This window comes from Macrotis lagotis, chromosome 2 (genome assembly GCF_037893015.1).
Source record: "Macrotis lagotis isolate mMagLag1 chromosome 2, bilby.v1.9.chrom.fasta, whole genome shotgun sequence".
NCBI classification, from domain to species: Eukaryota; Metazoa; Chordata; class Mammalia; order Peramelemorphia; family Peramelidae; genus Macrotis; species Macrotis lagotis.
In genome coordinates, this window is record NC_133659.1 from 105,710,245 (window position 1) to 105,771,192 (window position 60,948).

The 60,948-nt window shown below is 42.6% G+C and overlaps 1 protein-coding gene across 2 annotated transcripts; it reads left to right on the forward strand.

Annotated features, from left to right (window-relative positions):
* The first annotated feature begins 1,608 nt into the window (after positions 1-1,608).
* On the forward strand, positions 1,609-55,191 carry CDK18 (cyclin dependent kinase 18). Of its 2 annotated transcripts, XM_074222491.1 has the most exons (16): positions 1,609-1,732; positions 29,830-29,982; positions 30,481-30,641; positions 32,045-32,170; positions 33,435-33,491; positions 34,324-34,438; positions 34,690-34,784; positions 35,326-35,388; positions 38,169-38,292; positions 38,472-38,592; positions 41,584-41,681; positions 41,966-42,071; positions 42,733-42,775; positions 43,251-43,341; positions 46,301-46,378; positions 47,034-55,191. In XM_074222491.1, the coding sequence occupies exons 2-16, from the start codon at positions 29,859-29,861 to the stop codon at positions 47,066-47,068; spliced, it is 1,437 nt and encodes a 478-aa protein (XP_074078592.1). In that variant the 5' UTR covers positions 1,609-1,732; positions 29,830-29,858; the 3' UTR covers positions 47,069-55,191. The 2 variants fall into 2 exon arrangements, with proteins under 2 accessions (XP_074078592.1, XP_074078591.1); XM_074222490.1 differs by lacking the exon at positions 1,609-1,732 and having other exon boundaries at positions 28,704-29,982.
* Positions 55,192-60,948: the final 5,757 nt, after the last annotated feature.

A 60,948-nucleotide genomic window follows, 5' to 3' on the forward strand; every position in this document is an offset into this window, starting at 1 on the left:
CAATCTTCAGCTGATCCATGTTCTGAAAGTGTGGTACTCCGAACTGAACACAATATCTAGAATAAAGCATAGTCTAACAGGGACAGAATACAGACGATAGGACCATTACTTCCTAATAGTATTATTATTATTATTATTATTATTGATTACCAAAGGGACAATTGGGTTTCAACTGTTGGATAAAATTCAAGATAAAGTTGTCAGGAACAAGCCCTCTGGAAGAAATCCCTTCTATCCATAGCCCCTAGATTATAAGGAGCCCTGTACCACTAGGCAGAGGGCACAGGTCATCTGATTCTCAATGCCAACTTTCTTTTTTAGGTTTTATTTTTTCAAGGCAATAGGATTAAGTGGCTTGCCCAAGGCCACAGGTAATTATTAAGTGTCTGAGGCTGGATTTGAACTCAGGTACTCCTGACTCCAGGGCTGGTGCTCTATCCCACTGTGCCACCTAGCCGCCTCTCAATGCCAACTTTCATTGGACCAGATGACTATAGCTTCCCCCTTTCACCAGATAAAAAGAAGAACCAGTACTAAAATCTGACTGGATTTATGATCTAACTTCATCTTTCTGCATGAGTCTGTTTCTTCTGGGGTTCCTATCTTGAAAGGTGAACTGACTTTTATCTTCTTTAATAATCACTCAATTTATATTCCTTTAAGGTTTGCTGCAGAGTATGTCCCTCACTTGGGCAGCTAGCTGGTACCAGCCCTGGAGTCAGGAAGACCTGAATTCAAATTTGACCTCAGTCATTTACTAGTTGTATGACTTTGGTCAAGTCATTTAACTCCAATTGACAAAAAAAAAGAAAAAGGTATATTGTTCACAAAAAGACTGCTGTAAGCAGCAGCAAATATGATTCTCCTCCCTTTACGGATAAGGAAACTGGGCCGGAGGGGAGGAAGGGGCGGGGTGCCGGGATCATGATCTGAGGCCGAATTTGAATGCAGGTCTGCTCATTTTCCTGGCAGCTGGGTGTCAAAGTGGTCGGAGCCCGGGAGGCTCCTCTCCCTAAGTTCAAGCAGCCCAGGGTCCCTATTAGCTGCATGCCTGGGGGAGTCGTTGAACCCTGCTTGCTGCGGTGTCCTCATTATAGAAAGCGCCGGAGGAGGGCACGGCAAGCCACCGCGGGATCTCTGCCAAGATGAGCCCGGGGACAGGGTCGGCACAAGCCGCGCGCAGTGAGGGGGCCGGAGCTGGGGCGGGGCTCTCGGTGCAAATCCTGCTCCGTCCCCAGCTAAGTCGCCTCCGCAGGGGAAAGGGGGCGCGACGGCAGCGCGGGGATCCGTGAGGCCGGCCTTGGGAAGTCTGGCACCGGGCGCTCGGGGCGGGCCCCGCGGGCAGAGGAGGGCGCAGAATTTAGGAGGAATGCTGGGGGGCGGGGCACTTCCACAGGTGCCCGGGAGGGGTGGCCTTGGCCGAGTCGCCCTTCCCGGGGCTCTCCCGGCCGAGGGGGCGGCGCCGGGGCGGGGCTAGCCCCGGGATTGGCCGCGGCGGAGGGCAGGGCGGGGGGCGGGGCCGGCCGCGGCAGGGGGAGGGGCGGGGGGCGTGCCGGCAGGAGCCCCTCCCCTCCCCCCGGCTCAGGTTGCAGCTTCTCCGGGAGCCGCTCACCTTTCCGGGCGCGGAGAGCCGAGTCCCGCCGAGTCCCGCCTTCCGGAGAGGAGCGGAGCGGGGCCGGAGCGGGGCCGGAGCGGGGCCGGAGCGGGGCCGGAGCGGGGCCGGAGCGGTTCGGTGAGTGCCGCCGGGGCCGGGGCCGGAGCCGGAGCGGGGCGGTGAGTGCCGCCGGGGCCGGGGCCGGGGCCGGGGCCGGGGCCGGGGCCGGAGCGGGGCCAGAGCGGGGCGGTGAGTGCCGCCGGGGCCGGGGCCGGAGCCGGAGCGGGGCGGTGAGTGCCGCCGGGGCCGGGGCCGGGGCCGGGGCCGGGGCTGGGGCCGGGGCCGGGGCCGGGGCCGGGGCCGGAGCGGGGCGGTGAGTGCCGCCGGGGCCGGAGCGGAGCGGGGCCGGAGCGGGGCGGTGAGTGCCGCCGGGGCCGGGGCCGGGGCCGGGGCCGGGGCCGGGGCCGGGCCCTTTGCGGCCGGAGGAGGGGGCTGCGCCGAGTCCCGGAGCGAGGCCGGCGGAGGAACTCTTAAAGGGGCCGCGGCGCCGCTGGCTGGGGCGGGGGCCGGCAGGAGCGCCCCGCGTGCGCTTGGGGGGGGCGGAGGGCGCCGCGGCCCCGGACTCCAGGTGGCCCGAGTCGGAGGGGCGCCCGCGCTTTCAGCCGCCTCCGTCCAAGGGGCTGCACACGGGCCCCGGGGCCGGCTCAGCTCGGGCTGGGCTTTTCAGAGACTCTGGGGCAGGGGCTCCTCGAGGGCCTCCTGGAGGGCCGGGGGGGCCCCCGCCCCTCCCCTCCAGCCCGCAGGCCCAGGGCCGGGGATGGGCGGCCGGCCGGGGGAGCAACCGGGGCTGGACCGGCCCGTCCCGACGGAGAGCTTCCCCCTTGTCAAAGCCCCCCTGGCCCCCGGGCCGACCCGGGGCTGGGCCGATGGGGGCTGGCGGTGGTCCAGCCTGAACCCACACGGGGAAGAAGACTCGTGCCCGTTGCCAACCCCCAGGCCTCAGCGTGAATCCCAGGGAGAAGGAGAAGGGAGATGGGAAATGGCTGTGCCAGCTGAGGATTCCCGAGGCCGGGGGTCAGGGGGCTCCTGTGTGTGAGCCCCACTCCCATTCCTGCACCCGGGGCTGGCCCTCACTGCCTCCAGGTTCCTGGACTACGGGGCCCGGCCTGGCCCGGCCCGGTGACTCACTGACACCTTGCCCCGGTCGTTCTGTGGCAGCTCCACGTGAGAGTCCGTGTCCCCTCCCCCCCGCCAAACACCGGGCACATTCCACGATAGAGAGGAGTGAGCTGAGCTTCCGGAGCAGAGAGGGGATGGGGGCTCCCTTGTTGCTTCTAGGGAGGCTCTGATTGCCGGGAGGGGGGGGGAGAGAGAGAGAGAGAGAGAGAGAGAGAGATTAAGGGGTTAAGCCATTCTCTTCACCACTCTACGCCTCAGTTTATTCATCTGTAAGAAGAGGGAGTTGCGGTAAGAAGAGAAGCTCTAAATCTGTGATCCAAGGATTCCGTTTTCCCTGGGGGATGGGGCAGAGAAGAGGGAAGGACCAATGTCTCATTACTTGATGCGTTTAGGATGGGAAAGTAATGCCTGGTCCCCAAAACTTTCTCCTGTTGCCTGGAAAGGATTACTTTTCCAGCAACCAAGCTATATGGCAATTCACTTCAGCCTGGGCTTCTTCAGGCTTTGTTGCTTTTCTGAGCAGCTGCGATTAAGGGGTTGGCATACAAAGCCCTCTCCTCACAGGTAGGAGCCTCCATATTCCCGTCTTCCTAGACAGCCCTCTCCCGTGGTCTGTTTATCATAGTTTTGACTCATCCCAGTCTCATCTGGATGTTCAGAAAACAAATTGGTCTTGGACAAATTCTATCATCCTTCTCAGCTCCTTGTTTCCTTATCTATAAAACGGTGGAGGGGGCTGATGGTCTCCAAGGTTCCAATGTACTTTAATGGAGCAGGATTCTGTCATTCCCTTCTTCTCACTGAACTAGGACTCCCCCCCCCCCCCCCCCCCCGGGAAGGGAATAGTGGGGTTGGGGAAGGCGATGGAATGGGGAAGGAATCAGAACAGGACTTCCTCCCTGTACCTGACAAAGGCAGACTTAGGAAGCAAATAGGTCCTTGGAACCAATCTCTTCCCAGGGTCAGGTTTCTTGCCTGGGAGTCTCCCACTCTAGCTGGGATGAGAAGGAGCTGCCTTTTAAGGTTGCATTTATTTCCTCTACAGTTCCAGGGACTCTGTTCTCTGCTGCCCTCTGCCCCCTCTTTAGGAAAAGGTTTTCCAAATTCCTGGTTTAAAAAAAAAAGCAACAAAACAACAACCCTATCATTGCCCCAGCCACTCTCTGTTTCTTAGAATTCTCAGTCTTAGTTGGGGGGCAGGGGGGGGATACTCAAAGTACCCACTCTTCCCCCTGATTCTCCTGATGCTGACTTGGGCCCTTCAGGGTAGAGGAAAGCCTTTGGACATTGAATGCTTTTGTTTGGAAGGAAAGCTTCTTCCTGATTGGTGGGGAGGGGTCTACTCTGAGCCTGGCCAGGCAGAGGAAGGCAGGAACAGGCTAGTCCACCACCTCGAGGTGAACCACTAGGTGACTATCTTTCTTGTTATGCCAAAGGAAAGAAGGGAGTGCAGCCCAGAGAGAACAGATGTGGAGAAACAAGGCCTAGAATCTTGAAGGGGAAATAACTAACTTGTTAGCCAGGGACTAATAAGTCCTGTTTACCCAATGGGGGTGCAAGTGGATGGTGGGGATTTGACAGTCCCTGATCTTGGAATTTCTTTTTTTTTTTTCCAGGACTGCCTCTGCAGGGCAAAGTGCCTTCCCCAATCCTTAATTAATTACAGCCACTGTTCTGTTCTGGACTGCTTTGGAGTAGGCTCTGCTCCAGACTTGGGTGATTAGCTTTGGCCCTTTAGGGGACAGTGGTGCCAGACTCTCTCCCCACAATTTGCACCCCCATACACACACACACTGTAACTCATACATGATGTCCTGCCTTGACCTTTTCTTTTCTTCCCCCTGCCCTTTGCCCGACTCCCCCAAACCTGGACCCTGTGCCCTTCTGACGGTACCTGCTGAGTAGGCACTTTCTCATCTCCAAGGGGAGGGCAGAAAAAAAGCCAGTTTTTTTTCCTTCCTGTGCTCCCTTCCCTATAAGCTTAAGCCTGGGTCTCAAATCAAATCATGCAGAGAAGGAAAGTCTCATAAAATTTAAGAAGGAACCATGGAGATCACCTAAGTTAGGCAGTCTGGCACAAGAGATAGAATACCAGCCTGAGAATCTGGAATTCCTGCATTCAAATTCTGCCTTGACACATTGTCCACCAATTAGGCATATCACATTTCTGAACGTTCTTTGTCAATGCATGTTATGAGATAACTGACAAGGTATTTTGCAAACCTGGAAATATTATTCAAGCAGTAATTATTACCTAGGCACAAGATCATGGATTTAGAGCTAAGAGGGACCCTTGAGGCTATCTAGTTTACTATTCGCTTCATTTTTACAGATGAGGAAATGAAGGTCCAGGTAAGTGATGTAGGTTGTTCAAGGTTAAGTCTTAGGGCTGAGATTTGAACCAGAACCAGAATGAGGAGCAAGGTCTTCTGATTTCCAAATCCAGCATCCTTTTTACAACACTACATCAACCCTAGCATTTGATAGCTGGGGGAGCAGAAGTCCCTAGACTTTATGATCACTCCCTGTAGATGGCCACAGAGTTTGTTGCTGGGATAGGTAGGGAAGTAGTGAATTAGACCAGGGCACCACTCTGAGAAGGCAGGAAGCAATGGAACCTCCTGACTGAAAGAAAATCCATCTGTTCCCAAAGTCTCCTCTGCTCAGGGTCAGAAGAGAAGGAAAGAAGCTAGGCAAGGATATAGCTAAAGACAAAAATAGCCCCCAGAACTCTGGCTCTGAAGGAGAAATTGAGGGGACACAAGAGAAGACACTTTCTGGGTAGCACAGTCATGATACATGCTTAATCATTGATGAATATTTTGTATATATGTTTATATGTATGTTTTCTTAAAAAAATTTAAAATATATTTTATTATTTTTCCAACTACATGTAAGGATAGTTTTCAGTGATTGTTTGCAAGGTTTTGAGTTTTATGTTTTTCTTTTCCTCCCCTTCCCCCTAACAGGAAGCAATCTAATAAAAGTTATACATGTAAAGAAGAATAAAATCAAATTGGCAAAAAAAAAGCCATTGGAGAGAAAAAACCATAATATGTAAAATAACTTTGAAAAATTAAAGATAGTAAGCTTTGGTCTGCATTTAAACTCCACAATTTCTTCTCTGGATATGAATGGTATTTTTCATGCCAAGTCTTTTAGAATTGTCTGTGATTATTGTATTGCTGAAATGAACAAAACCAACATATCACCCAGTGTTGCTGTTAGTGGCTGTAATGCGCTTTTGATTCTGCTCACTTCTCTCAGCAGCAGTTCATGCTAGTCTCTCCAGGCTATTCTGAAGTTCCATCCCTCATATAGTCCCATCACATTCAGATACCACAATTTGTTCAGCCATTCCCAACTGATGACATCCCCTTATAATTTCCAATTCTTGGCTACTACAAAAAGGAGTTACTATAAATAGTTTTGTACATGTGGGTTTTTACCCTTTTTCATGACCTCTTTGGGATATAGACCAAGTAGTAGGATGTATATGCATGTTTTTGGAAAAGAACTTAAGGACTCTGAATGTAGAAATGGTTTCATTTTGTTTTGCATTTCTTGTGTTTGGCTTATATTAGGTGCTTAATAAATTCTTGTTGATTGATTGACTATAGGGCAAACTTAATGAAAGCTGGGGCTGTGTTTTGTTATCTTTGTAAACAGTACTTTGTACACATTAGGCACTTAATAAATGGTTGACTTAATGAATGAGTGAATGAGAGTTGAATCTCCTTTCTCTGAGGTCTTTCAGAGCAGGTAAAGACCCTGTAAATACTCTGAACTAGGAGAAGTAGAATTCTACCCAGAAGCAGGACAATAAATTAGATAACCCCTGAAGGGCCATTGTGTGTTGCTCTTCTGATCAGCTTTGGCAAATGGAAATGGGCTCTCTCCCTAGAGAAGCAGGTATGATCAGTCTGACAGGCCCTAATTAAGTGTACTTTGCTCCATTTGTCCTAAATGTGGGGTATCAGAGCTTCTTTACAATTGTGAATTTTGATTTCATCAATTTTTCCCCCATGACCCCAAGTTTTGCCAGAACCATGGAAGGGATTTGTGGAGTCAGCTTGACAAAGTGGAAAGGGCAATGGACCTATACCCAGAAAAGCTCTAGGTCAACCCAGCTAAGTCACCCTAAGCAACTGGTTTCTTTAAACCTCATTTTCTTCATCTGTGCAACATGGTCAGGTCATTGGCATTGAAGACCACATATATATTGTTTATTTTTTTTAGGTTTGGTTTTTTGTTTTTTTTTTACAAAGGCAATGGGGTTAAGTGGCTTGCCCAAGGCCACACAGCTAGGTAATTATTGTCTGAGGTCAGATTTGAACCCAGGTACTCCTGACTCCAGGTCTGGTGCTCTATCCACTGCACCACCTAGCCGCCCCCACATATATATTGTAAAGTACTTTATAAGGCCCGAATATTATCATTACTGTTGTTATAAGTCCTGGCAAGTTTGTTCTCCTCCTTGTTTCTCCATCTGTTCTCCCCTGGGCTGCATCCCCTTCTTTCCCTTGACAAAACAAGAAAGATAGTCACCTAATGGTTCACCTCAAGGTGGTGAACAAGTCTGTTCCTGCCTTCTTCTGCCTGGCCAAGCACAGAGCAGACCCCTGCTACTAATCAGGAAGTTTTCCTTCCAAATAAATGAGTTCAGTGTCCAAGTTACATAGGATCAGGAGAAAGCACTCCATGGAAGAGTTTGAATTTGATGGGGATAGGCAGTGGGGAACAATTGCAGTCTGTCAGGGAGAGACATGAAGAAGTTAAGTAAAGTTAGCAAGCATTTATTTATGCTGTGGGTAGAGACTGTGATAAATTGGTGATACAAAGAAAGGACTGGGTGCCATAATCTAAGCCAATACCAAATCTTATCATGGCGCCTTCCCTGGAGAGTGCAAGCATTTAGATGAGATACTAACTATTGATGCCCATAGAGAGGGGCACCAACAACTAGACAAGTTCCTCTAGTCCCATTCAAAACTGTTCCATAGTGTCAATTCTTTTGGACTGAGAGTCTGAACCCTGGGTTTGAGTTTCAGCTCTGGCTCTGCTCAACTAGTTGGCTGACCTTGGACAACTCACTAATGATCTATTGTACAGATCCAACATATTTGGATCACTATCCATTGCTGCCCCTTACACCTCCTCTACAGCTAAGCAGATGGTCTTCAAGAATTACTGTGGTTGAAAAGTACTTCCCAGGACCCTCAGCAACTAATCTGGAAAATGAGCTTCTCTGAACTCAACCAGGCAGATCCTTGGGCACCAGATCAACTTTTCCTGCCTGGTTAGAACCTGCCAGTTAGATCTTCACTGACAAGAGTCTTCAAGAGTTCAGTCATCCCCAGACCATAATGAGGCACTAGAGTAGCATCCACTAGGGTCAAGGCATTCTTAGAGATGGAAAGGGGCAATGAAGTCCAATGGAAAGAGAGTGGCATTTGGAGTTGGAGAACCTGAATTTGAATTTCAACACCCCCCCCCCCGACCTTTGGCTAAACATACTCTAGGTCTCAGTTCCTCATCTGTAAAAGAAGAGATTCACTAGATGACCCCCAAGAAGTTGTGGGAATTGAATGAAACACACTGACTCCAATTTATGACTCAATTCTGGATCTAGTTCAGTTCTTTTTTATTTAATTATGGGTCTAGTCCAATTTCTGAATTGTGAGAAAAGTATATGGCATTGTTTAACCTAGTTCTGCATGCTGGGACACTGGACCACCTCTATCATTTACTTAGAGATCCTTGCCTAAAGACCTAGGTTATGCTGACTAGAAACCTGATCAGATCCAAAGATTGATGCAAAGCGTTTTCTCACAATTGTAAATGTCAAGCAACTCATGGGTCTTATCTGAAAACTGTCCTATATTGGTCAATCAGTTATTGTTTCCATGTTCCTTTGATTGTATACAGATACTCTGGCAAGTGGGACACCTCCTTTTCTGAATTCAGGGAATTACACCTATTTGTTCTCCTCTTCCCAGCTTGGAAAGCCCTAATATTTCCTTTAATTAGAAATTAGATTACCTAATTTTGCATCCTGAGAAATTGTTTTCCTTTAATTAATAGGCTTTATTTGATTAATGTGGCAGCTAGGTGATAAAGTAGATAGTGCACTGATCCTGGAGTCAGGAGGACCTGAATTCAAATCTGGCCACTGGCAATAGTTTTGTAACCCTGGACAAGTCATTTAACCCTGTTTGCCTTGGTTTCCTCATTTGTAAAATGAACTAGAGAAGGGAATGGCAAACCACATTCTCTGCTAAGAAAAACCCTAAAAAGGGTCATGTAGAGTCAAACATGATTTTTAAAAAATTGAATTATTGTTTTTAATGCATGAAAATCTGTCTCACTCTGTATTTGAACTGACTAGGGAATCCATTGACCCATTTATTATGCCTGTTTTGTTAATAAATCACATAGCTCAGATTATGTCCTCAGTTATTATTAATTATCCACCATACTTCTAGTTCAAAATCTAGTTCAAAATAGTCCTATGACCCGAATTTCACCAGGGCACTGCTTCTTAGCCATCTGGCATCTGTGTGATCATGGGGTACTTCACTCTTCTTTGGGTATCATATTCCTCAGTTGTAATGTGAAAGTCTTGGAGTAAAGTTGCCTTTCATCTCTAAGTAGATGGTTGTGATATGTACTATGCTATGACAGACATCAGGAGGGCACTTTAAATTTCACACCTGCCATGTTTTAGTTAAGTTGAGTATTTCTAATATCCTGATTCCTATTTAACAGAAAGTAAAGTGACTGGTCCAGGGTCACACAGCTAACAAATATGTATACAGGGCTCTATCCATTAGACCAATGGGTTCTCGCAGATGGCAGACTGATCTGTGTATAAGAAGAGGATTAGGTAAGAGGGAGTCAGATGAAGGAGAGTTCACTTCCATCTGTGGAGGCCAGGAAAAGCTTTGCAGAGGAGGTGTCTAAAGCCCCAAGGGTGCACTTCAACCTTTCTCCCAGTTCTAGGGGTATAGCCTAGGCTCCAGCAGAGGGAAGCCCCCCCCCCACTCTAGAAATTTCCCACACACACATATCAGACAGTACAAGATCTAGTGCAGTCAGATAACTGGATCCCAGCCATTCCCATCCCTGACCAAAGCTTCTTTTGTCATTACCTCACAGCTCCCTTCCCAAAGCCTCAGCTCAAATGATCCTGCAATATTAATCAAGTAATTATCGAGCTCCTAATGTGAGTCCAGCCCTAGACTAGGAGCAGAGTGGAATGACAAAGAAGGACTGGAAGCAGACCCTGTCTTCAGGGAGCACAAGCTCTTGAGAGAGCATTTAAGGGGCAAACAATTGCTCAACTCTGATACTGCCAATATGATAGGAGGTCAAAAAAGATCTAAGGCAATTATGCAGGAGTTGGGTTTCTAAATGATGTGGGGTTAAGTCTTCCAGTCATGGGGGAACAGCATAAGCAAAGGAGGCAGAGGGATGGTAAGGAATCCTGCCTAGAGAAGAGACTAGGGCAGTGGAGATTCCAGTTAGTCTCTTGTCCCTGGAAATCATTAAACAGTAGCTGGAGACCTCTTGTCACAAAGTTTGTCGAAGGGTTCCCTGCATCACATGGAAAGTTGGATTTAATGACCTCCATTAACATTCCTTTCAATTCTGAGATCTTCTGGAAAGGTTTGAGAAGAGGGTGAAGGTGAGGGAGAAGATTATGCAGGATCAAGGGAGAGCATGCCTTAAAAAAGTCTGAATTTGATGACAGTAAGTAATAGGGAGCAATTGCAGGCTGTGGGGGAGAAACATAATGAAGGCAGTGTTTTAGGAAGTTCAGTTTGACATTGTGTGAAAGACTGGAGAAAGACTAGCTGTCAGCTAGGAAGCTATTATAGGAATCCAGGATTGACGTGCAAGAGGCTTGTGGACTGAGAGGAGGAGGGGGAAGAGGAAGGGTAGGAAGGGCGTATAAATAGGAATGTGACAAAAGATGCTGTGAAATCCTAGGATCATAAAGCAAGAGCTGGAAGACACATCAGAGGTCATTTTGTTTGTTATTCAGTCATTTCAGTCCTGTCTGACTCTTCTTAACCCCATTTGCAGTTTTCTTGGCAAAAATACTAGGGTTTGCCATTTCCTTCTCCAGCTCATTTTATAAATGAGGAAACTGAGGCCAACAGGATTAAGTGATTTGCCCTGGGTCTAACAGCTAGTGAGTGTCTGAAGCCAGACACTCCAGGCCTGGCACTCTATCCACTGGGCCACCTAGCTGCCCAACCTTGTTTAATCTCCTTGATGTAGATAGAGAAACAAAGACCTAGATGTTCTGTGATATGTCACGGTCACATGTCTAGGTGCCACCTAGGTGCACCAGACTTGGAATCAGAAAGATCTGAATTCAAATGTGAAATCGGATTCTTACTGTGTAACCCTAGGCAAGTCACTGAACCTGACTGTCTCAGTTTTCTCATCTTTAAGATGGAGACAATAATGGCACTTCCCAAAATTGTCATGAGGATCAGATGAGATAATATTTGTAAAGGCTTAGAAGAATGCCTATTAGATAGTAGAAACTTAAATAGTTGTTTCCTTACTTTCTCCCTATCTCTTTTGTCCTATCTTCCTTTCTCTTATCCTATATTCCTTCCTTTATTCTTTCCTTTCTTACTTCCCACAATTAGTAATCAACAGAAGTGTGATTTGAACTCAAATGTTTTAACTGCAAAACCAATGTTCTTGATTCTGTAACCAACTGTCTCCCCTTTTTTTCACTCTTTACCTCTGTTACTACTTCCCAAGATGGGGACTATTCTGAGTCACTTTCCAGCTGAAGGTGACTGTGGGGAGGAGAGATCTGGGGATAGGAAACTTCACCTGTAAAGAAGGACAAACAAACAGAACTGGAAAGAGAAGGCCAAAGGAAAGTGATTTAATGGTTGCCACTCCATTTCTTCCCAGACAAAGGGTGGCAAACAACATTCTTTTCATCTCTCTTTATCCAGTGATTAGCCTGGCACATAGTAGGTTCTTATTAAATGCTAATTGGTGGAACCACTCTACTAGGGGAAGAATGATGGGGAAATGGGCTTAAGCTAATACAATAAGGATATAAGAATTTAACAGCCTGAATTTATATAGTCCTTTAAGATTACAAAATATTTTTTCAAGCACTAAATGTTACATGTAGAATAGTAGCCTATCTGATCATCATAATGCACCTGGAAGTCAGGTGTTAGCATTATCATCATCATCTTTATCATTTTCATCATCATTATTATTATTTCCATTTTATAGAGTCCCAGGTTAATTTGCTCAGGACTGCACTGCTATAAATGTCCAAGGAAGAACTTAAATTAGGCTCAAAAAAGAACTTCCTTTCATGGATGTGAGACTAAGATGGGAAGCAGTGGAATCTCCCAAGGACTTAGGAGGCAAATGGATTCACCTGGGCTGGTGAAATCCTCCATTGGGATGGCTACTAGAAGGGTAGCTCCAGCCAGATGAATGATGTGTGCAGGGATTGTCCTAGCATGAATTGTAGCCTCTCTCTAATTCTGAGTTTATCTCTTGGGCAGCATGCTTTTGGACTGGTTTCCTAAAGAACATCTCTGTCAAATATTTTAATCAGTAAACATTTATGAAGCACTTACTATGGACCAGACACAGACAAAAACAAAATAATCCCTTGTGATCTATCAGGAAGACAGCATATATGTGCTAAAGTCTCAGGACAGATTTAAGCTTTTAATAATAGACAACTGCACTAAGATTTTGGGGACATCCTACATACAAGATAAATACAAAGTGATTATATTGGGGAAGTCATTGGCAATTGGAAGGATCAGGAAAAAATCTTGTGGAGAAAGAAAGGGGCTCTCAAACAGAACTTTAATGAAAATCAGGGAGTCTTCAGGTTGGAAGCAAGGAGAAGCTACTTTCAAGGTCTAAACAAAGATATAAAGAGGAGAGTGTATCATGTATGTCTAATAATACGAGCTTGATTGGACTGTATGGTGCCTGAAGGGAAGTATTGTTGTTATTCAGTTGTTTTTCGTTCATGAATGACTCTGACCCCATTTGGAATCTTGGAAAAATTACTGGACTAATTTGTCATTTCCTTCTCCAGCACGATATTTAGATGAAGAAACTGAGGTAAGCAAGATTAAATGACTTGCTTACAGTCACGCAGCTAGTAAGAATCTTAGACTGGATTTGAGCTCAGGAAGATGAGTCTTTTTGTCTTCAAACTCTATCTCTCCATCATCTTGCCTATGAGGTGAAGTAATATAATAAAGCTGGAATGGCAGCTTGGGGCATCTAGGTGGCACAGTGGATAGAGCACTGACCTTAGAGTCAGGAGGACAGGGATTTGAATCCAGCCTCAGACACTTAGCTCAGACACTAGCTGTGTGACATTGCCTCACATCCAGGACCATCTCCAATCATCCTGATTCCTATCTGGCCACAGGACTCAGATGACTCTGGAGGAGAAAATGAGGCTGGTGACTTAGCTCAGCTTCCCCTCACTCAAGTCTAATTCATATGCTTGTCTTGTCACCACCTCCCTGATGTCTTGGTCTTCTTCAAGATCAAAGACAAACATCCTAATCAAAGGCAGCTTGAAGGCAAGCTGAAAAGTTTTAAATGCCAAAGCGAGTTTTTACTTGATCCTAGAAATAATAGAGAACTATTGGAGTTTATTGAGAAGGGCAGTATGAGTATGGTATGGTGGATGCACTTGGAATCAAGGAGACCTAGGTTCAAATCCCACCTTAGACATTTATCTGCTGTGTGACCCTATGCAAAGTATTTTATCTCTCTGGGCTTCAGCATACTCATCTGTAAAATAGGGGGATTGAACTTTAATGACCTCTCAAGTCCTTCCAGTTCTATGGTGATATGATTTTCTTGAGTGATATCTCAAGGATAAGACTTTAATAAGACTTAGCCTGATGAAACCAAATAAAGTAGACTTCCAAAAGGCAATAATTGTTTCATCTTTGTCTTTATTGATATCTGTCATTTAATTATTTATTTTGTATTCAGTTGAATAATAAAATAAATTCTCAGGGTGGGATTCACAGATGGGGAAGGGTAAATACTAGGCAGCTAGGTAGCTCAGGGAGGCTATAGAAGACCTTAGTTCCAATCTAGCCTTAGGCACTTAACAACTGTGTGACCCTGGGCAAATCACTTCACCTTGTTTATTTTCCTCATCTGTAAAATGAACAGAATGAAATGGCAACCACTTCAATAACTTTGCTAAGAAAACCTCAAATGTGGTCAGTCACAAAGAGTCCAACACAACTAAAATGACTCAACAACAACCACAAGCACAGGGTAGAGAAGGGTAGGCATATTGAGGGATGGGAAGAGGCTCTACTTAGGGGTAAGAGCTAAAGATTCTCTGAGTTTGTCTTTTAGGGATTTGAAAGGGGATATTGAGAACATGGACATTTAAGCTCCAAGATGCTCTCCTGTTCTGAAGATTACTCTTCAGGGAAATAGTGTTTTCTGATGGGCTCGAGTTTAAAGTAAGGATAAAGAGGAGTTAGATAGCCCAAAGAGGGCCAGGAAACCTTCCCCTTAAGAAGAAGCAGAGAGGAAAGTTTTTACCCTACCCTATTGACCCAGCTCCGCTTCTTAAAAGGATGACATCACTATTATCAGTTTTGAGTCTCCCTTTAGGATTCCACCCTTTCCTAATCAGCCCCCATCCCACCTGGTTCCAGGTGGGGCTGTGGCTTTAGGTTTGGCTCTTCCCTAGTCTTGAGTCATCCCACAGATGCCTTGGGAGATGCTAGGATGAATTGGGGAAACCAGGGAAAATTTCCTTGTCCATTGTCTTCCTTCCATGCCTTCTTTTGATCCAAGGGCTCCAGTTGGATCCAAGAGATTCAGCAGTGTTTCTCCCAACCCATTCCAGACCCTTCAGGTCAGCAGATATAACGGAGCCTTGTCTCTGAGTCAACCTGTTGTATTATTTTGTTTTATAGTTATCTACATATATATTATGTCTAAACTTTGTATCTCCCCTAGGACCTAGCACAACCTACTCTGTGTTTGTTGTTAATTTGTGACAAAACTCTAAGGAATTTTCAGATGCTTCAATTATAAGTCATTTTGTCCAAACCCCACCTTCTCCTTGTGTTGGCAGAAACCTGCCTCTATCTAACCTAAGAATGGGAGGGTCTTCCAGAAGTTAAAAGATCTCTCAAAATGTGATTGATTCTGTTTCCTCCCATCAATTTATAAGCTGTAATCTCCATTCTTCCTTTTTTGAAACAGGCCTGTATCATTTCACTTTTCACTTTCTATCCTTTTAAAATTTTTTATTTATTTTATTATGAACTTAAAAAGTAAAACAAGCATTTCCATAACAAAATAGAATAGGAAAAAAACAGAGAATTGCACCTGAAATTAGAAATGTAACATAACTTGCTATTCCTTTCAAATATTAAAAAAAGTTGTGTAATTTTCTTTTTTCTTCCTTCCTAAATTTACCATTAGACAGAAATCTGTTGTGTTTGTGTATGTGTGTTTCTTTTTCTGAATGCAGACAGCATTTTCTTTCATAGGATCTTTTATCCTTTTCATAATAAATAAAAAGCACTAACAATAAATAAAAATAAAAACAAACAAATTAATAAAACAAAAGTCATCTACACATATCTATTATAGTACCTGCCGTTTACATTTACAATCCTTGTTGGTTAAATAAATAAATGAGTGACCCAGGTAATCCTGTACCTGTTAAGGGGAGCATAGGAGGAAGATAAGAACTGTTAATTTGAATTTCTTGCATTTTGCTAAAATCCTAAAACAAACTTGCTCCAAACAGAGAAAATGAGAAATAGAAAAGAGCAATGATTTTCCTTGGTACTGTAAGACATGGGCATTGCTTCCCTAGTATTAACTCACCTTGTGAACTTGGACAAATCATCATTTTGATTAAATAAGCAGTTAACAAGGGGATTTAGGCTCATTGATAGAAATCTTGAGTTTGTATAGTATAGTAGAAAGAGTGCTGGCTTTTTAGTCAGAAGCCCCGAGTTCATATTCTAACTGCCATTTATTGTCTGGGTAAACTTAGGGAAATTGCTAAATCTCTGTGGACTTCAATTTCTTCATTGCTAAAATGAAGGAGTTGGATTAGATATTCTCTAAGGTCCCTTCCAGTTCAAAATCTATGGTCCTTTGACTTCTTAATGGAGCAAAGCTCCCTCAGAGGGTGATGGGGTATTTGTTTGTCTAATGGCATCCACTTTAGAGCAAGGGGAAAGTGATGCAAAAACTCACCTTGCTAACCTGGTCCATCCTAGAAGATTGCCTCCACCCCACCTCCCATCCTTGCTTCCTGAATTCCAAATAGAGGCTTATTAAAAAATCTCTGAATTCTCATCATTGCCTCCAAAGCATCTGCTGCTGAGAGGAAGAGGGAGAGGGAGAAGGTGTGGGGTGAAGTGCAGGACTTGAGTTAATCCCTTCAGTCTTCCCTCCCTAGGGGAGATTACCTCTGAGGATATGAAGTTTGTAGCCACCTCCCTTCTCCAGCTTCTGTCTTATATCTAGTTCCCTTTGGAGCTGAGCAAAGCTGGGGGACACAGCACGTCATCAGAGCAAGAGTTTTGTTGGGGGACCTATGTAGAGCTTGGCTTCTTCATGAAGATACAGAGTCTCGAAATCCATTACAGGGGAACTAAGCTGCTTTTGGCAAACCATAACCTTTATACTAGGGAGAACGTCACTGTGATGGGGAGAAGAAATGTTATCAGTTCTATCAGCAGCCCTCCTGTTGAAACCGTGGCCAGGTTTTCCTGGTCAGAAGGGAATGTCTCCAAAAAGTCATTAGACAAAGTTATATAGATGGTTGTGACGTCTGTAAAGCTCAGTCAACCACGGTCTTTTGCTCTTTTGAAACATTCCTAAAGCTGGCAGGGAGGTACATGCAGGGTGATGGAACACATTTGCCTGGACCCAGGCCAGGCTTTCCCTCTGACGTTTTCTCTGGGTGAGGGAACCAGCTGTTGGGCCTTCTTGTCTTCATGAATTTACTCAAAGTCACCTCCTCCTTCTGGATCTGAGCCAGCAATGTCTGGAATCTGAAAGTCAAGGGACTGGAAAAGCACAGTTCGACAGGTTACCTTCCTCTAGACCAGGTACTTACTTGGTGGAGGAGTAGATAAAAGAGAATGAGAAAGGGCAGGAGATGGGGTATAGGGAAGAACAAAGACCATAGGATCCATCATCATTATTGTATTACCTGGCATTTTTGTATGGGTTGACAAAGTCATTTGTAAATACATCATTTGAGCCTCCTAACAATCTTAAGAGCTAGATACTACAGCTATTACCCTAATTTTTTAGAAAGGAAAACAGAAATTTAAAGAAAAGTGACTTGCTCAGTGTTACACAGTGAGAAAGTGTCAGAGGTGGGATTTGATCTCCAACCTTTTTGACTCCCGAGTCCCACCCTAGGTCCTAGACACTAGAGCTCTCTCCATTCTCTAGGCTCTGACATTGTAAGATTTAGAGCTGGAAGAAACCTAATAGTACATCAAGACCAGCCCTCTCAGGCCCAGAGAGGAAAAGACACTTGCCTAAGGTTGCATAGGTTATAGACCTTCTGACCTGATACCATCTCTTTGGATCAACACATTCACCCTCTCCATGCTTCAGTTTCTTTCTTTGCAACAAAACTGTCTTAATTTCTCCAGGGAAAACAACTCTAGTCATGGTTCCCATGGAGCTCAATGAGGTTTTAGCAATAATCTGTGTGGCATCAGCATGGCCTCATGGTTAGAGATTTGGCCAGCAAGACCCGGATTCAAGTCCTATCCCGACACATACCAGATGTATGACCCTGGTCAAATCATTTAACCTCTCAGTGTCTCAGTCAACCCTCTTAGACAATAAGTTACCAAAGAACTACCAATTTGCATTGATAGAATAATACCAGACCTGTCAAGCTCAAGCCAATTGCTTGCAAAACTCCCAAGTGCTACCTAAATCAGATTAAAATGTAATTGAGGAATGTTTGACAAAATTTTAAAAATATATAATACAACATAGATAATGTTAATTTGTGAGTTTTCAGGTCAATATGCAAATATTTCTATTGAATTTGATACCATCACCCTTCACCAAGGAAATCACAATTTTATTCCCTATCCTTTTGTGGCCTCTCTGTTTAAAAATCAATTTTGCACATGTTCGTTCACATGATAGTTACAAGGACCCTGTGAGTAATGGAATGATGGACAACAGGGGTTATTATTCCCATTTAGCAGATGAGCAAACTGAGGCACAAGGAAGCTGAGTGACCTTCCAAATGTCACCCAGCTCATTACTTCCAAAGGGTCTCTGACTTAGAGTGCTTTTCTCATTATGATATGCTTTAGCTTTCTAGCTTACTTCCAGTTGCCATATGGTCACCTTTCCCTCCTCCTGTCAGTCCAATGCTAAACTTGTCTTTGGGTCTAGCCTTTCCTGACTTAGGATAGTAGCTCTAATGCCATTCTCTTCCAGAACAATCTGATTGTGACCCTCTCAACTATCCAGTCCCAAAACCTTAGAATTAATCTTTGTGGTCTTGGTTGGGTGGGTGGGGGTTGGGGGAGAGCAGAGTAGAAGAAAGGCAAGAAGACCAGGGGCCAGGGGCCTGGTTTGCTCTGGCCTGCTGGGTTGGGGGGGGAGGGATGGTTCCTATCATACTGACTCATGATCCCCTGAATTCTTGAGCAATGTGATATAATGGAAAGATTTCCCCTGGTTTGGGAGTCACAAGACTTAGGACCTAGTCCAGGCTTTGTCACTAAATTTCTTCATGACCTTGGGATAACAATCACTTCCCTTCCTTGACCTTCAAGTCTACTTAGTGACCAGCTATACTCCAGAATTCCTTCTAAGTTAAAATGTGACACCTCACCAGGCTGTCAGAGGGAGAAGGGGGGAGGGGAATGAAGGGTCTTCTTCCTGGGCCCAGCCCTGTCTGACCACTGTGAATTGTTAGTAGGTCCTCAGGAGGGTTAATAGCATAGCAGTGGTTGGTCCTCTTGCCTTATCCCCTTCATCCTCTACATCTTCTGTATTGTCCATTGTTAGTTACTTCACCCTATGGCTGACCATACTCTTTATTTCCCTTCCTCCACCTAGATCTTTCATCTCAAGATCTCAGAGCAGTTTATTGGCACCAGGGAAGCATCCCCTTGCCAACTTGACCAAGCCTATCTTTGGGTGGAGATCTAACATTCAGGGCTATATAGGGTTCAGAAGAAGAACCTGTGCCCAGAAACTCTTCCTGGAATTCTTTTCTTGGGGTACTTTTATTGCTTGGAAGGGAATCAAGATTCAGGTTTGACTGGGATGAGGTGGGGCAGAATAGAAGCCAAAGATGGCAAGGGGGCTGGCAGGAAAAAAATAATATTTAAATTTGGGGGAATGGGAAAGGATACTGCCTAGAGGAGAAGAACAACATGGCATAGGCATCTGCTTCTGCCATTCATAGATTGTGTAAACTTGGGCAAACTTCCCCTTTTGTGAGTCTCAGTTTCTTCATCTTGGACCATTGGACTCGATTTCCAAGGTCCTTTCTAGCTCTCAACATTTTATGATTCTACCCCTTTTCAAACTAGAAGGAAAGCAAAAATGAGTGAGCATATCTGGGTTTTTGTGTCGACATTAGCACTTGGCTTGCTCCCAGGCCTTCTCCCCTCAAGCTCCTCCTTCCCCTGCCATGCCACTTACCACCCCCCTTCTCCACCCCATCCCAGCAGGAAGTGCCTGGGTAGGCTGGCGTCAGCTCAGGAGGAAGTAGAGAGTGGGGCTGAAAACTTTCCAGACTGACCTGGATGGGGGAAGGAAAATGGTTCCTCTCCTTCAGGAGAGGTGCATGACCCAAGCAGGAGATTCTAGTCTGCTCCAGGCTGAGGGGCTTGGGCAAGCCTGGGGTCCAATTGATAAATCCAGTACCCTTTAGTCTATGTCCCTTTCTTTCTGCCGGCTACCTGCCCTCAGACACTAATCAGAATTAGTACAGTCTTCCCTCTCTTCCTCTCCTCCTCCAACAAATTCAGGCAGTTTAACAGCCTCTTTAACTCCTTGTTGACCAAGCAAACTAACTCCCCACCCCCAAAGCTAGCATCTCCCTCCTTAGCCTGTCACTAGTCTTTCAGTGACAGCCCCAACTGGCTCTTCAGTCTCAGGGACAAAGGCCACACTGTGCCACTCTGCCCTGTCCTGGTCCAGCTATAAAGCCAGTCACACTGAGACCCTGTGTCTCCAGCTTAGGGCCGAGGGGAAGACAGCACCAAGGTGACAGGCTGCTTTTCCTGACTTTCTTCTTCCCCTCACCCCACAAATCCAGGGAACTGATTCTCCCCAGAGAAACTTGACAGAAGGCAGTTTGTGTTTTGACCTAAGGAACAATAATTCATTCACTGCCTAGGCTGACCAGTCATACCAGGGACTATGTTGGCTTCAATACCCTGATTGTCCCTAGCATAAAGAGGGCATCCACTCTCCAGCTGTGGTCATCTCTTTCCCAATTGCCTGTTCCCCATCATCATCAGTAAGTCATTCCCTGTATCTTCACATCAATTCTACTTTTTTCCCTTCTGCTTCTTTCTTTCCTTCCTTTTCCTCCTCCTTCCTTCTTCCTCTTCTTTCTCCTCCTCCTCCTCCTTTTCTTCCCCCCTTCTCCTTTTTCTTTCCTTCCTCCTTCTTCCTCTCCTAATTCTCTTCTTCCTCCTCCTTCTCCTTTTCTCATACATGTGCACGTAAAACATTTCCATATTAGTCATTTTGTGCAAGAAAGCTAAAGAAAGGATTAAAGAAAAAAATGCTTTGGTCTGGATTCAGATATCAGTTCTTTCTCTGTAGGTGTTTTTCTGAAAAGCATTTTTTAGCAGGAATCCTTTGAGATTGTCTTGGACCGTTATTTTGCTTAGATTAGCTAAATCCTTCACAGTTAATCATCATACAATGTTGCTATTACTTTGCACAATGTTCTGCTGGTAGTGCTCATTTCACTTTGTATCAATTAATGTAAGTCTTTCTAGGTTTTTCTGAAATTATCCTCTTTGTCATTTCTTATAGCACAATAATATGTCTTTACAATCCCTTGTTTAGCCATTCCCCCGTTGATGGGCATTCAGAGATTCTTAACCTGGAGCCTATGGATCCTCCAAGCAGTTGTGAATAGATTTCAAGGAGTCTTTATTTTTCACTAACTTGTAACCCAAATTTAGACATAACTCCAATTATGAACATTCTGAGAAAGGGTCCATAGGTTTTATCAGATTATCAGAGAAGTCCCTGACACAGAAAAAACTAAGAATCCATGTTCTAGGAAATAGCTGATTCTCATCTCCTCTTGTATCCAGCCAGCCAGGCCCAAATAATTTGTCTACTCCAACTCCCATCTACCAGCAAGAATAGGTTCCCTCAGATCATAATGTTTCTGGAATCCAGGGCTAAGGTTCTCTGCCCATGAATTTAGTCTGGAACCCTGAAGAGAGAAGCTGTGACTTTAAGGCAGGTTCTCTTTTGTTTTAGGAAATTCTCTACTGCCCTCCCAGAAAGTCTTAAATCAATTCCCCCCTTGGGAAAGCTGGATGGAGATTTCTAGTAGCTACTGGTGGATTTCTGAGCCACAAACTGAACATGCCATTACATAAATCCTCAGTCATAGGATGACTTTATGGGGTTGCCCTATTTTCAGAGGGTAGAATGGCTGGCCACTCCTAGGTGGGGCAAAGTTGGAGCTCATACTAAGCCTGGGGGCTTTGAGCTGACCCCCAAACTAAGCCATGGCCCCAGAGCTGCCACTGAGTTTTATCCTTCCCCTCCTCCTTCACTTCTCTGTAGGTGATAGAAGGTGGTAGTGATAAGAGAGAACCTGAAAACATTAAGGATGGTAGATATCAGAAGAGGGAGCTTGGGATAGTGGGAAGACTAAGTAGACTTAGAGTCAGGAGACACCTAGATTTGAACCCCATATATAGCTCTTATTAGTTATGTGACTTTAACTGAGCAGGTCATTTCACCTTGAAGTTTCTGTTTCTCAGTTTCTCTTTCTGTACAAGGAAGATAAAAATATTTACATTTTATTTTATTATATATTTATACTTATTTTATTAGGTATTTAAAGTCTTCCATAATCTGACTGTAACCTACCTTTCTAGCCTTATTATTCACAATTCACCTTTGGTACTCCACACAGACGAACTTTCTATTTTTTTATTAAAAAATTTTTATTTACTGAAGGCAATGGGGTTAAATGACTTCCCCAAGGTCACACAGCTAGGTAATTACTAAGTGTCTGAGGCCGGATTTGAACTCATGTCCTCCTGACTTCAGGGCCAGTGCTCTATCCACTGCACCACCTAGTTGCCCCCAAGCTGACTTTCTCACATATCTCATAGATAACATTTTCTTTCTCCTTGCTTTTACAAACATAAGCTGTCCTCCCAAACCTGAAATGCACTCCTTCCTCAACCTCCACTTCTTAAAATCCCTGGTTTCCCTCAACACTTAGCTAAAAGAGAACAGAGCACCAGCCATGGAGTCAAGAAGACCTGAATTCAAATTTGATTTCAGACACTTATTAGCCACATGACCCTGGGCAAGTCCTTAACCCCACATTGCCCCGGGTGGGGGGGGGGGAAGAAAAGACTTAGCAAAATGAGGCCTTTCATGACCTCCTAATTACTAGTGCCTTCCTCCCCAGTTGCCTTGTATTTTGTATAGAGTCAGCATGGCATATTGGATAGAAAGCTGACCTTGAAACCAGGAAGACCTGGGTTCAAGTCCTATCTCTAATCCACACTGACTATGTGACTGTGGGCAAGTCACTTTATTTCTTTATGCCCTAGATAGCGTTAAGATTTTTTTTTTATGTTGTCAAGAAGATGTGACTTGCATTAGGAGAAGGAATTTCTTGACAAGAAGATGTGACTTGCATTAGGAGAAGGAATTTCTTGACTTGGAAGTCCCCTATACTAATGGAAACATAGTCCTCATCTCCCCTGTCTATATTTTGTGTAGACTTCTATATGTATATGCTGTTTTCCTTGTTGGGATGTGAGTTCCTCAAAGGCAGGGACTTTTTAGATTTTATCATCTGTAACCTGGTACTGTATTGCTTCATTTATGCTTGCTTGCTTGATGGACTGATTACCCACCTCGCCAGGCTGTGATAGGGAGAGTGCTTTATAACCATAAAAGCCCTAGACAGTGGTGAGTTATTATTATTATCCTTAATTGTTCTAGGGCAAAGATATTTCCCACTCCTATTTGAAGTCTCTCTTTTCCTCTTATGTCCTCAGGCTTTCACCACCTCTGGCAGCCTCCCCCTTCCTCCTAGTACATAAACATCTGATCTGTGACTCAGGACAGCTGGGTCCTGTTCCTGGTCAGCCCCAATGTGGAGCCCTGGCCTTGCCCTCACTGACTTGGGGGAAGGCTTCACTGTTACCATAGTGCATACATAAGACATTCTTTCTGTTTTCCAACTGTAGGGAAGGGGTATTCTAGGAAGCCTGAGGCTTTGAGATGGGTAGGAGAAGGGAACCTGAGGATGACTTATCAGTCTGAAAGCTTAGGAGGTAGAGGAAAAAAAACTATATGCATCATCCTCTCTTGAGGGTCCAGCTAGATGATCCAAGACTACTAGAGAGGTATTCACAATAAGAACCCCATGAGAAGCACTCCAAGGCCAAGTCCTAAGAGTTTACTGGTAGGAAAAAAGTAAGAGCCTCTGGGTACAAGGGGGATACCTACAGACCCACCCCTATACTAATATACTTGAAATATTTCCCATATCTTTTCTGACCCTTAACTTTACCATCTGAACATTGTATATTTACCATCTGGGCCAAGGTTATCTCAACATAGCAGGAGGAATTATATGTGCAAATGGGTAGAAATCAGGGGTATATGTCCCCTGTCATTTTATGACCAGTTGCCCCTGATGTTCATTATCATTTTTTAAAAACATTTTTAATATGTGAAGCTCTATTCTGGGCACTGTATGGAAGTGGTTAAGAGCTTGCCCTTTCCCTCTAGAAACTTCTAGTCTAAAACAGTTTAAATTGTAATACAGAATATAAATCAGAATTTATAGTCTAATACAGATGAAATGTACACAGGCAGTATAACAGAAGCACTAGTGATACTAAGAGTGAAGACATTTCCTGTACCTCTTTCCCAGTCTGATACAGTTGGGGATGAGATAGGTTTTGTCAAGTGGAACCTGACATCTACCTTTCACAGATGCTGCAGAAGATATTACTGCTTTGAATGGGAGGTTGAATCATTGTCACCTACAATTTTAACATTTTATGCTTAAAAAAAATAAATCCAGCTTTTATGGATGCCTATGTTATATCCATTTCCAATGTCTTTTCCCCACCCAACCCTTCCAATCAAGCTTTCCCCTTTTAAATTAAAAAAAAAGTTAACAGTTAACGCATTAATCAACAGTTGACCAGATCAGATAGAATATGCAATGTTTCATACCCATAGGCCTCCCATCTCTGCAATAAAAGGAATAAAATAATTTTTTCTCTGGAGTCAGGCTTGATCATTGTAATTATATATCATTTAATTTTGCTTGTTCTTTCCGCTTAATATTCTGTGAGTCTTCATGGATTGTTTTTTTCTAACATAAGAGAAATGGACTAAGCAATTTTTAAAGTTCTTTCCAGCTCTGATGTTCTAGGGAGTGTGATTTTAGGATCCATTGAATCAATGAGAGAGAAATCCATTGGCAAGAAAACTGTCAAAGCAGAGTCTTAGTATTGCAAGGACTCTAGGAAATCATTTAGACCAACTTCTTGCCAAAAACAGGAATGACCTCGAAAGCATCACTAATGAGATAATATATATTAAGTGCTTTACAAAGTTTAAAGCTCTCTGTAGAAAAGTCCATTGATCTTCAGGATCTGCTTAAATACTCCTTCTTGGGGAACTCATTCTATCAGTTCTTATCATTAAGTAACCTTTTGATCTAAAGCTCAAATCAGTCTCGCTGACACTTCTGCACTTCCATCCTAGCTCTCTGGAGGGGAAAATAAAGAAATACACTGATTTCCCCTGCTACCCCACATTCCAGTACATGCTAGAAGGTAGTTTTCATCCCTGCTTTTCTGTAGAACAAATGTCCTGAGTTCCTTCCTCATCCAAGATGACTCCCTCACTTTCCTAATGTCTTTCTAAATTACCACAGTCTTTTGAAAAAAAAAACCAAAACCATGATTTATGTTTTGACCACTCATATGTGTGGTTAACTAGGCCAGCAGTTACCGAAAGGATTTGGCTGTTCTGAGAATAACAATGACTTTAAAAGGTAGTTGGACTCTTAGAAGCCTTCTCAGTGGATCAGCAAGGTAACTCTGCTGGGTCTTCCCTTCTGCCTCACAGTGACTCTCTTGGTCACTATTCTCTTCCCAATCTCCCATTCATTGGTTTTTTTTTTTTTACCCCACACCCTCAAAAGTCCTATTCTTTGACTTGTATATGACGTTCATAACTCACAGCCCATCTGCACATATCAATTAGAAAAATGTTTTTATTTTACTTTAGGAAATGATTATAAATTTACAAGGTAGATTTTTTTAACTTGAGAACTTGAAACGACTCAACCATGCAGAGATATATTTATAAAATGCTTATAACTAGCTCTTCAGAAAATAAAAAAATCCAAAATACTTTTAAGTTTAATCTTCTGAACAAAAGAATAAATCAAGCCCTGATCTGTACTGTTTACCAATTCACACCCATCCAAAATTTGATAATCATTTCTTGAGAGCCACCATGAACTGACTCCAGCACATTTCTAAAGGTCAATTCAATTTAACCAATATTTATTAAATGCCTACTATGTGCTAAATGTGGAGCAAAAATGAAACATTCCCTGGTCTCAAGGAGCTAATATCTTAGTAGGAGCAATGCAGTTGGGACACAGAAAAGTAAATATAAAGTATACAAAGTAATTCTTTTCTTTTTTGGAGGCAATTGGGGTTAAGTGACTTGCCCAAGTTCATTCAGCTAGTGAGAGAATGAAGCCAGATATGAATTCAGGTCCTCCTGTATTCCAGGGCCAGTACTCTATTCACTATATGATCCAACTGCCCTAAAGCAAAGTCATTCTAAGAGGAGAGATAGCACTAATGATTGGGTGCCTGTGAGTGCAGGAATGATGAGGAGATAATTAGGAAAAGTCTTATGCAGGAGGAGCCCCTTGAGACCTGTTTTGAAAGCACCTAGGATGTCTATGCAGCAGAGATGAAGCCAGGTTACTCTTCAGACATGGCAGTGTCCTTGGACCTTTGAAGAGGAAATGCAATGTGTAGAATGACAGTAGGCTAGTTTGACAGAAATTGAAATAAAATAAAGTTGAAACAGAAACTGAAATAAAATTCAATGCAAAAAAATAAACATGAAATAAGACTGGAAAAGTAAGTAGAAGCTAGATGATAGGGTGCTTTCTTTCATCTCTAAATTCCTGTCATTTAAATGAAAGTCCAGGAATGAAACGCTCCCTCTGAGAATGTTGTCATTATTCAGAATGCCCTGGGACCTCCTTTTTGGAAGCATATTAGCAGTATCCTCCACAGTGGAAAATTATTACTCTGAGGGTCATTTTGAGTTTTGCAAAAAGGTACCATGGCAAAGGGAAATAAAAATAACATCAGATTTAGGGTTCAAGGATCTGACTCTGCCATATGCATGCCCTTAGCTAAGTCAGTCCTCTTCTCTGGGGCTTCAAATTTTCACTTTTGTGAAAAGAGGAAGTTGCATTTAGACGATTTCTTAAGGTCTCTTAAAGTACTGATTGACTTAATTTTACATGGGCCAATCTGAGAGGACCCAGAAGACCCTTCTCATTCTTTGAGGATCTCCTGGATATTTGTTCCTGAAGACCTCAAACCAAGATGCCTCTTCCTCCTTTGAATACTGGATGGTATTCTATCATTTTCAATTGTGTCTTGATTCTTCCTGACCCCATTTGGGGTTTTCCTGGCAAAGAGATTGGAATGATTTGTCATTTTCTTTTCCAGCTCATTTTATAGACAAGGAAACTGTGGCAACAATCTTAAGTGATTTAATTAGGGTCACTCAGCTGGTAAGTGTGTGAGGCTGGATTTAAACTCAAGAAAATAAGTCTTCCTGACTTCCACTGCACCACCTAGCTGCCCTCCCTTGCATATAGTATGAGACAAAGTCCAGAAGAGGATATCAGGTGGTCACTTCCTATTAGGAGATCCTAATTTGGAGAAAGGCTCTGGGAAAATGAAGCTTCCTTCATTCTTTTTTGTAGGACTTCAGCAATCCTGAATAGGTTTGATGTTTTTCCCCAGTGATTGGCAGGGAACAACTCCTGTAAGCCCAGAGGAGTGAAACCTCACCAGGTTGGCTGAGGACAGAGGAGTGTGATCATTGAGCAAAGCAAACATGGTACTGACCCATAATCCCTTAAGCCAAGAGGATCCAGGAGAGGCTTGGTTGCCATGGCAATGATAGGTTGGCCAGTGGTAGGGGATGAGAGTATCCAATCTGGAATTGGCCCTGACTTCCATGTAGATAAAAAGCCCAGAGGGGATGGGAAGTTGAGTATCTCCCATTAGGGGCCCCATCTCAGTTTAGGGGAGGAGAGATCAAGGAGGTAGATGTTGAAGGCATTCTTTCTTCCCCAGACCCTTTCTGAACCATAGTTATAAGCAGACTTTAGGGCAACATTCCAGGGCTAAAGGAGAGAAGCAAACAGTCTGGGATGGAGACAGGAGAGATAATGAATGGCAGGGGAGGGGTGGGCAAGAAGGAAGAACCTTGGACAGGGACAGTAGACTGCACGGGAGCTTGCCTGATCCCCTTATCTAATAGATTATTAGATTCATTGATTTTTAGATTCATAGATTTTTTAAGATCTGGTAGAAATTGTCTTATTTTAGGGAAGAGGAAATGTAAGGCCAAACAATCCAAGGTCACACAGCTAGCTGATAGCACCGCTGGGTTGATTCTTCTGAGCTGTTCTTTCTCCCACTGAGGATTCCTAATTTAGCTCTGAAGACTTCAGCTAGGAATGACACCCATTATCATCTTTCCTTTCTCCCTACACCACTTTTTCTGGTTTCTTTATTGCCCTTGAACCATTTCTCTTCCTTTAACATTTATTTTCACTGCTCCTAGACCTGTAGCTGTAGCTGTGATGGAGACAAGAATCAGTCAGTTCTGGCCCATTTTCTCCCATCCCCATTTGCCTCTGCTTCCTAGGAGCCCAAGAAACACTGGAGAACAAGTGGGGGATAGAGAAACAAAGCTGTATCAACTAAAACAGAGCAGGCCTGCCTAATCATGTATTGATATGGATCCCTTGGATATAAAAAAACCATAGACTGGATACAGGAGAAGACATTATAGAATTCAGGGAGACTAGGAAACACAATCTGCACCCTCAGGAGGTTACCAGTCTGATGGAGAAGATAGTACATACACACAGAAGTAATGAGCAGAGAAATAAGAGCCTATTAGACACAATAAGCTTTCATAGGAGAGCCAATATGATATAGATCACTGATATCAAGTGAAATAGAAATGGATCCCTGCAGATCAAATATTGACTTAGAAAAATCACAAATTAACATTATGTTATACTGTATTTTGTTTTGTGAAATATTTCCCAATTATATTTTAAGCCTATTCAGCAGCATTGGGGAGATTTGGGGGGCAATGAATTTGACAGCTTTGGTCTAATGATCAGAAAGGTTAGCCTTGTCTCTGATATATACTGGCTTTGTGACTAGTTAGAAGTTACATCTATATCTGTATGTGTGTGTGTGTGTATATATATATATATATATACATATATATATATATATATATATGTGTGTGTGTGTATATATATATATATATACATATATATATGTATATACTTGTAGTATATAAGCCGGCTATTTGGTTCAGTGAATAGATTGCCAGATCTAAATTCAGGAAGACTCAAGTTCAAATCCAACCTCAGACACTTATTAGCATTGTGACCCTAGTCAAGTCACTTAACCCTATTTGTCTTCGTTTCCTCATCTGTAAAATGAGCTGATGGAAGAAAATGGCCAACCACCTCAAAAGGGTCATGAAGAATCAGACACGATTGAAATGACTGAACAACAAGCAAAACAACATATATGCATACACAAACATCTATACATGCCCAAACTATATTTCTATACAATACATACAGAGAGATGTATGAGTATACTATTATACTATTTATATATGCATAGTTTTATGTATATGTATATAATAATATTTGTCCTTCATTTTCTCGAGGAAGACCATGACATCAGGGAATTGATACCATGAGAAGCACATGAACTGGATTTTAGTGGGGGGAAGAAGGGAGCAGAGCTGTGCTACGTCACCAGTCTCATTTTCTCCTCCAGAACCATCTGGGTCCAGTGGCCAGATATGGATCAGGATGACAGGAGATGACTCTGGATATGAGGCAGTCAGGGTGAAGTGATTTACCTAAGGTCACATAGCTAGTAAATGTCTGAAGCTGGATTCAAATTCCTGTACTCCTGACTCCAAGACCAGGGCTCTATCCACTGTACTATCTAGTTGCCCTATATAATAACATACATACACATAGATAAATGAATATGGGTGTCTCTGTGTATAAACACATATATTTTAAGTTTTGCAAAGAACTTTGCACACATTATTTCATTTGATCCTTATAAACCATTGTGAAATAGATGCTGAGATTCGCTTCATTTTTAAGGTAAAGATATTGAGGTATTCTATGGGTCTGCCCCCAAGTCACATCATAGTTTGGCGGTGGGATTTGAACTCAGATTTACCTCTTTTTCAGTTAAGGACTTCAAGTCCTGTGCTCTGTGCACTTAGGTAGGCCCTAAGGAGTTGCGGGGAGCAGATGGCAGTTCTCTTGTATAAAGAGCATAGCAAGGACAGGAGGGTGAGGATGGGGAAGGTTTTGGGTTCGACCTTGCCCCCAGCTGACCCAATTTCTTCTTTCCCATCTGGCTCACAGAGTCTCTCCCCTCATTCAGGATCCAGCTGCCGGGGGCCCCAGCCGACCATGAACAAAATGAAGAATTTCAAGCGCCGCTTCTCCCTCTCTGTTCCCCGAACAGAGACCATTGAAGAATCTCTTGCTGAATTCACCGAGCAGTTTAACCAGCTCAACAGCCGACGAAATGAAGGTGAGGATGCTGGGGTTTGGTTTCCCTGGTTTCTGGTTCTGAGCATCATTCCCCTGTAGTATGCTATCCTTACAGATGCCTGAAAGATTTAGAGCTGAAAAGGACATTAGAAAGTATCAAGTCCCTACCTGTGTGATCTTGGGCTAGTCACTTAATCCCATTGTCTTAAATAAATAAAAAAAAAGAAAGTATCAAGTCCAGTCTTTTCTTTTTAAAAAGATGAGCAAACTGAGGCATAGAGTATCACAGTTAGTATCTGAGACAGGATTTAAACACAAGTCAGTTGTCTGATAACCTCTCTAGCATGCCCCTGCTACTTCAATCCCAACTCCCTCAAGTAACTTCCAGTCTCAGACCTTGGAAGCATCTCTCCCATCCTGGTATTAGTAAAGTTAGATAATAAGTAGTTCTAGGAGGGAGAGGAGGCCTGGGGCAAACTAGCCTTCCCTACTTTCCTTTCTGGAGATAGATAGGGAGCTGCTAATTTTCCTCTCTCAGACCTGACCCAGGGGCACCTGCAGCTTGGCCCTCTGGTAGGAGGAGACTTCCGACCAGAGTCCAGTGCCGTGTCCCCAACAGAGGAAGATGGGGATGGCCACAGTCAGTCCTCCCCCGGTGTACACTACCGGAAACACAACCAGCGACGCTTCTCCATGGAGGTAAGAAATGGACCCTCTGTCTAGATAAATACACATATAAGATAGATTATGGGTTCTCGAGACTCGCAGAATATATGTACTTAGACCCTCACTACAATAATCACAGTAATAACTATTACTAGTAATAATGATTACTAGTAATAGCTATTAATAACTATTAGTAGTAATAACTTAACACTTTAAATTTTGCAAAGCACTTTGCACATGTTATCCCACGTGAACTACACCTCTAACCTAGGGGGTAGGTGCTTTTTAATTACATTTTTTTATTTACATTTTACAGATGAGGAAACAGGCTGCAAAAAAGTTTTTTGATTTGCCCAGGATCACAAAGCCATGAAATATCCAGGTCTTCCTGACTCTAGACCTGGCACTCTATCTACCCTGCCACCTTAATCAGCCCCAAGGAACATCTGAGTTCAAATTTGACCTCAGAGCTGTGTGACTCTAAACAAGTTACTTGATCCTCTTTGCCTCAGTTTCCTCATCTGTAAAATGAACCGGAGAAGGAAATGGCAAGCCACTTTAGTTTCTTTGCCAAGAAAACTCTCACTGGGTCTTGGAGAGTCAGACACGATTGAAAATGACTGAACAGGGGCAGCTAGGTGGTGCAGTGGATAGAGCACTGGCCTTGGAGTCAGGAGTACCTGAGTTCAAATCCGGCCTCAGATACTTAATAATTACCTAGCTGTGTGGCCTTGGGCAAGTCACTTAACCCCATTGCCTTGCAAAAACCTTTTAAAAAATGACTGAACAGTAGCTGCAGGCAACATATGTTCCTGTGTGTACATACCATTTGGACATGTTTGTATATGGATGTATTTATTAGTCATAATCATTGGTATTATACCTTAGTGTTTAAAACAGTTTCCCAGTTGAGCCTCAAAACATCTTTGTGAGGTAGATAATGCAAGTAAGACCAAACTCCTTTTTTCATTTTTACTCTGGACTTCTGAACTCTCTTGTATAGAGAATCCCTCTGTTGATGCATGAAAACAATTCCTTTAACTTACAACCCTGAAGAGTTACCCAAGACACTGAAAAATTATGTGAATTGCCTAGGCTCACTGAGTCACCAGCCAGGATGGGTCAGTAGGACTTGAACCCAGATCTTCTGACTCTGCCCATTCTTTTATCTTGCCTCTCACCCTTATTTTATAGGTATAGATTGAGAAGTGTTGTCACACATCTAATAAATATTCAGAAACAGGGATGATCTTGGCTGCTGTGATGCCAGAATCCAATCCTTGCTTCCCCTAATATTTGGTGCCTCTGAGGAAATCTATGTGTGATGGACAGTGTGGGAAGCCCACCTGGAGGATGAGAGCTGGGGCTGCAGCCCTCTATGCCTCCCAGGCCCCTGAGAGTCTCATTTGAAACCTCCCCCTTTCTTACTCCTCCAGGATGTTAGCAAACGGCTCTCCCTGCCCATGGACATCCGCCTACCTCCCGAGTTCTTGCAGAAGCTTCAGCTGGAGAGTCCGGAGCTGCCTAAACCACTCAGCAGAATGTCCCGCCGGGCATCCCTAGTGAGTCCCTCCATAGAGGGTGAGAACACCCTATGAGACCCTGGAGAAGGCAGGTTCCCCTCACTCTAGCTTGATAGCAAAAATCTTTTTTGGGAGAAATCTGGCCCTGGCCTCTGGCTCCACCTGCTGGTCAAAGCAGGACATAGTCATCCAAACAGCTTCTTAGTTTGGAAAAGGCTTTGAAAAATCATTTGAGTTTGTGTTAATAAATGTTTATCAAAAAGGCTCTCGGGTTGGGAGGGAGGAGAGAGTACTTTACTAACATTTTCTCCATCACTTTCAAAGAAAGTGAAACCACTATAGAATTTTCCAGTTGCTGAGGTGTAAATACTCACAGTGAATATTTACTAATCACATCTAGCCAGTTCAATAGTTTTATAATCAGCTCCAGCTGGTTCAACTATAGGTCCATTTTCTCAGCAAAGAAAACTGAGGTCTAGAGACTTTAAATGACTTGACCAAAATTATGCATCTAGTTAATAATTGATGGGGGACTAAAAACTAGGTTTCCAGAGTCCTTGTCTAAGTCCTCACCTTCTCTAATATTAAGCTTTAGGGCTATGCCCCTAACTCCATTCATCCTCTAAGCCCTTAGAATAGCCTACCTTGGAGATGAAGGGAATAGAGGTTGAGTGTTGAGGTGAATTAGAGAGACCCTCAGGGTTCCTAGCTATATAATGACTCCATTCGGGGTATATGAAAACTTTGGTACTAACTTAGGGTAAAAGATTCAATTCAATGAGTTTTGAGGGAGGGCCACAGACTAGCTGATAGAATATTAATTGGGAATCAGTTTTCCTGAAAAAGGGGATGGAATCCCTTCCCTGATTCTGAGTTAGAGTAGAGGATAACCATGATGATGATGATGATGATTTAATAAACATACCAGAGTTTATCATCTCTTTCTTAAACTCTTTCCTTCTCCATAGCATCATTTGCTCCCACCATACAAGTATAGCAATTATAATAATAGGTGCCATTTACATAGTACTTTAATACAAAGCTCTTTACATATATTACCAAACAGACCTTATAACAGCCCTGGGAAGAAGGGGCTGTTATACTTCCCATTTGACAGAAGGGGAAACTGAGGCTGAGAGAGATTAAGTAGATCTTCCTAGTTCCAAATCCATCACTCTATCCCGTCATACAACCTAGTGGGACTCATTCCGTCTCCTATTAAAGAAAGAACATGAAGGTGGAGATGTTAGTGATCTCTCTCTCTCTCTCTCTCTCTCTCTCTCTCTCTCTCTCTCCCCTCCAGTCAGATATCGGCTTTGGGAAACTGGAAACGTATGTGAAACTGGACAAGTTAGGTGAGGTAAGAGACTGAGCCAAGCTTTGAGAGGAACTGGGCAGTTCTTAGAGGTTTGGGGGAACCCTTCAGGACACGGACTTGATTAACACTACCCTTGACCCTAAGAAGGGGCATCACTCATTAAGGGCTGAGTCTTCTTGAGTCTGCCAGAATATGAAGAATAGGAGGTCCACCTTCCAGGTTCAGATCTAAGACTTTTTTTTAAATTCATTTTAAAATTTGCATTAGTTTTTTCATTTTCATATTATCTTCATTCACACTATACATCTTTCTCCCAGGTAACCATCCCCTATAGCAAAGTTTGTAAGTTACGTGGCTTGTTTTCTTGTCTTTGCTTCATTTTGCATTAGTACATTTACATTTTTTCATGCTTCTCTCTCTCTATCTCTCTCTCTCTAATATATATATATATATATATATATATATAATATTAATTGTTTCTTACATAACAATAATATTCCACTAGGTCCATGTTCTATAATTTCTTTCCTTGTTCCTCAATCACTTTATTTTCAGTTTTTTTCTATTACAGAAACTACTACTATAAATATTTTGGTGTATAGAGGGGTTTTTTTTTGACTCAACTTTCCTTGGGTTTTATATCTAACAAAAGAAACCTTAATTTAAAAACCAAAATATCTTACCTTATTTGACATTGCTTAACCTGGTGCCCTTGGCCCATCTAGGGTTGAATCTCTTCTATCCTGTGGGTTTGTTTTCCATTGCTCAGAGGTAAAGCATGGAAAGAGGGGACTATGAATTCTAAGCCACTGTCATGCTCCAGTCAACTGGGCAGGAAGGGCAAGGACCTGAACTGTGCCTTGGTTGTTTCCAGGGCACCTATGCTACTGTCTTCAAAGGGCGAAGCAAACTCACTGAGAACCTGGTGGCCCTGAAGGAGATCCGACTGGAGCATGAGGAGGGTGCCCCTTGCACTGCCATCCGGGAGGGTATAAGATCTGGGGTTGAATGCCTCATTACATTGCCAGGGCCCCTCCTGAAACCTCTAACCCCAGAGCATAGTGCTGTGCCACCCTGTGACAGGGGAAGGAAATCTGGTGGTGGGAGAGTAAGAGTTAGCATTGTGCCCCCAGGAGAAGGTGGGAGTGATGAGGTAGCTGAGTTCTGAGACAGAGTAAGGATTCTCTAAAGCCAGGGAAGATCCCAGGATGAGGACCCAAATATGCCCATCTCCCTTTAGTGTCGCTGCTGAAAAACCTGAAACATGCCAACATTGTAACCCTGCATGACCTGATCCACACAGAACGATCCCTCACCCTTGTCTTTGAGTACCTGGTAAGAAAGAACTGGGCCACTGGGAGGGAGGAGGAGGAAGAAGGGAAGAATGGAGCAAAGGAGGAAGGAAGAAAGAGAGGGAAGGAAAGAGGAGAAAAGGAGAGAGGAAAGGAGAAAGGGAAGAAGGCAGAAAGGGAGGAGGAAAGAAAGGGAGGGAGGGGAGAGACAAGAAGGAGGGATGAAGGAAAGAAGGAAGGGAAGAAGGCAGGAAGGGAGGGGAAAGAAGAGAGATGAAAGGGAGGGAGGACAGAAGAAAGGAAGGAAAGAAGGAAGAAATTGTCTTCCCTCATGACCCCCACCCCTTGCCTCTTTCCTCTTGGTGACCTTGGTTGGGAGAGCCTTTAATTTTTAGCTTTGCAGAGTCTCACACATTCTCCATTCTATAGAAAGATAAAACGGGAGATGAGGAAAGGTCAGGACCCAGTATTCCAGCCCCCTCCCCATCTTGGCTCTGTCTGACTAAGACCTCCATCCTGGAGCTTGGGGAGCCAGGAACTTTCTAAATATTGTGGAGTGGATACAAACTAGTACTGTGTTCTAGGACAGCGACTTGAAGCACTACCTGGACCACTGCGGGAACCTCATGAGCATGCACAATGTCAAGGTGAGACCCCCTGACCCAGACCCAGATCCCACCAAGGAAGGCCTCAGGAGAAGTCAGAAGACTCTGCATGAGCAGACTCCAACAGTCCTTAGTCTGACATATACCAGAGAAGCAGCTACAGACTATATAACTTCTAAAAAAATTTTGACGTATTTTGTTTCAGTTTAGATGTCAAACCCAACAAATACCCAACCACTCACTCCTTCCACAAAGTACATTCTCTGCAAACAGCTCAGTAATAGAGTGATTGCATCTGATTGAATTTGTTGATTTCACTTTTGTAGTCTCTATTCTATTAATAATTCCATCAATTTTCTTTAAACATCTTTTGATGGCTTTTATCAAACCTTTCCAAACATGTGTAGTTACCCTCATTCCAAATGCAATTACCCTTGTACCAAAGAAAGCCAATTAAGCATAATTGCTCTCATTCAGTTTGTTTGACACTATATATATATATATATAACATTCTGTACCCATAGTCCCCCACCTCTTTGCTAAAAGGTAGAAGCTGCCTTTCTTCATCTCTTCTCTAAGAATGACCATAACAATCACACAGCCTTGGGTTTCACTTCCGTTATTGCAGTCACTGGATATGTCATTCAGATTTCTTGGTCATCGGTGCATTCAAGTCTTCCTTTAAAAGATGGATTTTTAAAACCAAACCAATACAGTATACCAGAGTTTATAAATCCAAATGAGTGTACCCCCTTGAGAAAATTCTACTCACATTCCAGCTTTGTTAGTATTACTTCAACCATTTGAGGAACAGTACCTAGAACTGCTTACAAACCCCAGAATAATAGTTGTTGTTCAGTTGTTTCAGTCATGTCCACCTCTATGACTCCATTTGGGGTGTTCTTGGTCAAGATACGAGAGTGATTTTCAATTTCATTCTCCAGTTCGGGAAACTGAGGCCAACAGGGTTAAGTGATTTATCCAGAGTCACACAGCTAGTGTCTGAGGCCAGATTTGAACTCAGGAATATGCATCTTCCTTACTCCAGGCCCAACTCTATCCACTGTGTCACCTAGATACCCTCCTAAAAATAGTAACTAACATTTATCTGAAAACATTTAAGGTTTTCAGATCCCTTGGTATGCCTTCTCCTTTAATCCTCACAACAATCCTGGACACGGGTAATACAGGGATTAGATGCTACTTCTATACATGAAAAAAAAAAATGGAAGCCATTAGAAGCCGAAGCGCACAGCTAACTGTTGTCAGAAAAAGGATTTGAATCCTGGTGGTCTTCCTGTTACCACTCTTCCATTTGTCATGCTCTCATATACACAAAACAACAGAACAATACAGGGAAAAAACAGTCCATTGCTTTTTAATTATAGCTCATTTTGAACTTAAACAAATTTTGGCCACCCAGTAAGATTAATCACCTTATTCTGGGTGTCTTGGGGAAGTTGGGTGGTTACAGTAAATAGAATACTGGGTGTGGAGTCAGGAACTATCAAACACTAGCTATAGGACCTTGGGTGAGTCATTTAATTTCTGCCTCAATTTCCTTAATTGTAAAATAACAGCACCTAACCCACTGACTATTGTGAGAATCAAATGAGATAATGTTTGTGAAACATTTAGCACAGAGTAGATGCTATATCCATGCTTATTATTGCTACCTTTTACTATTTCATCAATCTAATATATTCTATCTATATCAAAAAAAACATATTCTAAATATCACTATTTACTTTTTCTTTTGAGAGAAAAACCCACCTACAGAGTAGAAATATTTGCCTCCACTGAATATATCCAAAAAAAATTATGCAGTAAAGGAGTCCCTAGGATTTTCTAAAGTGATTGAAGGAAGAATTACATCTTTGAAATAAATTTATAGCCTCCTAAGGAAATGCCTGAGAAAAGAAAAGCCTTCCCTCTGAGAGGATTTTGTGTGTTTTGTTGGGATTTTTTTCCCTTAAAGCAGTTAGTCTTCTTCATTGGCATAAATCTTGCCTTGTCCATTTCCTCCCATGCTTGGACCCAAGACTGCCCTTTCTTAGTCCCATCTGGAGTCTAGAAGACCCGGGTTCTGCCTCAGTGCTTTACTGTCTGTGGGACTATTGCAAATCACACAACTCTTCTTCTGTTTCCTCATCTACAAAATGAGGATAATAAAGATTGCAATGCTTAATTGTTGCCAGGATCAAACAATAAGAATCATAATGGCTGCAATTAAAGGGCACATTAGTGTTTGCAAGCTTAGCAAGAACTTTGCCCAGCTTGTTGCCCTGCCAGATGCCTGCCTGCCAAAGCCCTTTTCATATATTAGCTCATTTGATCCTTACAAGGATCCTGGAAGCTCGGCATTATTATTATCCCCATTTTACAGATTAGAAATGTAAGCTGTCCAGAGGCAGAATTCAAACTCAGGTCTTTTGGAATCTAGATACAACACTCAGTTTATCCCCAATTCCTATAAATAGTGCTTTGAAAACCTTAAATGTCTCTATAAATGTCAGCAAAGAGGAAGGAAGAAGAGGAGCTCTCCTCACTCTACACACTCTGGCATCACGGCCACTATAGCTTCCAAGTTGGCCCCTCTTCCTAGCCTTGACCACTGCAGGAAACACCCCAGGGCCAGAGTGGGGATCACAGTCTAAGGGTGGGTGAGAGACTGACCAGTTTCTCCTAGGGTTTATTTTTTTTTCCTTCTCTTCATGCCCATCCCTGGATACTGTATGTCTCACTTTCCCTAAAAGACTATTGAACTTGTCAGACAGGAGCATTTTATAACTCTCTCCTCCCACCTTCTTCCACCTACTCAGGTCTTTATGTTCCAGTTGCTCCGGGGTCTCTCCTATTGCCACCGACGGAAGATCCTACACAGGGACCTGAAGCCCCAGAACTTGCTCATCAACGAGAAGGGAGAGCTAAAACTGGCAGACTTCGGTGAGGGCAAGGAGCCAGCCAGGGTGAGGGGACAGGGTCCCTGTGGCCTTGGTCTGGGCCAGGGACACATACAGTGCCATCTCCCCTTCAATATGGAAGCATGGGGGTGGGGGGAGAGGTACTCAGACACAGCAGAAGGCTCCATCAGACAGATGGTTTAATTACAACTCTGTCCCTAGGCCTGGCCCGGGCTAAGTCAGTGCCTACCAAGACCTATTCCAATGAAGTAGTGACCCTTTGGTACCGACCCCCTGATGTCCTCCTGGGCTCCACAGAGTATTCTACTCCCATCGATATGTGGTAAGTGAGAGTAGGAGGGGAAAAGGGGAAGGGACCTTCAGGGGTCTGCAGAGGGGGAGCCTGAATTTGTGCTGTTTTTATGTTCATTTTACAGATATGGAAACTGAGGCAGACTGAGGTTAAGTGACTTGCTCTGGGTCACATAGCTAGTATGTGTCTAAAGCTGGATTTGAACTCAGATCTTCCTGACTCCAGACCCAGCACTCTATCCACTATGCACTTATTTTCTCTGCTCTTAGAGAACACTGGATCACTTAGAAGATGTGACTTGCTCAGGGTCACATCATCAAGACATGTCAGAACCAAGATTATAGAATAAACTGAAAGGAACCAAGAAGAGCATCTAAATCCATATTCCCTTTTTAATAGATGAGGAAACTGAATTTAAAGATTTCCCGAGGTTACACAGTTAATAAGGAGCAGAGACAGGATTTGAATTTCAAGTCCAGCCCACTCTCTCTATGTCTATCTATATGTCTTTCTGTCTCTCCCCTATGCACTCAATGAGTCTATCAACAAGCATTTTAGAAGCATTTACTTTGAACTAAACAATGAGACAACAAAGCAAAGACAAAACAGTCCCTGCCCTCAAGGAGCTTATGTTCTAGTGGATATATATTAATAAGCACATACTAGCTACATTCAGAATAGATGGGGTCGGGGGAAGGCAGGAACAGCTGGAGGAGGGTTGGGGGACCAGGGAAGGCTTACGGCATAAGGTAACATTTAATTAAAGAGAAAACCAGAAAGTCTAGAAGGTGGAGGTAAGGAAGGAAAGCATTGCAAGCAGAGGAGACAATGAGAGAAAAGGCATCTAGATGGGATGAGGAGCAGTGTGTGTAAGGACTAGCCAATATGACTGAATCTTAGAATGCATGGAGAGAAGACAAGTGTAAGCACATCGGAAAGGTAGGGAGGAACCAGGTTATGAACAGCTTTAAAAGCCAAACACAGTTTTATATTTTATCTTGGAGGCAATAAGGAGCCACTAAAATTTTTTTTGATGGAATGATGAGAGCAGGGAACAGATAGCCAGGTCAGACCCATACTTTTTGGAAAAATTTTAGCAGCCTCAAGAGGATATATTGGAATGGGGAGAGACTTGAGGCAGGGAAACTAATTAGGAGTCTACTGTAGAACCTCAAGTTAGGGGTAATGACTGGATGGAGAGAAAAGGACATGGGTGGAAGTATGGCATGGAGACAGAAATGACAAGATTCGGCACCTGCTTTCATATACGGAATGAATAAGAATGTGGAGCACGGGATAACACTGAGGTTGTGAACCTAGGTGACTGGGAAGATAGTGGTGTCCTCAGTAGAAAGGTATGTTAAAAAGAGTTGATTTGAGAGGAATGATGATGAACTCTATTTTGAATATGTTGAGTTTGAATTCCTTTTGGATATCGAGTTGGAAATATGCAGTTTTGTTATTCAGTCATCTCAGTTGTGTCTAACTCTTTGTGACCCAATTGGGGTTTTCTTAGCAAATATTGGAGTGGCTTGCAATTTCCTTCTTCAGCTCATTTGACAGATGAATAAACTGAGGTAAATGGGGTTAAGTGACTTGCCCAGGGTCATACAACTAGTAATGATCTGTTGATAATTCAGAACTGAAGCTTGGGAGGGAATTAGAGGCTCAATATTAAGTCTACGGAAGGAATCATCTACATAACAGACATAATTGAATCCATGGGAACTGGATGGGATCACTGAGTGAGCAAGAGTAGAGAGAGAAGGGAACCTTGAGGAATACCCAGCAGTTGATGAGAATAACATGAATGAAGGACCAGCAAAGATAACCAACAAAGAGACTCAGGCCAAAGGAGACAGTCAAGAGAGAACAGGCAGTTTAATGAAACCTCAAAGAGGAGAGAAACTAGAGGAAGAATTGGTGACCCACAGCATCAGATAATGCAGAGAGCTCAAGCTCAGTGAGGATTGAAAAGAGGCCTTTAAATTTGACAATTAAGGTTAACTTTCATTCAGAGCAAGTTTATTTGAATGATGAAGACTGAATCCAGGTTGCAGAGAGTCTAGAAGAGAGTTGGAGAATTAAAAAATGGAGGCACTAAGGGTAGATGACTTTTTCAAGGAGTTTAAATGAAAAAGAGAGAAGAGATAGGATTGATAACTGTGGGGATGAAATTTAGATAGGCCTAAGGATGAGTCTGTTTTGTCATCAGCACTGAAGAAACCAGAAGGTAAAAAGAGATTAAAAATTAGAGAAAGAATAGGGCTAATATTGTAGGCAGTTTGGAGAAAAAGATTGGAAGGGAGTAGACTGAGAATGCATGAAGAAGAATTGACTTTGGCCATGGGAAGGATCACCTCTTCATCAGACTGTAATAAAGGAGAAGGGGGGGTGTCATAGGGATGTGATAAGAGGAGAAGGGGAGAAGTTGAAGCCCTGGGAAAATGGCCTGGATTTTTTCATTGAATTTTGTGATAAGATGATGAAGTTAAGAAGACCCATGGAAGACTTGAGAGAATATAAGGTTTGGAAGAGCCACTGTGATGAGTGAACTGTAAAACAATTATGTTTTAGTGATGGCTTATCTCTCTTATTATAGGGAAAATTTAGATATTACGATCCAAGATTTAGAGCTAGAAGGGACATTAGGGTCTCTAGTTCAATGCCATCATGTTACAAAATTAGGCAAAGTCATGAAATTATTTCCCTAAAATCACACAGGTAATAAACCTCAGAAGTAGAATGTAAACCCTATATCTCATCTGATTCCTATCCTGTCCTAAGCATTGATCACAAGTCTACATAGAATTGGTGTTTAATAAAATGACTGTTAAATGAATTCATCTGTTCACCTTGATTGCCACACATCCCCACCCCACAGGAATCACTTGGTTCAGTGTGGTTTATTGCGGAAAAGATGCCCCAAGTCTGTGATGCCCCCCCCATCCTCACCAGGGAGAAAACTGGGCTCCATCAGGTCCAGCTCCAGTGACCTTCCTCCCTATTTGTTCCCTACAGGGGTGTGGGCTGCATCCACTATGAGATGGCCACTGGAAGGCCCATTTTCCCTGGCTCCACCGTCAAGGAAGAATTGCACCTTATCTTCCGCCTGCTCGGTGAGTGCCTTGCCCTACTATCTACCTCTCACCACCAGAGGGTGCCTCTTCTCAGGTGTTCCATGAAGGGTTCAGGTGTCCCCAAGCAAAGAGGGAATCTCATCTCTTAAACCTGGGTCCCCTTCTCAGCAAGTTTTTCTGTAGGATTTTGGGTTCTATATTCTGTTCTACCTCCTGCCCCTCTAGTCCATCTTGCTTGGGCTGCCTTGGCTCTGCCTGCGCCCCATGGGTTCCAATCCCCACACCTCTCTTTTCCCATCCCTCCTGCCATGTCATCTCTTTAGGGACTCCCACGGAAGAGACCTGGCCAGGAGTGACCTCCCTCCCTGAGTTCCGAGCCTACAATTTTCCCCGGTACAAACCCCAGCCGCTCATCAACCACGCTCCCAGGTACCCATCCAACCCAAGCCCTCCTCTGAGATGATAGATCAATGGACAGATAACACACTTGTGAAATGCTTACTGTGAATTAAAGTCTATGAAAAGCAGTGGAGGTGAAAATACAAGAAAGCAATGCTTGACCTCAAAGAACTTAAATTCTAATGCAGGAAGATAACACCAACTCCAATAAAGTTCAATTAAACCATTATGCTCTAGCTGGAAATTAGACCCAAGTAGTCTCATCCTCCCCCAGCACATAAAACCTTTGTCAAACAAGAAAGATTCAGACAGAATATAGAAGCAGTTCATCAGTGAATAAGAGCTGTAGAGAGGCAGATATATGTTCAATATAAGAAAGAATCTAATAATTGGAAGCCAGAAATTAACTATCTAAAAATTGAGATGGTGAGCTCCCCGTCATTGCAGGTCTTCAGACTAGATAATCATATATTGTAGAGGACATTCATCCTTGAAGTGGGGATTAGCCTCGATGACTTCTGAGGTCTTCTCCAACTCTTCCATGGAACCTGGTACCTGGGTGGATTTGGGTATAGTTTGAACTTTGGTTCCTTGATCCCTCTCCACTGCTATGAGGCTAATATGATGGGGAGACAGGATTTTTGCTGGCTCACCTTCCCCACCTCAACTTCTGAACATTGTTATGTTACAGGTTGGACACAGATGGCATTGACCTCCTTACCAGTCTCCTCCTGGTGAGTGGCTTCCCAACTTTGGGGTCCAAGAGAAGCAGGCAAGCCATATTTGAAACTTCAAAGAGTTGAGTGGTCCTCTGGCCTTAAATGCTGACTCTTTTAGGTCTCATCCTCCTCATTCCATGGAATATCCTCTCTGTCTTCCTGGACTAACCAGTCTGTCTCCTATGGGAGGCAGTGCAGGGTAGAGGAAAGAACTCAGAATTTGGAGTCCTTAACTCTACTACTTGCTATCATAGACAAGTCTCTTTTTCCCCCTCCAGACCTCAGACTTTCTTATCTGTAAAATGAAGAATAGCAACCTCTGAAGTTGAATCCTATGGTCCATTGCCTAGGGGTGAATTTTTTCCCAAAAAATATTTGATTCTATCTTTCTGCCCACTGAAACATTTCCATCTTTGTCCTTGCTGCTCCATAATCTCCACCCTTCTCTACATTGCAGGTCTTCTTTTATCTCTGACTCTTTGCTTTTCAGTATGAAGCCAAGAGCAGGATATCAGCAGAGGAAGCCCTGAGACACCCTTACTTTGGTACCCTGGGGGAACATGTGCACCAGCTCCCAGACAGTAAGTGGGTCTAGAGAAGTCAGAATGACAGACTGGACAGGGTTTGGGACTTGTGATCAGGAAGACTTGGGTTCAAATCCTCTCTCAGACAGTTATTAGCTGTGTTGACCCTAAGCAAGTCTTTTAACTGCTCTGTGACTCAGTTTCCTCATTTGTTTAAAAAAGAAGAAGAAGAAACTAGGGGTCAGACTTAATGACCTTCTGGCTCTAAATCCATCATTCTTTTAAGTTCCTTCAGGGCCCTATCTGGAGTCAGGAAAACAATGAAATGGAAGGTAAAAGTTTAGTTCATTCGATCACTAGCTATGGGATTTCTGTGGGCCTCTGCTCCTTTAATTGTAAAATGTAAGGTATGCACTAAGATTGTCTATAAGGTCACTTCCAGCTCTAATGTCCTTTCTTATTTCAAAAGGTTAGTCAGTCAACAAATGTTTATTAAAGTGCCTACTGTGTTCCAGGCATTGTCCCAGACCCTGATGTTGATGCTATTTGTTTTTCACATCACATTCACTTCTGAATAAAATCCCTCCTCTCCTCTAGCAATCCAGCCAAGGATTTTTTTAAAGAAGAAAGAAAAAAATGTAGATCAACTTGTCTAACTAACTCATTTCAGTATAGGCAAAATTCCATACCTGTAAGGAAGGGAGGAAAATTCATTTTCTTTTCAACCTTTTTTCAGGATCAACTTTCATCATAATTACATATTTTTTAGTTTCCTTTGGCATCATTTTTTAATGCCATTAGCTGAGATTTCTCTGTTTTGGCAGGGGGGGAAGAATTTGGGATAGGGTAAGGGGGAGGGGAGGGGAGGGGAGGGGAAGAAAGTCTGGGGAAATCTGACCAAGGAATTCCTGATGGGGATGGGGCATTTACCAGGGCCCTGAACTTGTGTGTGTGTGTGTGTGTGTGTGTGTGTGTGTTTGTGCATGCACACTAACATCACAATTTTCCCTGCCATTTAACTTCACATCATGGGGAGTCTGTAAACTGATATATGTGAAGTTTTCTTTTAACAAAGGCAGACAAAAAATGTTAAGTCTGCGGCAGCTAGGTGGCACAGTGCCTAGAGCACCAGCCCTGGAGTCAGGAGTACCTGAATTCAAATTCGGCCTAAGAGACAGTAATTACCTAGCCGTGTGGCCTTGGGCAAGCCACTTAACCCCATTGCCTTGCAAAAACAAAAAAACGTTAAGTTCTTTCCGAATTCTAGGTCATTTAAGATAAAACAGTCATGTGCAGCAGGCAATTAAAATTTTCATTTGTTTTGCAAATATGACGCCCACCATCCCACAAGTCCTGGATGAGAAAAATATAATTAAGCTAAACTGTAAAGTTACTTTTAACTAGAGTCACAAGACAGCCAAAATTCTGAAGCAAATCCTCAGAGAAACCCTGTCTTACAGAACTGTCAAAGGAGTAACCCTAGGGAGGGTACTAAAGAGTTAAGTGACTTGCCCTAGGACCCATGATGTGTCAGAAGTCACATTGTCCCTATGATATATATATATATATATACATATATATATATATATATATACATATATATATGTATATATATATATGAATTTAATTTTAACTTTTTTTTTTTTAGTTTTTGCAAGGCAATGGGGTTAAGTGGCTTGCCCAAGGCCACATGGCTAGGTAATTATTAAGTGCCTGAACTCAGGTCCTCCTGGCTCCAGGGCCATTGTTCTCTCCACCACCGCACCACCCAGCCACCCCATGAATTTAATTTTGAACAGTAATAAAAACAATTTTACTTACATTTGGACCTCTTTGAAGTTTAAAAATATTGACCATAATCATACAAATCTATAACATCTCACTCCCTTTCTCCTAACTCCTAACTTATCTATTTCCAATGTCTCCTTTCACCTAGAGTTTATCTCTTTTTGTTTTCTGTAGCTGGTGTATACACTGCAGATTTTGAGTCCTTCATTTACTATTTTTTTCTACATAAAATCTTTGCATATTTCTTTTTGGGAGGGGGAGTGGGGTAAGGGAAGGCCATCAAGGTTAAGTGACTTTCCAGGGTCACATAGCTAGTAAGATAGTATTTGAACTCGGGTCCTCTTGACTTGAGGGCTGGTGCCTAACCACCGTACCAAATAGCTTTCCCCACCATATTTATTTATATTTTCCCAAGCACTCATAATTTGTTGTATTTGAGTTTAGCCTTCACTTTCTGAGTGGAAATCAAGCAACAGACCCCCTTGTACCCTGCTCCTCTGTGTCCCCGAAACTTGGCCACCCTGGCTAATGAAGATTGCCTAAAGGTGAATGCCTCTGTTTCCAACCTGAGTAGCCAAGATGGGAGATAAGGCAAGAGGGGATGTTCTGGGATACTTCCAGCCCCTTCTCCCCCCGCTCCTGTCTTCATTTGCAAAATGGAAGAATCAGACCAGATCTCTAAAGGCAATTCCACTCCTAGATCTGTGAAGCAATGAAATACATACATACATACATATATTCCTTAAGTATCCTGTAGGGCAACATTCTCACACTTGGCGCCTTTTGTAGTAAGCATATAGTAGGTGCTTAATAACCACTTATTGATAAGGTAATTGGTTGAGTGAGGGTGAGGCATAAAACTGGTGTAGGAGGGACTAGAAGTAGAAACAGACTTGGGTGCCCACTGGAAGCAGAGTTAAGGGTGTTTTCTGAACTGTTTTGTAAGCCTGATTGCCTGGCTCTAAGCAGCTAAACTATCCTGGGGTCAGGAAGATCTGAGTTCAAATCTAGCCTCAGACATTTACTATAGTTGTATGACTCTGGTCAAGTCACTTAATATCTGTTTGCTTCAGTGTCCTCATCGGTAAAATAGGGATAATGATGGTAGCTGTTTATTATTGTGAGGTTCACATCAGATAATATTGGTCAACTGCTAAGCATAGTATGCAGTAGGGGCTGTATAAATGCTCTCCTCTTATTCCCTCTTCTGTCTCTTGTCACCCTACAGCTGCCTCCATCTTCTCTCTGAAGGAAATTCAGCTCCAGAAAGATCCAGGATACCGGGGCCTGTCCTTTCAGCAGTCAGGTAACTACCTTCTTCTCCACCATGTCTGCTCCCCACCTGTGGGCAGTTGTGATCTATGATGTTTCAGTCAATGCCTTTTCCTCTGAGAGTACTCTCTCTGAAGGAGAGTGGCCCTTATGTAGGTTCCCCATCCATCTAAAGGATGGAGCCTCCTAAATAGTACCTTGTCTAAGCTTAAGAGGGAGTAGGTTGCTTTCCCTCATCTCCTTTCCTAACTCCTTCCTCTCTTTCCACATGCTCCTCCTTTCCTCAGTTTCTCTTTGTGCTAAGTTGAGGTCTCCTCCCCCAACAGTGAACCCCACCCTTAAGGGCTCCCATCTAATAAGGGTATGGTGAGTCTGTTCTATCAATAAACATAGTTAGCTACCTCTGGATTTCTGGGTTGGGAGATCACCTTTGGGAGATCATTTGATCTTGAGAACTTCTTGGTAGTTTGGTACCCTCAGCCTTCTAGAGAGATCAATGCCCTGGAATAGTTCCTAAAGCAAATTATCTTCCCTTCTCCTTGTCCATTGAGGTGCTTCACTAACAAAGATCCAACTCGTTAACAATACCCCTTATTCCAGGGTCTGGATTCTTACTTTGAAAATATTTTCCTGCATCTAGATTCCTTGCTGGTTTCATCCTCTGTTTCTCTCCCTATTCCATCTTTCAGGCCGAGGGAAGAATCGAAGACAAAGCATCTTCTGAGCGAGATGTCCCTATCCCCACACCAGAGGCCACAAAAGTGATGAGACACACCCAGCACCACTGTTGGGAGCTGAGACTAGGGCCCTAGAGTTGCCTATAGAGGATGGGGGCCCAGATGGATAGGAGGGAAGTCCATGAGCCCTGTTGGCTGCTGGTGTGTCCCCTCCCCCTTCCTTTCAAAACTCCTTTCCTGGGGGCTCTGAACCCTGGCTCCACCCCCCAGCTCCTTCTCCCTAGCCCCTGGGGCTTGAGCACTGTGGTTTGGGAGGATATCTTAAGGATGGGAAACCCCAACTCCAGCCTGGCAGGCCCAGATAGGAAATGAGGCAAGAAAGGATGTGCCAGGATTCTTCCATTTGTGCTCAGACTGAGGGAAGATGGAATATTCCAAATGGAGCATTGGCTGGTCCCTATTCCCCACCTGTCCTGGGGTGGAGACTCCTCTGCACAAAGTCTCTGACCAAGCAGATTTTAGCTGATACCCCTGATGCAGGCAGGGCCAACTATATGCCCACTCCTGCTGACTTATTGGCACCTTCCTTGCCAGCTTCTGTGGAAGGCCCAGAATAGCTTCCCTTGATCCCTGACAACTTTATTTCTTTGATCCCCCTACAGATAGAGGGATGTTCTAACCTCCCCAGGACCCTAAAATCCTGGGCACTTGAGTTGTGCCAAAGGTCCTTATTCCTAACCCCCCACCAGCACCACCCTTCAGCCTGAGGAGAGCTGGTACCCCCAGTCATGACAGGAAGTTTTCAGTGCCTGGGCACCCCTAAATCCCTTGCCCTCCCTGTCCCACCCCCCAGGACACTGGACTCTGTTAGCTCTGTCTCCAAGGATGTTTGCTTCCTCTCTTCTGGCAGGGTATAGTGCCCAGCAGCTTCCCCTGGATGGCACCTCCCTCTAGTACCAAATGTAGCAAGAGGCTGCCCTGGTGGTATTTATTTCTTCCTGCCTGCTACAACCTAGCCCCATTGAGTTTGAGTGAAACTTCCTTAAACTTATGAGTGGGAAAGAGCTTACTGTTCCCAGGAAGTCCTATTACGTGGGCCCTGACCCCTGTGGGCCATCCCTCACCTTCCCTTCTCAACAGCATCAGAATATGAATCTGATCCCACCTGTCCCCTACCTTGTGTCTACTGACAAGGGTAGGGAGATACCAGGTTAATTCTGGTCTCTGTGTCCATTGGAGCCAGGGATTCTTCTGGACCATCACCCCTCCTGAAAAATCTGGTCTTGAAGCACCTGGCTGAAGCACCAAACCAGCTCGGGGTATTGGGCTGTCACGAAGCCCCTGGCCATCTTCAGTATAAAAGGATGCCCAGAGGATGGCCATGGGCAGGGAGCAGTCATGGGGTCAATACAAAAGCCACAGTCCTGGGAAGGATAAGAGTTTTCCCAATATAGGATTAGTCTCTTTGAAGGGGTCCTTCCTCTTCCTTCCAATGCTCCCAGCCACTAAGGCCAATTATTTTTCTCCAAAAGCAATCTAAACTTGGAACACTTTTTTAGAAGGGATAAATAGACCTGGAAAATGAACCTGGTGCCAGAAATGCACTATCCTCCCCTCCCCTCTGCCATTTTCCCAGTCTGTCTTTCTCTGTATCCCTAATTCTAGGGACATACTTTATGGCATCCACCTGTTTTCCACATAAGGTATTGATAAACACTCATTATATCCCTGAATTCCTATCACCAATCCCCTGCTCCACCAAAGGACCAACCCCTTTGAGCCATGTTTCTCCTGCTTTGCTTCTCCTCAAGGGGAGGACCTGGGGGCTACCCCTTACCCCATCCCTCCCTGAACTGTACTGTGAACATCCTGTCTCCTGTCCTGTGACTCAGTGCAAAGACAGATAATCTATTTAACTCATATTATACAAAAAGAAGCAAATGATCCCCTAAAGACAAGGTGGTATTTTAGCAGACTGATTCCAAAGAAAGGGGAAAGGTATGTGAGTGTGTGAAGAGTGTGTATGGGTGTCAGGATCTATGCAGACATTGTCTTTTTTTAAATGAAGAGAGAGTTTGATTTTTGTATATCCTAAGGCCTCTTCAATGAGGAGAGTTCCTTGACATCTTGACCTGATATATTGTGAATGCAATAAGTAAAGGGCCAGAAATCAAGTCTGAAGTGAGTGTGATGGTTTGGGAAACTGGAAAGCTAGAAGGGTTCTGCGTCACAGCTTATGGTATCAAGGCCATTCATTCATTCAGTAGCATTTATGTCTAAGGATTGGATTAGGACAGTCTCTGGACTTTCATGGAGTTAATAGGGGAGGGAAGACTAGCATAAATAGCTAATGATATCAGGGAGAGTGGGTGATAGAAGACCCAGGAAATCTTCCAAGCCATTTTATCACTAGGGAAAATGGGATCCAAGTGATTTGCCCAAAGTCTAAGGTCAGAAATGTAAGAGCTGGGATTTGAACTCAGGTCCTCAGGACACCAGATCCACTATACCTTGATTTCTCTCTTTCCTCCAACTACCTGATATTCACTTCTCTGTTTGCATATGATCCATGAACAAATGTTCATTAAGTTTCTGCTATGCACAGGGCTACCTACTAGGTACTTGGGGTGAAAAGACAAAATTAAATAGTCCCTGCCTTCATGGAGCTTTATTCTACTCAGGAAAAAAGACACAAATACAGAGAAATGTGAAATGGGAGAACATGAATTACTGATGGGATGTGACATCCACACTGAACTTTGAAGGATCAGAGCAGAAAGGTACTTTAGAGATCTCCTAGCCCAATCCTTTGATTTTATAGATTAAGAAATTTTGATTTAAAGAGTAATCTGCCTGAGATCATAAAGGTATTAATTGACAGAACTAGAATTTGAACTGAAGGTCCCTGGCTTCAAACTCAGTGCTCTTTCTGCTGCCCTCATGCTCAGAGAATTGTGGGGGAATGGGGGAAGTTGGAGAAAGTATGTTTGATTAAGCAAAAGCTCAGAGGTGGTAAATGGATGTTGAGTTTGTGAAATGAGTCCAGTTTGGCTGGAACATCTGAGAAAGACATGGGGATGATATGAAGCTAAAATAGGAGATTAAAGCTTCATAAGCCAAGCAAGCAAAAGACATTTTAGTTTATCCAAGAGAGAAAAAGTCACCAAATGTTTTTGAGCAGAGGTGATTGAGGTTGTTAGGTTTTAGGAAAGTCATTGTAGCAGCTATATATTGCATAGATATATAGAAAAAGAAAGAGCCTGGAAGCAGAGGTTTTACATACTCATAGAATCTCAGAGGTCATCCAGTCCAGTCCTTATCCAACCAAAGATTCCATTCTTTAAAGGGTCTGGCTCAAAGACCTCCAATGAAGGGGAAATACCCCACTTCCTGAGGCAACCCATTCAACCTTTGGATGATTCTATAATTATTCACAGTAGGCATTTTGTTTCTTTTTCCCCATTGCAAAAAATCTAAATTTGCCTCTGTAATTTCCGCCCATTGTTACTAATTATTCCCTCTGAGGCTAAGCAGAACAATATTAATCTCTCTTCCTGGTTTTATGGCTTGTTCAGATATTTGAAAATAGTTATTAAATCATTGCTGTGTCTTCTCAATTAAAGTTTCCAGTCAGAAGAATAATAACCCAACAAGAGACAGGTTCACAGGAGGCAAAAGGAACAATTTTGAGTACATAGTTTTTTAATTGCACAAACAAAATCAATGCAGCTAAACTGGGTGGGGGGAAATCTTTGTGGCAAGTTTCCCTGATAAAGGTCTCATTTTTACAATATTTAGGGAACTGAGTCAAAATTATATGAATAAGACCCATTCCCCAACTATTAATTAAAATAATTCTGAGGTCTGCCTCACACCTAGTAGATTGGCTAATAATAAAAAAAGGGAAATGACAAATGTCTTCCTGTTATCATCAAATGGAATGAAATCGAGGCCTTTCCCAATCTACACTGCCCTCCTCTGTATATACCCTAGTTTATCCAAGAGTCTTCCCTAAAACATGAAACAAAACTGAACACAATATAGATACGATTATGATCTAGGAAGTGTATATAGATGATTGTCCCCCTAATCCTGGAAACTGTCTCAATAAAGTCCAACACTGAATTAACTTTCTTCATTACCATTATACACCACTGAGTTACACTAAGTTTGCAATTTGTTAAAAAAAAAAAAAGACAAGACAAAAAAATCTTTTTCAGCTGAATTGTTTTGTCTAGCCATTGTATTTGAGAAACTGATTTTTTAATTTTATTTAAAACAATGGGGTTAAATGACTTGCCCAAAGTCACACAGTTAGGTAATTATTAAGTGTCTGATGCCAGATTTGAACTCAGGTTCTCCTGATTCCAGGGCCAGTGCTCTATCCACTGCACCTCCTAGCTACCCCAAGAAACTGATTTTTAAAAAACTTAAATACAAGATTTAAAATTTTCAGTTTGTTAGATTTAGTCCAGTGTCAATATTTTGAATTATTATCCTGTCATTAAGAGTTTTAGCTATTCTTTCCAGTTTTGCCTTATCTGTAAATCTGAAAGGACTGCCATCCATGAACTTGTTCAAGTGATTACTAAAAATTTTAAACAACACAGGATTAAGCAAGATCCCTGAGTTAAGTCATTCCTATTGCCAATAAACATTTATTAAATACTACTATATCCTGAGCAGTCTGGAGCTACAAAGAAAAAGGGGTGGAAAGTATCTAACCTCAAGTAAATCAGTCTAATGGAGAGCTTAAGAAGACTAAAGAGAAGTTAATATTAAGGAGAAGAATAGTTAATCATCAGTGTCAAAGGCTGCAGAGAGGTCAAGAAGGTTGAGGATTGAGAAAAGGCCATTAAATTTGGCAATTAAGAAATCCTTGGAACTGGAGGCAGTGGTTTCAACTGAATGATGAGGTTGGAAGCCGACTGCAGAGTTAAGAGGAGTGAGAAGGAATGAAGTGGATGGATTGTAGAGAACCACAAAAGAGAAAAGAAATAGAAGATGATAATAAGGATGGATGAATGAATAGATGAGTCAAGTGAGAGATTTTTAAGGATGAGAGAGACATGGGTATGTTTGTAGGTAATAGGAAGGCAGCCAAGAAAAGACTGAAAACTGGAGAGGTTGATAAAGGAGGCAATCTGTTATAGAAGACAATTGTTTCTACAAGAATGAAATAGTCCATGGAGAAGTAATGAAGGGCTGACTCTGGTAGGATGAAGGGGACAACATAATGGAGAGATATGAAAGTATATAGTCACAGATGTGTTCAATTAGAGATTACCCTGTCATTTCTAGTGATAAAAAGTGATATTCATCCAAATATGTGAAGGCTGAATTAGAGGGAAAAGAGATTTGATGTAGAAGGAGTGAATTTCCATTGTTATATCAAGGAGAATAACCTCAAAAAGGACACAATAAACTTGGGAGGCAGGTGCTATTATTATCCTCACTTTTCAGATGAGAAAATTGAGGCAAACAGGTAAAATGACTTGCCCAGGGTCAAACAGTAAATGTCAGAAGTTGGATTTAAATTTCAGCTTTCCTAACTGAATCTGGTACTCTAACCACAGTGCCACAAATTTGATGAAAGTTCATAATTGATAATGGATAAAGGTGGCACAGTGAATAGAGTGGCTGGCCTTTGAATCAGGAATATCTTAAGTTCAAATCCAGCATCAGACCCTGACCAAGTTACTTCACCCTGTTTATCTGTTTCCTCATCTGTAAAATGAGTGGAGAAGGAAATGGTAAACCACTCCACTATCTTTGCCAAGAAAACTCCAAATGAGGTCACAAAGAGTCAGAACTGAACAACATATTTGGGGTTATTGTGAAGATATGAACTAACATAAATATCATTTAATCAACAAACAAATCTTAAATGCTCTGGGGATACAAAAAGAGTGAAAAGTGTCCTTCAAGAACTTTCAGTCTAGCCAGAGGAAACAACATGGACACATCCATGTCCATACAAACTTATTTTGGATAGGAACAGGGTTTGGAAGGAGGGGAGGGAAAGAATCTGCCTTGGTTCTTTCCTCCCTGGTCTGTCTTGAAATTTTGTTGAACCCTTGACTACTTTCTTAAGGTATAGAGACATATGCTTGTTATTGTTTGGCCTTCATTCTCTAAGAGAAACCATGACATCAGGGAGATGATGCTATGACAAGCAAATGACTTGGATTTAAGTGGGGGAAGGACTGTGCAACCAGCCTCACTTTCTCCTCTGAGACCAAGGGATTAGATGACTGGAGATGGCCCTGGATGCAGTCAGAAAACTTGACCTTTTTAAGCTAAGGTCTTTAGCAGATCTCAGTTTGACCAAGGCAGCAACCATTCATTGATTGTCAGTTAAGAAATGAAGCAAAGTTTGTTGATATAGTTAAAAGATAACCCTCCATTTGGGTAGAGCCCTGTCCTTAGCAACAGCAGACAGATCCTCCTCAGAAGAGGGTCCCTGCTTTGGTAAAAGGAAATGTGTAAAAGACTTTCATTCATATGGCATGTGATAAAATTACAATTAACACCCTGATGACTGGGGCAAAGGTGGTAGTGGTAATAGTGGGAAACAAGAGAGTACAGATGGTATTGGGCCACTGAGTGACTCCTGGGAAAGAGTCAGAGTGAAGCAACAACAATTTGAGCCAGCAGTGTCACAAAACCTAGAAGGAAGAGGAGTGTGGGCAGGAGGGGGGAGTGGGGAGTGGGCAAAGAAGACAGAGGAGGGGCCAGGCCATAAGGTCAAGGAGAGGTTGTGGTTTCAGACAGTATGGGTTAGTCAGAATTTGAAGGCAGCATGGTTATTGATACGGTTGCTTCATCAAATGCAGGTACAAGGAGGAACTTACTAGTAAGAGGAAGAGACTGTAGGAGTGGAGGCATTGCCAATGTGAAAAGAAATCCAATAGGGCAGAGGCAGAGAGGTGGTCTGATAGTTTTTGAAAAGTGCATACAAATCTCTGATAACATTTATACTCTTCTATATAGTTCCTCCTCAGTGTGATACTACAACATACCCAGATCCATCATGGCTTTCCATTACCCTTTGAATAACTAACAATTTCAGTTTCAGAGAACATAGTATTCTTTGACCTGCAACTATAGAGTATCAGCAGAAGATCAATGTTAAAAAAATGGCCTTTGTTTCTAGAAGGAATTGGGGCTCATTAAAAGTTCTCTGAAATTTCTCAAATGCAATCCAGTCTGCTTTCCTTCTATTCAATTCTGTGTCTAGTTCATTGTCTTTTTCCATTGTCTGTCAAATACATATGGATGGATGGACCAGTTCTATAAACTGTTCATCTGACATCCATCACAATCTGGGCAGCAGGCATTCTTTAGCCACCTGGGTTTTCCTATGTGAATAACTGAACTGAACTTGGTTGTTGTTCAATCATTTTTTTGGTCATGATCCCATTTTGGGTTTCCTTGGCAAGGATACTGGGTTTGCCATTTCCTTCAGCTCATTTTACAGATGATGAAACTGAGGCAAACAGAGTGAAGTAACTTTTCTCACTCCAGACTCACACAGCTAATAAATGTCAGACTGGATTTGAACTCAGGTCCTCCTGACTCCAGGACCAACACTACCAATTGCACTACCTCGTTGTCTTCTTCTCTACATGACAACCCTTCGAATCCTTGAAGACAGCTCCCACATCCAACTGAGATTTCTCTCTTCTATGCCTCACTGATGTCAAGAATCAGAGGATCCTCTCTGTTGTTCCATATCTCAGGGAATCTTGCATGATTTTGTCATGCTTATGGAAGACACTTTGTTAGAAGGGAGTTAATGTTTGCTCTAACATCCCTTTTTAAAAAATTTAATTTAGGGGGTGGCTAGGTGGCACAGTGGATAGAGCGCCAGCCCTGGAGTCAGGAGTACCTGAGTTCAAAGCCGGCCTCAGACACTTAATGATCACCTAGCTGTGTGGCCTTGGGCAAGCCACTTAACCCCATTGCTTTGTAAAAACCAAAAAAAAATTAATTTAATTTAATATTTTCCAATTATATGTACAGATAATTTTTTTTTAGGATTTTGCAAGGCAAATGGGGTACTTAAAGTGGCTTGCCCAAGGCCACACAGCTAGGTGATTTTTAAGTGTCTGAGGCCAGATTTGAACTCAGGTACTCCTGACTCCAGGGATACATACATATATATATATATATATATATATATATATATATATATATATGTGTGTGTGTGTGTGTGTGTGTGTGTGTGTGTGTGTGTGTGTACAGTCATGTTTAATGCATTTCCATATTAGTCATGTTGTGAAAGAAGACTCAGAACAAAAGGGAAAATAAACATGGGAGAAAAAAAACAAAAGCAATTTTAAAAAGTGAAAATAATTTACTTTGGTCTGCATTCAAACCCCATGTTTTTTTTTCCTGGATGTGGATGGTATTTTCCCTCACAAGTTTTTTAGATTCACTGTATTACTGAAAAGAGCTAAGTCTATCCTTGTTGATCATTACATAGTGTTGCTATCTAACATCCCTTGGCAGTCAGTAAGTAATGAGTACATCTAGGCAGCTTATCCTTTGTGCCGTTCAGTCAGTGATATGACTGCCTAGATATGATCTGCATAGGACATCATTTCTAATAACTGTGTCTTTCTCAAACCTTCATGAAGAAAGAAGGCCCTTGATGCATGTGTATGCATTATTTTCACAAAGATTTTGAAAAGATGAGAAAGTTAGCTATGATTTAGTACCAATATTAACTCGATGGCCTATCTGATGATAATAATGTCAATGATTTTTCCATATATTTGGCATCTGTCTGTCTTTTAGATGTCTTAAAAATCAGTATCTCAAATATCTAAAGACCTCCTCTGTATTCTCTGTACTTGGTCCAACTATCATTCCCAAATTGTTTTCTTTACTTTCAATTCTATTCCTCATGCAGACCCATATGGGTCTGTGCTGTTAGACCCTGAATGTGTTGACTCCATTGTCACTGATGGAGGAAAAGATCTTGTTATAGAAATATTTGCCAGTCTTGGCCATTTTTCATCTGCTGTCCACCTTCCAATTGCATACAACTATGTAGAAATAAGATCTATGCAGGATAAGTCAGAGATAATCTTAGATGGAACATACTAAAATCAAGGACTGAGAAAATTTCTTAAAGAAGATGAGATATGAAAGAAACCAGGACACTTATGAAGCAAACATAATAAGGGAGAGAATTTCAGAAATGGAAAAGAGGTGGTAAAAATAGGAGAGAAAGGAAAAGCAAACAGATCAGAGGAAAAGCAAGGATCACAGAATACATGGGGGTGAGTAAGGTGTAAAAAAGATTAGGTATGAAAAGGTCAAGTTATGAAGGACTTTAAAAGCCAAGCACAAGGTTTTATATTTGATGCTAGAGAGAATTGGGAACTGCTAGAGTTTCTTGTATGGGGTGAATGGATCAGACGTAAATCTTGAGGCCAGGAGACTAATCACAGGTTATTACATAGTCTGGGCATGAGGTGATAAGGGGGCCAGTGTGGTGGCAATGTCAGAAGAGAGAAGATGTGTGAAAGAAGTTACTAAGATAAAACCAACAGATTGCATATATGAGGTAAGAGAAAAATTGAGGATAACATGACTTAGTGATTGGGAGAATGGTAGTACCCTTGATGTTAATAGGGAAGTTATTAAAAGAGAAAATGAATCCTTGGGAGCTAATGAGATCCCCAAGATAAATAGCATAAGAGAAGAGAAGAGTAAGAGACTGTTAACGACTAGGAGGATCAGGGAAGGCTTTTTAGAGATGTTATCTGTCCATTTTTTTTTTTTTGTCTTTCATTCTTGAATCACTGACTTCTATAAAATAGAGACCATTGACATGAGCCTTGAAAAACAGATATTGAAAGTAAGAAATAGGGGCGGCTAGGTGGCATAGTGGATAAAGCACCGGCCCTGGAGTCAGGAGTACCTGGGTTCAAATTTTGCCTCAGACACTTAATAATTACCTAGCCGTGTGGCCTTGGGCAAGCCACTTAACCCCCTTGTCTTGCAAAAACTAAAAAAAAAAAAAAGTAAGAAATAATAAGGAAAAGTATGCTAGATACATGAGAGGAGTTGATCAAATTCTTGGAGGTGGGAGATAGGATGTAGCCATCCTTCTTCAGTGTTTTTGATGAAACCATAATGGACATACTAGTCAAATCTGCAGATAATGCAAAGCTGGGAAGAATAACTTGACAATGTTGAATGATAGAGCAAGAATCTAAAAAGATTTCAGCAATTTAAAAAGATGAAACGTACATAATTTAATAAGGATGAATGTAAACTTTTATACTTAGGTTCAAAAATCAATTTCAGCAGTTGATTTTATGCTTTATTTGTCTACATCTTATTGTCAGTTCATAACAGACTAAATGCTCAATATGAATCATTGGGGTCATATGGAAGCCAAGAAAACAAATTAATTATCCCATGCTGTACTAAGAGGGACAGTCTAGAATATAGAAGCTGAGAGTGCCATTGGCCCTTGGCATTGATCAAGTGACATCAGGAAGAGTGTTTATTTGGGGGCAGTGCCATCTGGGAAGCACAATGACAATCTGGAACACAACTGAGTGGATGACAAGATCTTGAGAAGATCTGATAACATGGATCCATAGAAGAAATTAAAGATGTTAAGCCTTTAATAACTTGGCCCCTTTTTAACCTTCCCTTTACCTTGATTTTTACTCCACTCTAGATACTTAATGAGGGGGCTGGGTTGCCTAGTTGATAGAGCTGTGGCCCTGGAGTCAGAAGGACCTGAGTTCAGATCTGATCTTAGACATTAGCTGTATGACACTGGGCAAGTCCCTTAATCCTATTGGCCCCAGTTTCCTCATTTGTAAAATAAGTAATAGAAGGAAATGGCAAATCACTCCAATAGTCCTTGCCAAGAAAATCCCAAATGGGGTAATAAAGAGTCAGACACATCTGAAAAAATGACAGAACAATCAAACATAATTAATGATTCAGCAATTCTTGCTCCTTATTCACTTGTATGTACTCTGTAATCAAACAAAATACTCCAACTCCTCACCTTTTCCCCACCTTCTCTCTTAGTATCCTTGGTTCCTTCCAAGCTCTGATCACATCCCATCTTCTACAGGAGTGCTTTCCCCATCCACCCCCATTGTATGTCACTTCCATTACTTTTTACTTATACTTTATTTTATATGTACCACATTTTGTACAATGTCTCTTCTATTAATACATAAACTCCTTGAGGCTTTTACTTTTTTATCTTGAGTATTCAGCACAGGGGCCTGGTAAATGGTAAACATTTAATAAATGCTTGTTGGTTGACTGATTAGAGAAAGAGAAGACTTAGATTAACTATCTTCAAATATATGAAGGGCTATATAAAAGATGGATTAGTCTGATCTCCCTTGGGTCCCCCCACCCCAGGTAAGAACTAGACACCAGGAGGGGAAGAGGCAGAGTCAGATTTAATCTCATTGAAACAAGAGCAAAATAAACAAAGACAAACCAATAGATTAATGGATTGAAAGAAAGACAGGTAAAGAGATGAATAAAAATGATTGGATAGGTGGATGGATAGCTAGGCAGATAGACAAACAAATAGATGAGTGGATAGATAGGCAGACAGACAAATGAATGGATGGACAGATAGATAAACAAATGACTGGATAGCTAGAAATATAGGTAGATAAATAAATGGGTTATAGATAAACAGGCAGATAAATGAATGAATGAATAGATAGAAAGACAGACCCGAAACCTTAGTAATAATTAAAGCCATCCAAAAGTTGAACAGGCTGCCTTGGTGATACTAGTGTCCCCCACTAAAGGTCTTCAAGCAGAGGCTGAATAGCTACTTATTATAATAATGTTGGGGGGGGGCTAGGTGGTGCAGTGGATAGAGCACCGGCCCTGGGATCAGGAGGACCTAAGTTCAAATAAATCCAACCTCAAACACAATAATTAACTAGCTGTGTGGCCTTGGGCAAGCCACTTGACCCCATTGCCTTGCAAAACCCTAAAAATAAAATAAAATAATAATAATAATGTGGCGGGAATTCTTCATCAGGGCTGGGATGGAGGCCAATGCAAATTGGTTGACAAGAACCAATTGTTATATTTTCAATATGAGCATTTATAATACACTCAGAAATTTGTGAACAGTACAGGACTCAATTTATTGTTTTGTCATTTGTCTAGTCTTAAGAAAGAGCTGGAGAAAATTTAAATAGATTTAACTTGAAAGTCAGTGATGGGTACATTTTCCCTCAAAGAGTTAGTTATAAAACATTTACCAGCACATTTCTGGACCAAATGATCTCTGAGGTCAATGCCAACCCCAAAATTCTATGAATTTTTTATCAAGTACCTGCTATAAAGTAATGGGCGATCAGACATTGTTTCATTCAAAAATGAAACAAGTTAATCCCTGGCTTCAAAGAGTTTCCACTCTAACGGGATTTGTGGAGATGAGACAAGTAAACAATGAATTCTAATAAAATTATGTGATTAGTTAATACAGAAGGGCAGCTAGATGACTCTGGGCCTGGAGCCAGGGAGACTCATATTTCTGAGTCCAAATCTGGCCTCAGATCCTTACTAGCTGTGTGACCCTGGGCTATTACTTAACCTGTTTGCCTCAATTTCCTCATCTGTAAAATGAGCCAGACAAAAGTAGCAAACAACTCCAGTATCTTTGCCAAGAAAACCCCAACTGGGGTCATGAAGAGTCAGACAACTGAAACAATAGTAAATAGATATCCAGTCAGCAATAAGAGAAACTGGAGAAAGGAGTAATTAACCATAGTTTGGTGGATGTGGAGTTTAATGAGAAATTACAGCAGACTCATAAGGAGGTTGAACCCACAAGTCCTTGGAGTGAGGACTTCTCTGAGATAGTGGCAGTTAGATCAGGAATAAGCTAACATATACACACATAGCTTCCATCCTGGATAGGACCCAGAACCTAGGACTGTCTGTTCCCTGCCTTTCTTCCCTTTCCAGAAAAAAACAGATGGGCTTCCAGCCATTCCTGACCCCATCAACCAAGGCAGCTGGCAACCCAGCAGGAATGACGCCTCCTCAGTACCAGGCTGGCTCTGTTTCTCTCCTCACTTGGACAAAGAATGCCAAACTCTACTTCTACAACCTGCTACTTTTTCTCCCTGCTCCTACCAACATATTTTCTTAAGTATTTTATTTTATCTAGCTCCCAACCCTGCTTCTGGTTTTGATGCTCTCCTGACTGGTTGTAGAGGCATTGAAGGGCACCAGCCAGACCCTCCCTCTTTCCTCATAGACTGATTTCATGCCTCCTGGGATTTTCTCATTCATTTGCAGAATAAGGGGAAAGAGATCAGGATTCTTCTACATCAATTTATAAAGAACTAGGAAAGCCCTTTTGACCAACTTGTCATTTTGCAGAGAAGGAACCTAAAAAGTGAAATCTCTTACCCAGGGACACACACAGCCAGCAAGTGACAACAGTGGGAGTCATCCAGATTTGGGGGCCCTAAATCCAATGTTGCTTGGTTGATTCTTTAAGATGTCACTAGAGAGAAGTTTCACAAAGTCTCTTGGTCACCCATTCCAATCAATCAATGAACATTTATTAAGCTTGTACTATTTTCTGGATACAAAGACAAAAGAGCAATAGTATCTTCCCCTTAAAGAGGTTACAATCTAGCTGAGGGAGACAATGTGCATAGGAATGGGGTAAGACTCACTATGTGTAACTGATAGTCCTAAAGAGTTGCCTAGAGGACTGGAAAAGCTAGCTGGCTCAAGGGATAGAGTACTAGGTTTGGGGTCAGGAAGACCTAAGTTCAAATCCAGCCTCAGATACTTTCAAGCTATATGACCCTGGACAAATCACTTAACCTCCATTTGTCTTAATTTCTGAAGGAGAAAATGACAGACTCTCTACTATCTTTGCCAAGAA

What these genes read in the sequence shown, in the direction of transcription:
- CDK18 (XM_074222490.1), top strand. Translation starts at nt 29,694, where the DNA reads ATGGCAGTTCTCTTGTATAAAGAGCATAGCAAGGACAGGAGGGTGAGG. An exon ending in TGTGCACCAGCTCCCAGACA is followed by an intron (nt 43,342 to 46,300) that starts GTAAGTGGGTCT and finishes GTCACCCTACAG; the next exon opens with CTGCCTCCATCTTCTCTCTG. An exon ending in CCTGTCCTTTCAGCAGTCAG is followed by an intron (nt 46,379 to 47,033) that starts GTAACTACCTTC and finishes TCCATCTTTCAG; the next exon opens with GCCGAGGGAAGAATCGAAGA.